Below are 63,017 nucleotides of genomic sequence, written 5' to 3'. Positions count from 1 at the left end.
GTTTAATTTACTTTTACTTTACTCTGAATAATCTAAAATAGATAACCTGATATTCAAATCAATGCCTACAAATGGCAGTACTTGTTTGCATTTAAATCTATTAACTATTTTTAATAAAGAAACATCTATCTCATTTTTCTGACCATCCTAATTCTAGGACAAACTCTTATATAGGCAAATATTTGTTGGATTCATCAAGGCTACAGTTGTATCTGGAAATTTAATTAACTTGAGTTTATCATTCTTCTGGAATATGAGCGAGGTTTCTGTTAGGGTATTCTGCTAAAAATATTGCCAGCTGCAATTATGATAAAGTTCATCCATGGAAATTTTTGTTTCTGATTATCCCACAATTAATAACCTTGTCTGTAAAAAACTATACCTTTGACATTGATGATATTCAGCCGCTAGTTTTGTGAAAAAATAAAACTAATTATAATGGTCAAAAAATTCAAGATATATTCCTAGTGCTACTTTAATCCTTATAAAGATGATATGAATATCTCCTATAAAAGATAATGCTTTTCTATAACCCATGTAATGTAAAATATTGCTGATGGCACTGTATCAAAGGAAGTAACAACACTTTTTTGGCAGGTCGCTGGTACAGGGATTGAATCCTGGACCTTGGTGTTATCAGCACTGTGCTCTAACCAGCTGAGCTAACTGGCCAGCCCTCAGTAACAATACTTTTTCACTCAACAAATTGATCAAGAAAATATTTTTTGCACTGCGTGGATTAACCATACTTTTTGTTATTTAAGATACTCAAGAAGTATATTGAAAGAATTTATCAAAATTTCAGGCTGTGTGCATGTGACTTGTTGGGCCTTGAAGAAAAGGAGGGTGCCATAAGTGAAAGGTTTATATACTAGTTTGGGTTTTGATATTTCTGTATTGGTAGTGTCTAAGATGAATTACTTTTCTCTCATCTAGCTGTCTGCTGACATGCAAATCTCCTAAGAGAGGTATAGATGCTGACTTTCATTGCTTAGAGAACGGGTTTCTTCTTTGGTTCAAGGTCCCCGAATGCTGCATTTGAAACTATCCTGATGATGCTACTAATAGCAAATGATTACAAAGTCAACAAAAAAGCTTTTACTTGCTTGTTCCAAAGATACTGGACAATAGATTCAATTTAAATAATTTACTCACTAAATAAGGTAGAATTTGTGTGCTGGCTAACAACTCCTATTGCATATGGATTCTTATGTATAATTCAAGAACAAGCCAGTTGGATGTCCAAGGTGGGGAAAACCAACTTATTGGATATTGCACTTGTTGGGCTTGCCCAGATAAAAAACTGTTTAAGGGATGCTGTATAAACATTTGTTATGTTGTATCTAGTTGCTTCTGATATCGAGCGTATTGCTATTAGAGTCTTACATGCTTTTGAACATCCATCATCCTATGGGATTATACATGAGATAATTCTACAGTGAAAGAAAACTCAAGTAACTTTCAGAAGGAGTGAGCAGAATTGTGGTTACTAGAGATGGGAAGAGAGGAAGTGGAGAGGGGTCAGCGAGAAATTGGTTAATGGACACAAAGAATGATTACGTTTTGTAATGATGAATATGCTAATTTTCCTGATTTGATCATCACACATTGTGCTCAGGTATTGATATTCAACTCTGTACCCCACAAATATGTATAATCAATTATGTTTCAATAAAAATATCATGCATTGTTCCCAATTCAGAATGTAGTTTTATTTACTTAAATGAAGAATGTGCATCTTTTATCTTATCTTACCGTATGTATTTCTGCTTTTGAATGAATATATGAAAGCCCGTTGAAAATTAGAAATGGATAAATGTTTCAGATGTATGTGAATAAAACTTATGTAAAAGATAATCAGAAAAAAAGAAAGAAAATTTAAGAAACGTGAACACTCTCCCAGGAGATATGAAAGCTGAATGTTGTTGGGATTCTTCAGAGTTGATTCCAATCAGCTGAGGCTGGTAAATGAACACTAACTTTGAGTATCCCCGGTATACCAGATCCATGGAAGACGGAGACTCTTTCCTGATGAATGAATACTGGGACTTTCTCCCCATATGACTAAACATTTCATTTTATTTAAAAAATGATAACATGTCTTAAAATTATATTTGTGTGTATGTGGATATACCTATTAGTTTTAATTCTTCTATAGATTTTGTAATCACCACCACAGTCAGGACACAGAACAACTCCTTCACTCTCCAAAATTTTCTCTTGCTGCCTTTTTGTAGTCAAATGCTCCCCTCATGCTTAACCCTTGATGACCACTGATCTGCTTTCTGTTTTTATATTTTTGCTTTTTCTAGGTTGTCATATACATGAGCTCATATGGAATATATCCTTTGAAACTGGCTTTCTTCACTCAGCTTAATGCCTTTGAGATTCATCCATATTGCACATGTCATAGTTTGTTCCTTTAATTGCCCAGCCGTGGACCACTGTATCAATATAACAGTTTGTTACTCATTTACCTATTGAACGATATTCATCCCCTCCCTCTCACAGTTTTTGGAGATTATGAATAAAACTGCTAAAAATATCCATGTACAGGTTCTCGTATGAAATAAATTTTTTTCTTTTACAAAATAAGTGAGATTGCTGGGTCATATAGTATGCATCTGTTTAATTTTTTAAGAAACGATCGAACTGTTTTCCAAAACATCTATACCATTTTGCTCTCCACCCTTCCTCCCCACCCCCAAGCAATATATAAGAGTTCCACTTGCTCTTCATCCTTGCTAGCACTTCGTATTGTTAGTTTTTTTGAATTTTAGACACTAATAGGTTTGCAGTGATATCTCATTATGGTTTTAATTTGCATTTCCCTAAAGACTAATGATGTTGAGCATATTATCATATACTTATTTGCCATCTGTATGTCTTCTTTAGTGAAGTGTTGGTTTAAATCTTTCATCTAATTTCTAAAAAATAGATTGTTACTTAAGAGTTTTTAAAAAACATAAATTCTGGATTCAAGTCCTTTGTGGGAGTTGGGATTTGTTTTAACAAGCTATTTACACATAATATGTATTTATTTGACTCTGTCCAAAGGGCTAATTTTCAATGCTTAACTGTTATAAACACCATAAACTCCTTTTTAGTAAATAAAATTGCTGAGTTTTTCTTTCAGTCAACTGCTCAGTGAATTTTTTCATTGGTCTCTGCTCCCTTGTCTGTCAGTAGATTTGAATTTAAAAACAACAAAAATCTGGTGATCTTTTAAAATTGTTTGATAATATAAATCCTTACTCTGACACCTCCCAACTAGGCTACCTTAGATGTTACTTAATCCCCCAGAGTCTCAATTTACTTCACTGTAGAATAAAGTTGTGTCTTAGAATTTTTGTGAAGATTAAATAAGGTAATGTGTATAAAGTTCTCAATTAGACCTTGGTGCATATTGGAAGTTCAACATATTCCTCTCTCTCCTGTATCAACGGTATTTGTTCTGGCTATTTTCATATGCTTTAAGCATATATTTAATCTTGCAAATTAACAAATGCATAGGGAACAAAGTTTAGAAAAATAGTTAATCTGACAGAAAAAATCAAATTTCCAATAACGGAGGCATTTAAGATTTCTAGTATTCTCTGCCAGATACTGTAGTTCTGTGACTAGCTGTTTAGGAAGTCAGGAAATCGGCCTGTCAATCTGTAATAGCAACTGCATAATGTACTTCCTTAGCGAACTCAATTAGAGCTACCGCTATGGATGAGAAGAGGTCAAAAAAAGTGATTAGAGCTCATAAAAGCATTAGCAGTCCAATAATTGTATAATGAAGTGCAAGTGCTTCCACAGTCATGGAAGAAACGTAAGTGCTTAGTTAGCTAGTTATTTGTTGTTAATCAAAGACTATTTTTCTGGCAGTAAGTTGTTAGTTGTGATTTTATTTATCCTGAGTAACTAAATTATCTTAGATTTTCCTCATGTAAATGTAAAGACTTATAGGAATAACTTTTTGTCTTTTAAAACATTATTTTTTAAAGCATCTGAAGATATCAGTTAATTTTGGAAGATAATGCAAAGAGGGATAAACTTTAGAAAAATAGTCCATGCAAGAGAAAAAGCCTCTAGTGAGTCAATTCCGAGATACACTCTTGGTATGGCCATTTGAGAGAAAAAGAGAGTAACTGGGGTTGGGGGGTGAGAGGGAGAGAGAGAGGTTAGCTAACCATTGTTAGGCTGCATCAGTGGTTTCTTGCACACTGGGCCACCTGGGGGAGGAACTTTAAATGATATTGGATTGGTGCCTGGCTTCCATCCCCAAACATTCTCATTTAATTGGTATGGGGTTTGATCTAGACACTGGGAATTTAAAACCCTCCCTTGGTGATTCTAATATGCAGTGAGATTTGGGAGCCACCAGATTAGAAATATATGAAAAAAAAGTTTGGTTAAAGGTCACTCTTGACTGACAGCTGGATAGGAAGCAAATAATGTCCAATAACAAGACTTTAATTAAACTTCACAAGAAATTTGCTTAAGCATTTTGCCAGAAATGTTAACTTCTTTCCCAAAGGAAGAAAAGATTAGCTTTTAGACCAGGTTTGAGACAGTTTTTCTTCTACAGAGGGAATTACACTGGAGTAGAAATTACGAAACTTGATTCTTGACCTGTTTCTGGTTCTTATGTCCTTGCTCACTGCCTGAGTTATACTGGGAACTTCTTAACCTCACTAGCCTTCAGTTTACTTATCAGTAATGATTATATGGGACTAGATAAATTTTATAATATTTTCTGGCTCTAAAATTCTGTAATTTTATAAAGTAACAAAAATAATAATAAACGAATAAGATAAAAAGTGAAAAAAAATAAAATGGTAAATTTTATTAAATATATACTTTTAATATATGTAACTTGAAAAACTGAGCCACCTTGGTGCTGGCGGCAGCACAGAGTTGTATTTAACACACACACACACACACACACACACACACACACACACACACACACACACACACACACACACACACACACACATTCAACTTCAGAACTCTTGAAGATTGAGAGAAGACTAATGATGGAATTGTCTTACTCAATGTACGTAAAATGTCATAAAAATACTTTTTAACCATTTCTTTTCCATGTCACAAAACAGCTGTTTCCACTGACCACCCACTCCCATGTTCTTTTCTAGGTCTTCATCCAATTCCCAGTCTGCTCTTTAGAACTCCTCTTCAGCCATCAGGACCTTTCTCTTTTAAGACTGGCTCAGTAAGGCTTTGTCTGCTAAATTTATTTGGGCTGAATCCAAGTTCCAGAGAACTTGGAACTATATGTAAGGAAGGGGTCCCAGGAATCAATTAGAATTCTGTTCCCTCCTCATCTAGGAGGACATGTTTATTACAGAAAAAGGATATGGAATGTTCCTTGAATATTTCCCTTCCTGGCTGCAGTGGGCCACCAGATAGTCCTCTATGTCATCGTCAAAACAAATGCATCTGTTTCTACCCTTTCAAATTTCTGGGCAGTCATGGGTTGTTATGGACTTTAGTCTATAATGAAAGGCATCCTAAAGAGCCAGGAAATTAGTACCTAGCTGGTAATCCTGTTTGTAAACCTTGTCATATTAAAAGCAGACGAGGAGAAACACACAAGGTCCTACTAGGACCTAAATTCTGGTCTGGCTTCAAGAAGGCCCCTACCTGGGATGAAGGAGTCACTTATTTCTATTCACTGGAATTGTGATGGTTGGGAATTTGATGTCAAGAGACTGAATTATACCTGTGCTACTTGATTCCCCAGGGTCATTCTGGCAATTCTTTTACGAAATCAAAATTTATGCTTCCTGAGGATTGCCATGGTGGCCACTTTCTCTTCCTTCTCTTCTAATTAGCTTTATAAACCATGGTAATTCAAGCCTATGATGAATCTTCCCTGTCGATTCCTCTGGCACTGATTTAATTCAGCTGCTTCTGTTTCTTCTGATTGCACTGCACCACAACCGTGCTGTTTGTTGCCTCACTATTTGACCTCTTTACAAGGAAGATGCACCATTTGCTTGTCTCTGAGAAGATTAGCATTGATATGGCATATAAGCAAGAGAGTGTCAATTTTTAGTGTTTCTAATTAGCACTAAAACAATAGTGCCCCAAAGTTAGGCTTTGGAGAGAGAAAATGGGTTTTCTAACATTTTAAACCTTCCAGTACTATACTAAGAGCTAGATCTTGTCAAGCCAGGAATAAAGAAAATTTTCTGCTATGCAGGAAGGAAGGATAGTCTTCTCCTCATATACCTGATGGAATGAGGGGAGAGAAGGTGAATGAAAGATAAGATGTCAGATTTGGAGGATGGTGGGTGCTATGGTTCAAATGTGTCCCTTAAAACCTCATGTGTTGGAAACTTACCCCCAATATGGTGGTAGAAAGTGAGGGATTTAAGAGGTGACTGGATCTCGAAGATTGTGCCCTCTTGAATGGATTGATCTATTCCTGGAGTAATAGTTGATGGTTTAAAGGGTTTTCATGGGTGTGGTTCTGATGGCTTTATAAGGACAGCAGGTGAGAAGGTTAGCTCTCTTGCTCGTGCGAGTGTCACCATGTGATACCCTGCAATGCCTTGGGACCCTGTACTGAGCTCCCACCAAGAAGAAGGCCCTCACCAGATGTGTTCCCTGGACCGTGGACCACTTCCCAGCCTCCAAAACTGTAAGAAATAAATTTTGTTTTCTTATAAATTACCCAGTTTTAGGTATTCTGTTATAAGCAACAGAAAAAGGACTAATACAATGGGTGTGATTAATAAGCATCTCTCCAGAGTAGACTTGGAGCATGTCCAACATGGTGAAGGAGAACTAGTACAGCACTGGTGGAGAGAGGTGAGTAGCTAGTTGAGCCTAACTAAGGGCTCCTATCTCCCATGGCTTCTATGTGGTGGGCTAGAGATCTTGCATCTTTGTATCCTGGTCGATGAAGGAAGAAGGGGTAGAATGTGCAGGTGCTGAAATAGTTTCTGGGGCTTGTAAAGTCATGGGTGGGACATAAGGATATAGTAATTTTGTGAATGGAAGTAGATGGCTGGGTCCGTAAACCTCAGTCTGTTTAGACAGACTAGCCACATCTCAGAAAAAGGTCTCTGACCAGTAACCCTGCAGCAGAGATCAATGGTGACCAGAGGATGGGTTAGACCTGCTTTCAACATTCCAAGAACCCCTCCCATGTCACCATGAAGTCAAGTTCCTACCCAGAGCCAGATGCCATGTTGTGGAGAAAAGGAGAATTTCTGAGAGGCAAAGTATTTACTTAGAAGATTGAATTACCCCAAAGAAATTAAAATCTGTAAGAGCCTGAACTATCATATATTGGCATTTCCCCAACCCCCACCCACCCTGACAACTTCTCCATTATTTAATGGGAGCTTGTAAAAAGCTGAAAGCAATTCTGGAAAACAGGAAAGATATGTTTTCTTTGCATGTTTAGGTAGTTATATGTACATTTCCATCCCTCCTACACATAAATTCTAACAACTCTCCACCATGGAGTATATTATTTCCAGGTGGCTAGACAGTTGATACAAAAACAGGAAGCTTCGGGTCTGTAGCTCCACACATAATTCCTAATTTATTTCCTGATCTTTAATGTTTCACTTAGACTCAGGTAGTTTTCAGTGATAAGGGTCTGTCATCTTTGCAGTGTTTTGGTGGCATGGGTCAACTATTCAAATACATTTATTCAGTCAACAAATATTTATTGAGTGCCAACAAGGTGTCAGAAAATGTCCCAGTTCTCAGGGAGCTTACCTTCTAGGGATGAGAGAAAGATAGTAAATAAGAAAAAAATAAAATAAATCTACTTCCAGGGATCCAAGATTAAAATTTATGTTAGACCTGTATTTCTGACTCTGGTATAGTTGTGCCTGGAAGCCACCTTTCCTTATGTTTCCAGATATCTTGGGCAGCAACTCAGCCTCCAGGGCACCCATTCTTTGCCAGACGGATGGAGCAAGGGCTCTGAACCACCCAGTCTTCTCTGTCACTGTCTTCCTCTTTTCTTCAGAAAGGATTCTAAAACCATAACAAATTGGATGACCGTGCAGACTGACTCCCAGCCTGGAATGTCACATGGGAATTTCTCTGTCTTCCTCTATTTAGTGAATTCACAGAATGCCTCGTAACCACATAAATCAGCAATTCTGCAGCCCAGCTGGCAGCATAGCAAAGGCTCAGGCAGGGGATCTGCTCAAGCAGCAAATGATCCTTTCTGCTTGGAAGGCAGGAAGGGCAAACACAGGCATGTGATTAGTTATTTTAGTGTTTTGTCCCTGTCACATGTTAATATACTTCCTTTTATCACTTCAAAATGGAACTTTTTCTAATCTCAGCTTAGTCAGTCACTCCTCTCAAGACAAACACCATCATCCTCTGTATATATTTATATATCCGTTTATATTAATATGCATTTATATATGAAATATATGCACATCTATAAGTATTTATATTCAGTTAGTTTACTCAAAAAATTTGGAATGAAGTCAGATATATAAATTTGGAATGAGGACAGGTATATAAAATATGAAATGAGGTCAGGTATATAAATCAGTAAGAAAAAATTTAAAAGCCTTATATACTTAACTGGATAGAAGCTGTTCTAATTCTGATAAAAGCAAATCTAGCCAATACAAAGATTTGCCTAAAATTATATTGTTTTTCTTTAGAGCCTTATTTTTTCCACAGCGCAGTGTGGACACTTCTATATTTCCCTCCATGTTCTAATGTTATAAATTGTTAGAATTCTTTAAAGGGGAACATGTATAATATTGCCTAAAATTGGATTCACGTACTTATTAGAGTACTTGACCTTAATAAAATATACAGAAACATTTAATCAGAGTTGGATTTATGATAATTTCATATGATCTTATTTTTACTTTAGTTTAGGAAGTCATCACTTTTGAAGGCTGATAATCTAAATTAACAATTAGGAGACTTGGTTTTTTTAATCATAAAATGTTTCAAGAATACAAAATAGTAAGGCAATATGAAGAATATCCATGTATCTACCACCCAGCTTTGTGAAATCTTAACCACCTGTCATATTGATATTAGATTTTTAGAGAAACAAATTACTATAAACAGACCTCAATATTTATATGTGGTCCTACTCAAATTCATTCCTCTTTTTCTGAATCCTTTATAAAAGTTGTTCACTATTTCAAAGTTGTGGTTATTATTCCTGTACATGTTTTTGTACTTTTATATGTATGTAAATATAAAAAACACAAATATTGTTTTACAAATTAAAAACTTATGTAAAAGTTATCATATTGTAGGACTCTTTTACAAGCTGCTTTTTTTTTACTAGTTATATATATTTTTAACTAGTTATATTTTTGAAATGTGTACATATTGGCAAATGTAGTACTTTTTTACTTACTGTAAGTGCTATACAGTATTCCAGTGAATGGCTGGAATTTATTAATTTACTAATTATAGTACATTACAATTTATTAATTTACTGTTCTGCTGATGGACATTTAAAGTGCATTCTTTTTTTTTTTTGCATTTATAAACAGCAATGCAGGGAGCATTCTTGTACATGGCTCTGTTAGGTACACATGTCCTCAGGTGTTCATCTAGTCAAAGCAAGTCCTCCACTCATGATGACCTTCTCAACCTAATTCTCTCCTAGATTCCAGTTTTCACTCTCTCCCCTCATCCCTTCTTTCTAAAAGTAATAACAGCTGTGTTGTTATTAGTCCTGGGTTACTTTTTATTACTTAGGGTTCCTTTGTATCCTTAACTCTGTAAACAGCCCTTTTGCAAAATGGGTGGTGACAGGTCCTCGTGGTCATGAAGATCCAGGTTGTGGCTTCCAGGAGGGTTTGCTTTTATTTCTGCCATTCATCCATCCTAGACCACTTTAGTGTTAATTTCTTAAATCAGGGACTTCCAGGCCATGTGGTAGTATACATTCAAATTTCAAACTTATTTGTACAGATATGGTGATACAAACTCTCAGAGGAGATCATTCTGTACCCAGAGGCCATACAAAACAAACTATAATGTATTTCCCAATGCTGAAGGATTGATCTATTTTTACTCTACTCATTCACTGAAGGTGTAGGCTTCTAGAACCCAAGCACCATGTGTGTCTGTGTACATCTGTATGAGTGTGTGTGTGTGTGTGTGTGTTTATGTGTGTTTGTGGTGGCTGGTGGGGTGAGGGAATGAGGGGGTCCCAGTTCCAACTTCCCACTTTTCTCAAGCCAAAGACCTCTTATTTTTTCCCCTTGTAGTCGTGAAGATCTAAGTGTCCGCATCACAGTGATTGGCAGAACTGCCCAGACAGCCACACCAACAGCTCACACAGCACAAGTCTAGTTGTCAGTTCCCTTTTCTGTTTTGGTCCCAGTGGATTTGCCTTATTTTCTTGTGAATGCATCTATGCCTTTCAAAGCATGATTGCTGTATCTTACCCAGTGTTTCTAGTTGTTTGGGGGACCATTTTTCTGGTTGCTCTGTATGCACATCTTCAGTTTTACTGAGTATTGCCAAAATTGTCTCTAAACAGTGGTACCAATTTGCAGTCTCACTAGCAGTGGCTGTTGTACCATGTCCTATCTCCACATGGAATGAAAGAGTGGAATAAAGAAAGACTCAACCATATTGTCAGATATAAAAAAATTCCATCAAATTAATCATAATAAATAGTATCTCATTGTTTGTTAATGTACATTTCCCTAGTTATGAGTGATATTGATCATATATATGAGGGACATTTTAGACTCCGGTTCAGGAAATTGTTGTTTCATATTCTGCATTTATTCCTGCCCCCTCCCCATTGGGCTTTTTCTTTTTTATTAATTTATAGATTTTTAAAATATGTATTCTGACACAATTCATCTGTGGTTTATTTGTGTCACGGATATTTTTTCCCAACTTGTGGCTTACCTTTTTACTTTATTTATGGTTAGTAGTCTTCATTTTAATACTTTATTTGTTGAATTTATTTCATTCTTTTCTTTTTAAAATATCTTAAACTCTTCATCTTTAAATACTTAAAAAGCACTTCTGACCTTTGCAAAAAAAAAAATTTTGCCCTGGTACTAATTATTAAGATGATCTATTAACCTCAGATGGTATAACCCGTACTCTTTTTAAAAAAATGCTGTTTCTGTTTATTTTTTAAAATTACAAATTGTTAACAATATGTCCATATTTCAATGATTCTATTAAATACATCGTGTAATACTTATTCTCACAGGCAGTGACTACAGTGAATTTTGGTCTAAGATTTAGTCCTTATACTTTCAATAATGACCATACTCTTTATATATCTGCTTCCATGAATAGACTGGTGATTCTTATTTGTGGCAAAGCATTTAATTAAATTTTACCAATAATTCCATGGACGGCAATCTTTGGGTTCCTTTGGCTGAGGCTATAGTATTGGAAGAAATGGTAAGATAAACTCAGAATGCTGGTGTATACTGGTTGCTTCTTGTTGCAAAGTGCTACAAGAAAGAGATAAACTCAGGCTACAGCTAGCTAGCCTGCAAGCAGAGATGAAAGGAAACACAACTCTGCCAAGGGAGGCTGTGTTTCCAAGCCCTTTTAAAACACCTTCCATTAGGAGTTCTGCACCAGAAAATAGGATTCAGTATAGCAGCAAAGATCTGATTTGGATACTGCCTTCACATTCAAGCCTATTATTTCCAGTGGCTTTAGGGTGCCTGCCTTTAAGAGAGAGAGAAGGAAATAATGGCTGTATAATGCAAGACTAGAGTTATAGGCTTAAAATATATTTCCAGGGGCCCACAGCCTGGGAGGCTGAGGTATACCCACTGCATGCCATGGGGGCCGTGTGTCCTCTGTGGAGGCTGCAGAGGAACTGCTGCTGCTGGCTGAACTCAAGCCCAGGCATCCCACCAACTTGACTGAAGGTCGAGCTGTGAAACCTGGACTATTGCCTTCTCCCCAGATGGTTCCTCGTTCATTTAGTGTCAAGGACACTGCGTTGTCAAGCTAATCCCCTGGCTGCTGGAGGAGCAGTTTGTCCCTAAAGGGTTTGAAGCCAAAAGCTGAAGTAGCAAAAATGATAAAAAAGGGTGAGGCAGCCCAAAGGAGAAGACACTGGACTGTGGTCAGATCATCGGGTTTGGCCTTCAGCCCGTGCCTTCTCCACCTAGTGGGAAGCTCTGGGCACGCCACCATCCCCAGGTACCAGATGTCTCTTGCCTGATCCTTGCTATGGGACTCAACAATGGCCAGATCAAGATTTGGGAGGTGCAGACAGGACTTTTGCTTTTGAATCTTTCTGGCCACCAAGATGGCATGAGAGGTCTGAGCTTCTCACCCAGTGGCAGTTTGATCTTGATCTCTGCATCATGGGATAAGACTTCGCATTTGGGACCTGAATACACATGGTAAAAAGATTCAGGTGTTATTGGGCCACCTGCAGTGGGTTTATTGCTGTGTCATTTTCCCAGACTGCAGCATGTTGTGCCCTGCAGCTGGAGAGTTGGTCTTTCTATGGAGCACGCAGTTCTACACATTAATCTGGAAGCTAGAGGGCCACCAGAGCAGTGTTGTCTCTTGCAAATTCTCCCCCAACTCAGCCCTGCTTGTCACGGCTTCTTACAATACCAATGTGCTTATTTGGGACCCTGACACTGGCAAAAGGCTGAGGTCACTTCACCATATGCAGGTTGACTCTGCCATGGATGAAAGCGATGTCCACATTAGGTCATTCAGATATGTGTGCTTCTCTCCTGAGAAGGCTTGTACCTTGCCATAGTGGTAGATGACTGATTCCTCAGGATCTGGGCCCTGGAACTGAAAACTCCAATTACATTTGTTTCTATGATCAATGGTCTTTGCTGCGCATTTTTCCCACATGGTGGTCTTATTGCCACAGGGACAAGAGATGGCCATATCCACTTCTGGACAGCCCCTAGGGTCCTGTCCTCACTGAAGCACTTATGCTGGAAAGCCCTTTGAAATTTTCTAACAACTTACCAAGTCCTAGCACTGCCAATCCCCAGGAAAATGAAAGAGTTCCTCACATACAGGACTTTTAAGTCAATGCTACATATCTTGTTTTCTTTGTAGCAGGACAAATCTTTCTGGCAAAGGGTTGGCTAGAATAATTGGCCAAACGTCTAGTCACCGATTGAAACAGAATTTCTTTGGGATTGTGAATAGAATGTAGCAAAACCAGATTCCAGTGGGCTGGTCACAGATCTCTTTTTCAAGTCAGTTTTAGAGGAGGAGATTCCACTTCTCTGGTGACAGAGCCTTACTTTAAATCTTCAGTCCACTTATGAACAGCAAATGTTAAACTCTTTCTAGTAGTTTTGATTCAAAGTGTGGTTATTGATGTTGTTTTGATAATAAAAGTAAGTAGGCCTCCAGATCCTCTCATTGGTGGTGGCAGAGTTCACACTCCCTTAACTGGGGAGTATGACTTCAGCCTGGTACCTGTCATCCCTGTGTATCAGATGCGGTGGTAGCATTGTTTAAAGTTCTCTCCTGCCGTGGTCAGAGTTGCTTTGATGTTGGCAAGTCCTTTCCCTCCTCGGGATCCCCCTCTGACCAGCAGGACAAAGTTTTCATGGAGCCATTTGGTATGAGGTATTAACTTAGTTTAATTAAATTACAGCAGAATCAGAGGCTGTACTCCTGACTGATACAGACGCTGTTGTTGGCTTTTATTTCCCAAACAATGGTGGGCATGTGGAGAAGATGACAAATTTGTATGTCAGATTATATAAGGATGTACTTCTAAACTGCATGACTGTTCAAATGGCTACTGAGTTGTCAGTTGCCTTTTATTAGCATCATATTTATTTGTATTTTCTCCACAAAGATAAAGGTACCACTGTGTTTTTCTCAAAATCTAAAAATTATTGTACTTAAATTGATAAAAACAAAACAAAACGGAAATCCAAAAACCAAAACAAAATATATATTTCTAGATGAGATTTTTTGGTGTGGGTCATAGGCATAAGAAATCGACATGTAGCAAATATATTGTAATTCTACTAAAATTTTGAGGGGAATTCATTGCCACAAAAACAAGGAGTCTGCCCAAAATGGGAATACAACATAGCACAATCTATGAGAAGCAGCAAAAGCTGTTCAAGGGGAAAATTTATAGCAATAAATACAAACATCAAATAAGAAGAAAGATCTCAAATAAGCACCTAACATTGCACCTCAAGGAAATAGAAAAATAACAATCAGCGTGGAAAGTTAGCAGAAGGAAGGAAATAACAAAGATCAGAGCAAGAATAAATGAAATAGAGACTAGAAGAATGATAGAAAAAATTAACAAAATCAAAAGTTGTTTTTTTGAAAAGATAAAATCAACAAACCCTTAGCTGGACTAAGAGGAAAAGAGAGAAGACTCAAATAAATAAGATTAGAAATGAAAGAGAAGACATTACATCTAATACCACAAAAATACAAAGGATCAGGCTCAGGCCCGTGGCTCACTTGGGAGAGTGTGGTGCTGATAACACCAGGGCCACAGGGTTCAGATCCCTATATAGGGGTGGCCGGTTAGCTTACTTGGGAGAGCATGGTGCTGACAACACCAAGTCAGGGGTTAAGATCCCCTTACCGGTCATCTTTAAAAATAGCAACAACAACCACAAAGGATCATAAGACATTACTATGAACAATTATAGTCCAACAAACTGGGTAATCTAGAAGAAATGGATAAATTCCTAGACATACATAATCTACCAACTCTGAATCAAGAAGAAATAGAAAATTTAAGCAGAACAATAACAAGTAAGGAGGTTGAATTGCTAATAAAAATTCTCCCATCAAATAAAATCTCAGGACCAGATGGCTTCACAGCAGAATTCTACCAAACATTTAAAGAAGAACTAACAGCAATCCTTCTCAAACTCTTCCAAAAAATCATAGAGGAGGAAATACTTTTAAACTCCTTTTATGAGGCCAGCATTGCCTTGATACCAAAGCCAGAAAAGGATGTTATAGGAAAAGAAAAATATAGGCCAATGTTCTTGATGAACACAGAGGCAAAAATCCTCAATAGAATACTAACTTCAACAGCACATTATAAAGATCATTCACTGTGATCAAGTTGGATTTACTCCAGAGAAGCAAAAATGGTTCAATATATGCAAATCTATAAATGTGATACACTGCATAAGCAGAATGAAGGACCGAAACGGAAACTGGGCTGTCATCAGAGTTTCTTCAAAAAGTTTTTCCTTGTTCCTATACACAGCCTCCATAAACTTAAGGGTTAAGAGCAAAAGCTGAGTCTCGTTTCCATTTCTCCTGCTTTCCTAATCAACTCTAAGAACAAAGCATTCCACTTAGAAACCAGGGCTGAGTTTTCCCTGCCTTTCACAGAGCCTAAGTTTCCTTTCCGCTTTTCATGCTTGCTTAATTGGGCTTTGTAAACAAAACTTTCTAGTTGTTAACTTATACCCTTATTCAAAGCACGACATTTAAGTGTCAGAGTCAGATGCTTTTATGTTCCATTGATACACTGCTTAGGTTGGCGTTTTTGAGTTTTCTTCTGGACCAGAACCAGAAACTCACCGGACCACCAGTCACAGATTCCATGACATCAAAGACCCTGTCCATCACAAGCCTTGACCTCTGATTCAGTACACCTGGAGTCCTCACCTTTGCTACTTTCCCACATGTACCCACATTTCTTCCTTCTCTGTAAAAGCCCCAAACTTGTCAGTAGAGAGGCGGTTCAAGGCTTGTCCTACAGTCTCCCAGTTGACGTTGACTATAATAAAAGGCACCTTCCCAGCCATTTTTGTTATCTGAGTGTTTGATTTTTTTCTTTTGTGTGAGGAGCAACCAAACTCAGCTTTAACCAAAGCTGTTCTGCAACAAAACCATACACTCATTAGATGAAGAAAAAAAGCATCTGACAAAATTCAGCGTTCTTTTGTGATAAAAACTCTCAACAAATTAGGCATAGAAGAAATGTTCCTCAACACAATAAAGGTCCTGTATGATGAGCCCATACCTAACATTACACTCAATGGTGAAAAGTTGAAATCTTTTCCTCTTAGATCCGGAACAAGACAAGAAGGCCCATTCTTACCACTTCCATTCAGTTTGGTACTGGAAGTTCTTGCCAGATAATTAGGCAAGAGAAAGAAATAAAAGGCATGCAAATAGGAAAGGAAGTAGTAAAATTGTCACTGTTTGCTGTTGACATGATCTTATTTATAGAAAACCCTAAAAACTCCACCAAAAAATTGTTGCAACTAACAAACAAATACAGTAAAGTTGCAGGATACAAAATCAACACACAAAAAGCAGTAGCCTTCTTATACACTAACAACAACGTATTCAAAAAAAATCAGGACAACAATTTCATTTACAAATGCTTTTCTGATTCTTGCTTTTGGTGAAGAGTTGGTGGCATTAGATGGTGAATAAACATAAGAACCTCAGTTTTTAGTACTTTTAGTTTGGAAAACATCAAATACTAAATGTATTACTAAAAAAAATCCAATGCTTTATCTCCTCTAATGGATGCTATTATATGGTTACATGTTTAAAATGACACATTTAGAATAGCATGGCATTATTTTTTGTTCTTTATTTCTATTCCTTGAGTACTTTTGGCACAGATAACTATTGCTTACCCTATCCAAATTCATTTGTAAAAATTAAACTTATATGCTTAAATATCAATGTACATTTTCCTTCCTTTACTTAAAAATAGACACATACCACTTACTCTGTTTATTGCAATCCTGTCTGCAGTGTGGAATATATTTCCTGCTGTCTGCAATTTCTGTTATGTGTATACATCTTTTCCTTACACATGACTCTAAGCTCTTGGAGAGGCAGAGATGTTTGCCTTGCTCAATATCCTCAGGAAAAAGAAACAGACAAATATTTTCTTATTGAAAGTGCTGTATTTTCTTAATGTTTATGAAAATCTCTTTCATATATATATATATATATATATATATTCTTTTGGAAACAAATTATAGTGACTTAATAGTACTCAAATAACAGCTTAAGGACAGGCTTTATTAGATCTTTAATAATCCTGAGTGGTGCACTTTTGCATTCTGAGAATAAAAATTGGAAAAACTCTGGTGTAGTGTCAGTTATTCATGTTTAAATAACATCACCACTAAAAACTGGAAGACTTGTGTCATTCAATTCATTATGCAAAGCCTCATGAATTATATGGGAACTTACAACTTAATGGTTATTTGATGTGGGGGGGGCGGTGAGTGGAAAAAGATGCCTTGCATTTCTTCTGTGTATTCTCAGTATCTTTGATACACTTTACATCAGCCTCTAATCAAAATATCATGATGGGAGGGTACTAAAACTTTTCTAGCAATTTAATCTGGGTAAAATAATGATGTGTTAATATATGTCCAATATGAATGTTAGATGTCCTTTTCTTCATATTGGATCCTGTTCAGGAATGCAATCATTTCATTAGAACATTTCGAGTTCCTAGGCTTTATATCATGATTCGGTTGATACACATAGAAGAAAACAAAATAATAAACCTACTCGAAATTTTTATTAAAAAATCCTTTCAAAATTCTTTTTCCATGTTGTTTTATAATTGTATGTTCTGGAATACATGGTCTTTTTTTTTCTCAGCTTAGGGTATAATATGTTATTTTTATGACTCTAAACTAAATCTAGAAAAGATTGACCTGAGCCTGTCTTAGAGCGGATTTCTAAAAAGACCACTTAGCTGCAGTGGCCTTTTAAAGTGGGAAAGTTTCTGCTCTCTCTGCTTCCAGCATCTTGCAATGTGAGACCCCTGGGTCACTGCTGCCACCACCAGATGGACTTTGGACTTCCCAGCCTCAGAAACTGTAAGCAAAAAATGTCGTTTTTCTTTATAATTACCCAATTCCATGTATTTCTGTTATAAACAACACAAAATGGACTAATACAGAAAGTTGGTACCAGAGAAGTGGGGTGTTGCTTATAACAGATACTTGAAAATGTGGAAAAAGCTTTGGAACTGGGTGTTAGACAAAGGTTGGAGGTTTGGAGAACTCAGAAGAAGTCAAAAAGACAAGGGAAAGTTTGGAATGTCTTAGAGACTGGTTACATGGTGGCGAGCAGAATGCTGATGGAAATATGGACAGTAAAGACCCTTCTAAGGAGGTCTCAGAGAGAAATCAGAAGGAGTTTATCAGACTCTGGGGCAAAGATCACCCTTGCTGTAAACTGGCAAGGAACTTGGCTGCATTGTGTCCATACCCTAGGACTTTGTGGAAGTTGGAACTTAGGAGTTGTGAACCAGAGCACTTGGCAGAGGAAATTTCTAAGCAGCAAAACATTAAGGAAGCTGCATGGCTATTTCTAACAGCCTGCTCTGAGTTATGGTGGCAAAGGCATGACATAAAGCCAGAATTGAAAAGGGAAGCAGAGTGTAAAAATTAAGAAAATTTGCAGCCTGGCCATGTGGTAGAGATGAAGAGAGTATGCACTGGTGCAGCCCAGAGAACATTAGCTAAGAAGATTAGTACAAAGGAAAGGGATTATCGAGAGAAAGAGAAAAAGGCCCTGAAGGCATTGCAGAAGCCTCTGGGGCCAACGCTTCCATTTCAGGCCCACAGGCCTAGGGAGACAAAACGGTCTTGCAGGACAGGTCTGAGGCACCCTCCACAGGCTCATTGCTCAGGACCACCTCAGGAACCTGCTTCGAGCACCAGCACCCCAGCTGCTTTGGCTACTCCAGCTGTGGCTCAATTGGCCCCATGTGTGGCTGGATGTGCTGCTTTGGAAAATACAAGCTGGAAGCCTTGGCGGCATCCATGTGGTGTTAGGTCTGCAGGCTCACAGAATGCCAGAGCTGTGGAGGCTTGAGAGCCTCTACCCTGATTTCGGAGGATGTATGGAAAAGTCTGGGGGCCCAGGAAGAGATCTGTCACAGGGGTGGAGTCACCGCAGACAACCTTCACTAGAGCAATGCCGAGTGGAAATGTGGAGTCAGAGTTGCAGCAGAGAAACCCCATCAGTGTCATGCCTAGTGGAGCTGTGAGAGCGGAACTGCCATGGAGGCCCCAGACTTATGGAGCTACCAGAGTGGAACCCCAGCCTGGGAGAGCTGAAGTGTGGCCTGCAACCAGGAAAGACATAGGAGCAGAGCTGCCAGAGGACTTGGGGACCCAGCCACCACACCAGCATGCAGAGGATGTTGAACATGGAGTCAAGTTACAAGATTTGCCAGCTTTGAGATTTAATACCTGCCCTGCTGGGTTTCGGACTTACTTGGGACCTGTTACCCCTTTCTTTTGGCCTATTTCTCCCATTTGGAATGGGAATATGTACCTTATGTTTGTCCCACCATTGTATCTGGGAAGTAGATAACTTGTAGTGATTTCACAGATGGCACTTTGAGCTTTGGACTCTTGAGTTGAAACAAGTTAAGACTTTGGGGATGAAATGAATGTATTTGCACGTGAAAAGAACATGAGTTTTGGGAGGCCAGGGGCAGAATGTAGTGGATTGAATTATGTCCCCCCAAAACTCCCTGAAGCTTGAATTGTGTCCCCCCAAGTTTTATGTATTAGGAACTTAGCCCTCACCGTGACTGTTAAGAGGGTGAGAAGTCCTATTATGGTAATTGTAAGGTGAGGCCTTGAAGAAGTGATTGGGTTGTAGGACCGTGTGGTAGTGAATGGATTAAAAATGGTGGTCAGGGGTGTGGTTCTGAGGGCTTTAAAAGAAGAGGAGAGTCTCTCTCTCTCTCTCTCTGCTCTTTCTGCTTCCACCATCTTGCAATGTGAGACCCCTGGGTCACTGCTGCCACCACCAGATGGACTTTGGACTTCCCAGCCTCACAAACTGTAAGCAATAAATGTCCTTTTTCTTTATAAATCAAAAATAAAAAATAAAAAAAAATTAAAAAAAATAAAGTGGGAAAGTTCAACTCTTTGTGAGACTGGCATTGGAAAATTGCTTCCTTATCATTAGGAAAAGACCACCTTGTGATTTTACGCAGGCAAACAGTGTTATGCCTCATCTACTACAACATCTGTTTTCTTTTGTTACGGAGAAGGCATACACAAATTCTTAGGGCTTATCCACCTGACGGGATGGAAGAGCCTTCCACAGACTGCTCTCATTTCCAGAAAGCAGCCCTAGAGAAGAAACTCATTTGTCAGATGCAGATAAGCTCTAGGTGGTCAAACCATGTTGTCCTGAAAGCTTCACAGTCACAGGTGTTCTCTAGGGAGTTTAGCTCCAGCTTGAAAGATTCAGGATGAGTTGAAAAACAACAAAAACATAACATTCAAGTCCTGTAATAAAAACAGAGTTTTAGTAAGTGTTGACTGGAACAGCTCAGAACAATAAGAGAGGCATTAGGTAATACCTAGATTTGTTTTCTATAATAACTTGCCTTTTAGGATTATCAGTGATATTACATTTAGCTGTTTTAATAAAGTGTCTACTTCGATTTATGAAGGGAAAGGTCCTACTTTCTCTTTCTTAATTGCTTCCTTGAGAAATATACCATTTTATAAATAAGTCTGTCATCATGGCTCCTTTGGAGGAAACATATGCTAATTGCAGGTCAAATATATGAGCAACTGCATAATTGTTTGAGCACTAAGTTTAAAAACCCTATTCTTTAAAATCAATAAAGTGAGCCAACATCAGTGCCTGGGATTCAACAGCATCTCTTAACAGTTTCTGCATCAGTTTGGTCTACACCTTTGTAGATGTCCTGACAGGTAGGCTGAGACAAGTAAGCAATTAATTTGTTTAGTATACAGAGTTATGGGTTGCATTCAAAACCCCAAAGACTTAAAGCGGACCTTATCCTGGCAAGAACTGAAATTTACCATGCCATAGTCAGCAGCTTCTACAGCCTTATGCATCCCCTAAGAGTTTGCAGTTCTCACCCTGGCTAGGTGTCAGAATCACCTTTTTAGAGATACCAATACCTGGGCCCACACAGAGAAATTCTGAGTGAATTAGTTTAGGGTGAGGCTCAAAGTGAGTATTTTTTAAAAAGCTGCAAAGAGATTCTTCATAAAATTTCTTCAGCAGTTCAGTGCCTTCTGGTTACTCATTATAGGGCCATTTATTGCCTGGCCTTTCTTAGCTGGCCAGCTTTACAGTACCACTGTTCCCCATGCCGCAGCCCCCACATGCAAGGCTGAAATGGGGAAAATACTTCCTCACTTCCTAGATGTAAATACTAAGTTAGAGTTCCTGAAGAGTACTTAATACAGTGCCTAGAATGTAATAAGAACACAATACAAGACTAAACATACACACACACACATTCACTCAGAGAAATAACAACTCATGTCATCACAAAGCAATTGTCTGCTTCTTCCAGCACATTCCGGGAGCATCATTTTGCATATGTCTGTCATAAGGCTTATCTAATTGCATTGCAATTGATGGTTTGCCAATCTGCTTAACAGCATAGGACCTGATTCATAATAGGTATGTAATTAATGTTTCATGAAATCAAATGCCACTGATTTAGGATTTACAAGGAGTGATAGATTCTTGCTCAGCCATCTATTCTTTCTCATATGTTTAGACCCTCAAATACTAATTCAATGAATGAGTTGATGGTTCCCTTTATAATCCAGAACTGGTAAGAACTACAAATGCAGTTCACAAAGCGCTGCCAACTGGCCCAGAGGTGGTTCAAAACTTTGAACTTAGCGTTCTGTCATCCTCTCTATAGAATTAATCTCTATATCTAAAACTACCACGGAAAAATTTAAACTAAAGACTGGAAAATCACTATAATGCTTCTTCCTTAGCATTGTAATTGAAATTCTGTTGCAAAATCTATTTCATTGTAAAGGAATGAATTATCAAAGCACATCTGCTTTGATTTTTCTCCTTTAACAGGGCCAACAGCATAAGAAGGTCAGCACTGAATGTGGTTGCCAGTAGTTGATATTACAGGTTTTTGTGGCAGAACTGTTAGTTTTCCTCTTATAAAAATAGACATGTTAGAGGTTGGTTAGTAATTCACACTGAATCTTTGAAGTCCAGCTTAGCAAATCAGAATAAATTTGCCTCCCTACCCCCCCAACAATGTCCTTTCTGTTTGCTTGTCGTATCAACTTCAAGTAATTGTGGTTGTTATATCTTCTTCCCCCACCCGGTTTTTTTTTTTTTTTTTTTTTTTTGTGTGTGTGTGTGTGTGTGTGTGTGTGAATTATATATTAATTTTTAGCTCCCACCAATAAGTGAGAACATGTGGTATTTATCTTTCTGTGCCTGACTTGTTTCACTTAATATAATTCTCTCAAGGTCCATCCATGTTGTTGCAAATGGCAGTATTTCATTCATTTTTATAGCTGAGTAGTATTCCATTGTGTAGATGTACCACATTTTCTGTATCCACTCATCTGATGATGGACATTTGGGCTGGTTCCAACTCTTGGCTATTGTAAAGAGTGCTGCGATGAACATTGGGGAACAGGTATACCTTCAACTTGATGATTTCCATTCCTCTGGGTATATTCCCAACAGTGGGATAGCTGGGTCGTATGGTAGATCTATCTGCAATTGTTTGAGGAACCTCCATACCGTTTTCCATAGAGACTGCAGAGAACAAGGAAATTAATACCACTGAATTAAAAGGTTCTAGTCCCATAGTTTTCCCAAATTAGCCATGTGATATATGTGAATAATTTACTTCTCTTAGTCTAAGTTTCATCAACAATTTCTGCCATATTTACCTCAGAGGCATTACTTTTTAAGGAATAAAGTGCCAATGATGAAATTTTAAACTTATGAAATGATATAGAAATAAAAGTTATTATTGAAGAAAGCTTTCAAGCATTCTTTCCCTGTTATTCAGAAATTGTATTTGTTTATTTATGAAAGAAGGATCTGTGGAAAGTATGGTTAACTGATGATTCATGATGTACCCTTTATCATACACGGGTACTTCAAAAAGTTCCTAAAAAATACAATTAAAAGATAATTCAAATATTTCCATGAACTTTTTGAAGACCCCCTCATACAGAATGAATCAAATATTTTGTTACTATATTATTTCATTCACTCTACACAATGAGGCAAAAATTGATAAAATACCTTTTGCTATCATAAAATGAGATTAGGTATCAGAAATTTTAGAAAAGATTCAAGTGCTTCAAAATTCTTTAGAATTTTTCCAGATAGCATTATATACATACAGAATTTTATTTACAAAGTGCTATGATGAAAATAGAGGAACAGGAATGAAAACTCTTTTCTTAATTCTATTGCAATGGATACATTGCTGGAAATCACATGACCAATGCAGCAGAAAGAGCTAGCTGTTTTCCAACATCCATCTATATCTTTTCCTTAATTTATAGGTGGAAACGCTGGCACTTAAAACAAAGACTACATTTCCTGGCATTACTTGAAGCTAGGTCCAGAATGCAGAGGTGATGGCTGCTGCTGGAGCAGTCTTGTGCTGAGAACGGTAGAGAAAGAACACAGGAGTCTGAATTCCTGACTGTGCACACTATACTAGCCCTGGACCTCCCACCTCTGGACAAAGAGAAATAAACTGCATTTTAGAGTTTCTGGTTCATAGATGAGCCCAATTCTAGTGGATACTTCCAAACTTGTGGATGTGTATTAGTAATGAAAAAAAAGTGTTTTGTAACCAGTAGGAAAATACAGAGACATAACTGTCACTTCTACCACCAATGTCCTTCCATTTTTTCTCTAACATGATGATAAGTTTTAGACTGGTATTCTGGGAATTTAAATGAGTTACTTGATGGGGCTAAGGGTTATATTTTCAGTGGGGAAGGGTTAGCATTCTGAATGGGTAGGGCAATTTCAAATTAAACAAAATGTTTTAATTTGGGTAGTTTTCAATCTCTCTTTCCAGTCATTTTCTCTTGGGTGCCGGGCTTTGGCCAGGTCCTAATGGTCTGGTTAGAATGCTGGGCTTTTTCTGGACTGGTCCTCCAACTGCAGTGGGTGGGTGGAACTTAGAGCAAGTCCAAATTGGAATTAAAATAGAAAATGAGATAGACTGGCAGAAGAGATGAGTTGAAGACACTTGGCAGAGATACAAAATCTAGCTATAAGACAATAGGTGAGAATAGGGAATAACAGCTCAAAGCAAAAAAGTTTTGATGGAGCTGGGTGGTGGGGCCTGCAGAGTGTCTATGAACCATGGAATGCAGTTGTGATATCTTCATTAGGGCAATCAGCCAAACTAGGTTGGACTGGAGAATATGCTGGGACCCACTTAGGAGACAAAGCAAAGAAGTGAGGACTAAGGAAAAGTGGGGCTCATTTCTGAGTGAGTCTTTCTCCTTGCCACCCCATGGTGATCAAAGAAGCATCATTGGTTCCTTGGTTGAATCAGAACTGAATCTGTGGAGAAGAAATCTTGTGGTGGTTGGTACAGCCAATGAGAAGACTCATTGGTGGGGCAAAGTGAAAGAAGACTGATGTGATCCTGGAAGTTGGCACATTTATAGTACAGTCTTAGGCATAGGGGAAACAGGATTAAGCTTCCTGGGGGAAAGGAGGTAAAAGAAGGTAAGCTGTCAAACTTCACCATGCTGGCTGAAGTTCAGGATGGGATTCCAGTCCCAGAGTGCAACTGAAATGCTAGGAAGGAATATTGAACATAAGTTTAAAGTTTTGATTTCAGCATCTTAGAAATGTAGCCTTCATATCAAGATGGTTCTATGGAGGCTCAACTCAAAGTGGGACCAGGACTCCAAAATTCTGTCCTAGCTGAGGCTAGAGCCCAGTCTGCTGATAGAAAGCATCTATTATGTCTGCTGAGACCACTAGGGAAAAAGGATGGTAGGAGAGGTCATCCATCTATTGCCCAATCTGAGATTAGAGTGCACAGTCCACACTCACATACTTTCTCAGGAGAGGTTGACCATGAAAGGGCCAGAGGTCAGAGTAAATAACTGCTGATTGGCAGTAGTCAGATTAACAAAACACTGTTAGCATAAGCTGTCTGTAAGGATGTAGCAATGACTTCATTATTCAGAATTCTTTCCTGCAAAAGTTTTTGGTTTATTAAAATTTTAGCTACATTTTCAATATTCCAAATAATTTTGGGTTATATAAGACAAAGAAATAAAATTATATTTTGATTAGAAAATAGTCCACAGACTGTGAAGAAACTACCACCCACTATTGTAAGCAATGATTATTCATTTCCCAGATATTAGTCATCCACATTCAAGTAGAAGCTTCTATTCTACAAATAGAAACTCATTTTGTTATTGTTTTTTTTAAATCTTACTTTCTTGGAATGCTCAAGGCTCTCTGCAGCAATTAAAAACAAAGCATAAAAAGAATCTTGGCCTAACAATTTTGATAAAGAAAAAATGAGATAAGAGGTGCAACTATACTATCCAAAGGATATTAGAAGCAAATATTCTTGTGAAGTGCATGTAAAAACACATTCAGCACCTTTCATTAAGTCATGTGGTATTGACAATAACTTTTAACTTGTGCTTCTTCAAAGTTTAAAAAAGAATCAGAAAAATATTTAATCTATTCTGTTCTTTTTGTCTTGTGCCAAAAACTATCTTGGAATTTCAGTGAGTCAAACTAATTGAATAAAAAGAAAAGATCAAAGACAATGTTAGAATTTTGTTAGGAAACACATAGAGGAAGTTTAAATAATATCCAAAATAAGCAAATGGGAATTTTTGTATAGGATGCAACAACACAGGCCATAACTACTGAACACTACTGGAACTGTGTGTAACCAGATATTCAAGTATAAATGATCTCATTTATATCTGAATATTTACATGATTAAATGAGATCATTTATATTAATAGACACACTGCTGGAACTATATGCAACCAAATATTTAAGTATAAAAATGTTCCCATGGGTATGTAGCATATCTCTGAGCACCAGCAATGCTTGTATCTTCTCTTCCAGCAGAGTTTATGGTGACAAGTTTAGTGTGTTGGACTACGTGGGATCTATTCCCTTGGCTAGAAATTTACATGACACAGCACCATACCACCACTGACACAGCGAAATCTAGGTTGGAGATAGTGGAAGCTGTCATTCATTGTTAAGACACGTCCAGTCCTAGGACACCATTTTTCTGTTGTGCTCGGCAACGAGTGGTTCTCTCTTCCTTTGGGTTTGCCAGCTAACCTGACTGAACTATGCACACTTCAAGCTGTGCTTATCACACACAATTATTTGTCAACATCAAATGACTTCCTAAAAATTTAAGTATGTTTGATCAGTTGTTTCTTTATCTGAACTTTCAAATAATACTGCTAAGTAGTTTGTATTTGTTATAGCATTCACTTATTCTGCTCTGTATTGTATTTAGTTGTTCACATATATTACATTTTCAACCAGATGGTAAACTAATTGGAGGTAGGCATCTGCATCATTCACATTTGTATTCTCCACAGTTGGAGGGATGATTCTCTCAGCTTTCCTAGCCCAGAAATAGTGACTTTAGAGGCTGGGACTCAAGTTAGGGTTACAGAGGATGGGCTGGTGGGTACCAGCAGTGGCAGAAGCCTGTTGCTTGGAGTAGGGGAAGGAGATGAAGCCCGAGGAAAAGTGAAAATCATATTAAAGAAAATCACCCATGAGGTTGTCCTATCTGTCATCAGATTTAAAGGCAAAGGACCCAGTCAAGAGCTGAAGCGAGAGGTATGAGGCTGAGGATAAGGTCACAAAATAGGATATTAAATGGGGCAATGTTAACGAGTAAGACTGGGAACACAGCAAAGCTTCCAGGGCTCAAAATTATCAGGTGTTGAGACTAAGGAGCCAACTGACCAATTTAAGGTTCGGTGTTAGGCCAGCCAAGGATAGTTTTTACTTATTGTAGGGACATAGAAATTCCTTTTGAATGAATCTAAGAAGTTAGCTGTATATTCCACAAAGAGTGATGACAAAGCAGCTAAACGGTCAACCCTAAACTTTTGACAGAGTGAAATGATAGTTTGATAAATGTACTTCTCATCAGAAGAGAGACTTTTTGAGTAACGTTCAGCCTAGAAGTTATTCACAGTATACCCAAAGTCAAATACATAAAAATTCTCATTGTTGCAGAGAGAAAGTATTTGCAAGAGTGGCTTTAATAGAAGTATTTTATAAAGCATATGAGGGTCCTTCAAAAAGTTCATAGAAAGTTTCCTATTACCTTTTAATTCTATTTTTCCACAAGCTTTTTGAAGTTCTCTCATATATTGTAGGAGAGCTACCTTTTCTGAACTACACCCATCTATATGGTCATATGATACATGGATTTTTCCGTAGATGGCTTCCACAATAAGTCCCATCTGACATGCAATTTCTAAACAGACTAGCAGTTCTCTCATCAGTTGCTAGGGCCATGTTCCCCTTCCTTTGAGCTGGGAAGACCTTTGTAACTGATGTAACGAATATAATGCAGCTGAGTGTTGCTTATTTGCCTTCAGGGCGAGGTCATAAAAACCATGTGCATTCACATTTTAGTTTCAGAAGTCAGCCACCATGCTGTGAAGAAACTAAGCAGCCACATAAAGGACAACATACAGGTGTCCTGGCCAATAGTTACAGCTGAAGTCCCATCTCTTCAGTGGCCATCATTAACCACCAGATGCCTGAGTCAGTCTTCAGATGATTCCAGCCCCAGCCAAGTCACCCATAACCTTCTTGCCATCCCACCTGATGGCATGTGAGGCAGAGATAAGAGATAATATTGATCCCTGCTCACATTTTTTGTGTGCAAAACATGATTTTGGTTGTTTCAAGCTAAATTTGGAGTGGTATGTTATTCAGCAATAGATTAATGGAACAAGTCACAAATAGAAACAAGCATAATTTGCATTATAGAAATATCACCTGAATAAGGAAATTCAGTCCAAGGCCATTCTTATGAACCTGGTGACATTTTTTCTGTGCTCTTACCAAGGGAGCATATTGATCATATGAATGTAATGCTTTTTCATATTTGATGAATGTTGGTTTCAAAAGAAAAAAAATATATTGGCAATAAATTATAAGCTTACAATGCAAAATGCATCTTTTAAATGCCTACTGAATATTAAAAAGTGTTTTTTTCTTCTGAAGATCATTGAGTATATTGCATTGATGATAAAATAAAATCTTAGGCAGATTTTTTTCTTAATACTTTACAATGACAGTAACAAAATGCTGTCCTTAGACAATTTCTTTTGGAAATACAATTTTCTATTGTAGAAATGTCAGAACAAAGTGACTATTAGAGACGTCAACTTATAATTCAATGCAGCACTTATTTGAGTATTTTAAAAACTTAATTACTCATTCAAAGGAAATCTCTAGTTTCTTGTGAATGTCTTCCATATCTAGGAAAGTGAACATTTCATTATAACATCTTGGGTTTAAAAAAATGAAGCATTTAACATTTATGTTTTAATTGAGTTAAATGCCTAAGACTTCAGTGATATTGCATGTAATTTGCCAGGAAAAATAAAAATGTCTTCAAATGAAAGAAGTGCTAATAAGTCTTGCTTAAAATATTCCTGAAATAACTAAGTACTGTGAATTTGAGAAATTATTCTTTAAAAATCTAAAAGATTATCCATTTCAATTTGATTAAAATGACTGAAAATAATTGCAAGCTTCTAAAAAGGGACACGACAATCAAAATGACACTTGATAAAGATGATTAATAGTGCTGCATATGTGAAACACATGATCTGTGATTCTTGAGAGTGAAATTGGAGGGGATGGTGCAGGGCACATACAAACTTACTGCTCCCTGGAGAATCAGAAGCCTTTCTCCCACATCCTCCCTTGATAACTTTCCCAGCCTCCAAGGGACAACCAATGGAACAGTGGAAAATAACCCTGAGAAGAGTTGGGCCAGGGAGTGGGGAGAGAAAGTAAAAGACAGAACAAAGAAAAAAGATTTGGCAGAATGTGCTTTATTTGGATGTGATGAATATAATGTGGATTTATGTTAGGAGCTCAAGGGAAATGGTGATATAGAGAAAATGGGATATAGAAATGAGAGAAGAAGAAAAAGTATGGTGAGCTACTTATTTTTAAAAAATAGCCTTTTGTATCTGAGGGATGAATTGTTTCGTCTTCGAGAATTGATTCTGTGAACAGCGGTTGACATTTTTGTGTTTCAATGAAACTGGTTCATCTTCATACACTAGGAAGCTCAATATAATTTCTACACAGATTTTTTTTTTTGTTGTTGTTAAATTATGCTATTTAAATGTGACAAAATGAATCATTTTCCATTGAAATATAAGATGTCAGTTTGGAGCATAAGAAATATTTTAGGCATTGCTAATTTATTTTTGGTAATGTTCATTTCACATTAGTAAGTTCATCAGTTTTTAAAAAATAGAAATGCAATTAGCTTCTAAAAAATGATATGAACTACTTCTGATAAGACATATTTTTCTTAGAAATGTAGCTATTGAATATATTATGATTTGTCCTAGGACCTTGTTTGTTACTCCTCCTGCCTTGGACCTTCTCAGTTCTTCCAGGTTTCTATCTCTCTGCCCACAAATGGTCTGGCATATCCCTTCTGCTTTCTATTTACCCCTTCAATACATCCTTACACACCCATAATCCCTGACAATGGACCAATAACCACACTATGGTTACTTGGGTAAATACTGCAGGTAGTAATATGAAGGATTTATTTCCTCCATATTTTCTTCTAGTGTGAAGAGCACAGACTCTGTTAACCCTGTTAACTACAATTTTTGGTAATGTTTCTAATTAAAATTGAGACTGAAGTTAATAATATCCCTCCCAGCCTGGACAAAGGCATATTCAAGGCAGTGCAACAAATAATATAGAAACTTTTACGTTGTTCACCTAGATCCCTGCTTTGAAGCTTTGAGTGTTTTAAAACACAGCATTCAGAGAGGATACTATGTGGTTGGACTCTGTTTAACTTTGCTACCAATGTTTCAGTTTCAGTGTCTCAATGTTAAGGAAGTCTATCCCCCAAAGAAGTGCTGAGTCTTTAAATGTCAAAACATTCTCCTCTTTGAAAGAACAGTTTCTTTTGTGTGCAAAAGGTCTTCTTTGGACTCACTCAGCGTGTTCTCCTTAGCATTAAAAAATAAACAGAAGCGACATATCCTTAAAATAACTGTCTGAACTTGAGTCACCTATGCCTTGCAGAAGCTCTCTAAATGAATGAACTGTCAAACACCCCACAGAGGTGGGAATTAAAACTGCTGAACTTAAGGTATTAGAGACAATATAGAGCTTCTTCAGGGCAGCGTGGCTGCCAGAGTTCACACAGCCGCCGTGGTGCCACGTTTCTCCCAGTGTATTAAAACATTCCCTTTGAATAACGCAGCCTCTATGCTACATTACTTAACCTCTAGGAGATTTGAAGCCTCCAAACCACCACCCAATTAGAGTTGACACTCTTCTAGTTAGCTACTGAATTAGAATTTAGAAGAACCAGTACAAAGGGCCATTTAAGAAAAAGACGTGTTGCTTTGACTGGAGAAACGTACAAGGATTAATCATGCCTTTGTGGAATTGTGAGCATTTTACTAAGAGGGCATTTTAGTTAGATGCAGTGTTTACTTATTAACTGCTCAAAAGCTGTAATGTTAATTTCCAAACTATGGGTCTAACTTGCCATAAGGGAGATATTGGTATCTCCCTCCACCAACATTTTCCTCAAAGGACAGTGTTTAATAGACCTTGGTCGCAACTAAGAAGTCACTTTTGTTGCCTCGTTCTTGCAAATTTCTCTTCCACCAACTCTAGGATTACAGCCAGTAGAGACCAGAGGTGCCAAAGCTCCTGTTTTCTGATGGAGCCCCAAAATAAATGTAGTGGAATACCCATCTGCCCCCTTCCTCTTACGGCCTCTTCATCAGACTGATATCCTAGGTGAAGACTTTATATGCAAAGTTAGGGCATTCTTAGAAGGAAACAGCAATGGAGGTCAAAGTTCAACCTCACTTGCACTCTCTTTTACATTTGCTCTTCAAATGACTCTGCACAACTATGTCTCTTGGGAACCCTCCAGCCTTTTCACAGCAGTAGGGCTTGATTTTTGAGTTCGTTCTGAGCCCTCCATTCTGAGTAAGACCTTGGACTCCAGCCAGATGAAAGGTGTTGGTCACCTGTCTGCTGACTCACAGGCTGCAGGCGTACAGCTCTCTATTTCATGAGAAAGGGTGAAGGCGGCTCCTCCTTACCCTGTCTACATTTTCTGTGGTCTGCTAGTTTCCTTGGTCGGTGATTTAGTTAAATAAGCACATCTCTCCAATAGAAACCTAAGTGCTTTGCATGTTTACTTGTTTTTGGACAATGTAGCCTGTCCAATAGTGAGGAGGGATTTCTTCTCCGTTTGCAAGGGCTGTCTTGCCCTGGTCCTTTAGAGACAATGTGCCCGTTTGACCTGGCTGAGAAGCCTTCAGCTCTTTCCAGTTCTACAATGCAGTAACATTTGGGCATACAAATTTTAAAATGGATATTCTGTTTGTCACCCAGGGGATATCTCATGACCTGACCAAATTATTTTGATTGAGTGTCATGAGATGGGAAAGGAAACGTGTGCTTATTTCATCTGCTGCGTTTGTCTCTCGCTGTATTTGAACGCCCATCCTCTACTCTGGACTGATGGGTGCTTATTATCTCCTGAGTGTATCCAATTTCCCACCTTTATGATCTGCACTCATTTTACTGCTAAACTGTCTTCCTTATCCAAATTAATCCATAGATAGTTTCCCTCTTCCTTAGAAGATTTTCCTTCCTCCTCATGCCCCTCATGATCTCAATCTTCCCACATGTTGTCATTCAGCACAAATTGTCTCTGCTACTCTTTTGGCCTTCATTTTGTCTTAGTCAGCTCAAGCTGCCATAACAAAATACCACAGACCATGTGGCCTAAACAGCAAAAATTTATTTTCTCACAGTTCTGGAGGCTACAAGTCCCAGATCAAGTTTTCATCAGGGTTCAGTTCTCTCTTTCTGGCTTGCAGATGGCTTTCTTCTTTCTGAGTCCTCACGTGGCCTTGTCTCTGAGTCCATAGGGAGAGGTGGAGAGTGTGAGATCTCTGGCACTTCTTATAAGCACACTAACTCTATAGGATAAGGACCCAACCCCTATGAACTCATTTAATCTTAATGGCTTCCTTAATGGCCACATCTCCAAATAAAGCCACACTGGGGGATAGGGTTTCAACGTGTGAATTTTGGGGGGACATCAACATTCAGTCCATAACACATTTTGTTTTGTGTTTATACTTTACACACACACACACACACACACACACACACACACACACACACGATGGAGTTTGGATGTATTGTCCTCCCAGAACCGATGTGGAAATCTGATCCCCAAAGTGGCAGTACTGGGAGCCGTTTGAGTCATGGGGGCAAATCCCTCATGAATGGATTAATGCTCTCCCTTGGAGGGGGGGATTGAGTGAGTTCTCACTCTATTCCCACAAGAACTGGTTGTTTAAAAGTCCCCAGCACCTCCCCTCTCTCTCTCTCTTGCTGCCTCTGGCCATGTGATCTGCTTGTACCCTCCGGCTGCCTGCCTGTTTCCACCATGAGTAGAAGCAGCCCAAGGCCTGCACAGCTGTCCCAGAATCGTAAGCCAAATAAACCTCCGTTCTTTATAAATTACCCAGTCTCAGGTGTTCTGTTATAGCAACACAAAACAGACTAAAACAATATACAAATGTGTATATATATCTACATATCTTTTATCAAAGAATTGTAAGCTCTTGTAAATGTGTCTTACACATTTTTATACTTAGTCTTTTGTAGATACTGAATTCCTGTTTTCTGATTGCCAAATATGTGCCATTCACAATTCTAGTTTTCACGACCACTTTCTAGCATACATTATTTAATTAAAACAAACAAACTTTATTTCCAAGGCTGCTTTAAAATCCTAGAGTATTCTTTAGAACCAAAAACCATTGAAAAATCTCTTTGACAGTGAGGGCCATCTAAGTAAGCATAAACTAATGTGAATTCACCATTTAATATGGCAGACCTCAAAGCTTTTAGATTTCTGGTTGAACTCTCAAGTGTGTGGCTGCTTATCTAAACTTGAAGGCTTGAAAATGTTAAGATTCTTCTCTTTTTCAAAGAAGATCTGTTTTTGTTCAAATCCATTATATGAGCAATTTAAAGAATTTCTTAGATAATATTCTCTCAGCTTTTTATTTTTTTCTTTAAATCCCGAGTTTCACTGTCTTTGGCAGAAAAATATTTCTCTGTGTAATGTTTTTTGATATTGTTATATATGAGAACATATGCTTAGCTTTTATTTTCTGCTACATCTTGAATATAGCATATTGACTATAGCAATACCATGGGTATTGAAGACTGAAAAATAATGAGTGGAAAACATAGTACATTGTTTATACTGGCACTAAATGGATACGTAGCATATCAAATTCATGCTATAGGGCAGTCTCAAATGAACGTTCTCCTAAATTATTTTTCCAATGCTTCCCATTTGTTTTTCAATAATCACAATTTTTACTCTCTAATTTTCATGTAGCATGTAGCTCTTCAAAAAGTGGTTTCTCTTAACTTCACACAAAATTTTAAATTAAGTACATTTCATTTATGTAGATTTTTATTTTGAAAAGAAAAATCATCATTAAAATTACACCAAACGTTTTATATAAAGATATTATCTGCAAATATTGGATTATAATACTGTAAACAAAAGAAGAAAAAATAAATACAGTGTAGATAATTACTGTTTAAATGCTTATTTTGAGAATTTTTAAATCTCAAAATGGGAAATATTTGGGATAATACGTTAGGTCAAGCCTAAATTTATGGAATTATTTATCTAAGTGAATCCTTAGCTTAAGCAAAGCTTTTATGCCTTCATTTTATTTATTTAATTTTAAAATTTGTGTTGCATTTTTATAGGAAAACAATTCATGAAGATTCTAGAACTTCCTTAAGAGGTTTTTTTTTTTGTTTTTTTTGTCTATCCATTTTTGGTCTCAAACTCTTTAGAGGAAACAAATATTGGATAAATGAATCTGCTGGGAGGATTAGCACTATTCAGTGAATTAATATTTATTTCAAGAGAGATGCTATTGTTTATTCACTGTTTTTACCTGTTAAGAATCACAACATTTAATTTATATTTCACTACATGAAGAAAGTTGATAATCAATGGATATATATGATATAAACGTCAGGAAATGAGGATCAAAATTTTTCATTAATGGACATGTCTGTAATATATTTAATACTGAGATTTTGTGCACATTATTTCTACTGATTTCTATAAAAAGTTAATATTACAGACTATTCAGTATGTAAAGACTGATAGTAAAAAGACAGATATAAATGTCACTATGACTATGAGATATTAAGTGTGGAATCCTAATTGCTGGACCTGATGAGGAAAAAAATCTGATGGAGTAAAAAAGTAATTATTATAAAACTGTTGATAGTGTAGGTAAATGACTTGTTTCTAAAATTAAAAAGTCAAACCTAGTTAATTATATCTTAGCTAATAAAAGCCACAGTGATAAGGTTTATAGATTGGTGAAAAATTAATGAACACTTTAATGAGTCTTCTGGTAAATTATAGAAGTCACAAGTAACTTAATAATGAGTCTGAAAATGTTTAGAAGAGATTAGATTTACTGAGATATAAAATAATGCTGAAAACAGTGAATCTCCATTTTCTATACAGGAGGACTTTAAAATTAAATGTCTTGTTGAGCGGTGCTTCATTGTCTAAAATAGTCTAGCATAAAGTAGCATTTAATAACACTTACTGCATAAAATTATATTAAAATTAGGCACTGTATAAAAACAAAAGTGGTTTGTCTATGTGTGCTGTAATTCTGAGAGCTATGGACAATGTTTCAAAGTGTTCAAATATTGTTTTCTGTACTTTTGCAACACTTTCTCTCCCTAAACAGGATATATATGCTGTCATTTAGCTATTCAGAGCAAAAATTCTCCAAATGTACAAACTTAAGCACCTCTAAAAGTTTTTTTTTTTTCTTCATGAAATGTCTCATATTCCCAACTTAAATTTTGATTCCCTTTTTCTACCCTAGGTAAAACATTCATCAGCACAGTTGAATTCCCGGACTAGGTCTTTTTCTGGCTACAATTTACATGACCTGGCTTAGCTCTCCCAGTTTATTTACATATTTTGAGACTGAAAATAGGAGAAGATGCTTTATAAAATCATTTTTAGCACCAAATTTTTCCCAGTCTCTTGGTAAGGCTATTGTGGCCTAGGGATTTAACACGCATCTATACACACATTCACAAAGTCCTCACTACCCTAACAGTCACTATCCAATCTCCTTTTGTTGATGTTGTCAGGGAAATAAAAGAGTTCATAACATGCACATATTTATCCTTCTCCACCAAGTGCCACTGTATTTGAGTCATTGTCTTTGTAGGTGATTATAGAAAAGTGTAAACATCCAGTTTTTGCAAAAAAAATTATAACAAATTTCAATGTGTGATTGCAAATTTTGCAACCACTTCTGGAAAGTGACATTTAAGAACTGCCATTTGAGAAATTTGGTTTTGAGAAATGCAAAGCTATTGATAAATAGTGATCTTAGACAAGTTAACAGTTGAAATGAAAAGTGGTAATCATGATGACTGGACACATTCTGCAAGAGAAGATGATTTGAATTTTGAGGGATTAAGAGAGGCCCTGTGTGAAAATGGATGAATTCTTAAGTAACTTTACAAGAAAACAATTTTCTTGTGTAATCCTACTGTGAAAGTCAAGCATGAAGACATAGCATACAATTTTAGGTGAAAAACTTAAAAAGAAAGATATGGTGGGTTCTTTTTTTGTAAATTCTGTGAATTGATACATGGTTGCAAATATAAACTCCATTTCATTAAATAGAAGATAAACTTATTTAAAATTTTTTTTTGTTTTATTTTTCAAAGTAAAGTTCTATTTGTACATTATTTTTGGGGGGGTGGGTATACAGGGATACTTCAAAAAGCTCATGAAATGATTCATATTATCTTTGAATTCTATTTTTCCATGAAATTTTTGAAGTACCCTTGTATATATAAAATTCTGCCCTGGTTTTAAGTGGTCTTAAACCAATCCATGTGAGCCAATGTGTGGGTATGTGTGCCTGCATTAATTTCAGTGCTTACAGGATTTTTTAAATTTAGAATTTTATGAAAGCAATGAAAGTATATGTTAAAAACAAGTAATACAGCTTCAAAAATGTGAACAATATGCTGTTTATTACCTGAATAGACTCTATAGGATACACAATAGGTTTTGACATTCACTTCCAGTTTGCCCGATATTTGGTTCACCTTTCTGGTCCAAATTGGGTGTCTTTCTTTTTTTAGTAACTTTATTATTGATCTCAGATTTCCTAGTTCTTTAACATAACTTAATATCTATGTGGAGTTGGTATGGTTCTCTCCTCTGAGTGTGTGTGTATGTGTAGCTATGTAAGTTAAACTCATTAAAAAAAAAAAAAAACAACCAAACAATAAGTTCTTGATTTGTCTGAGCAGTAGAGAATCTGCCAGTGCCTGGACACTTGCTGCATATCTACAATTAATCTCTTATAACCATAGATGGGCATGCCTGTTTAATCACTTTCATATGAAAATGTATGCATTCATTACATTTGAATATGTTTTAAACATCCCCCTTGATTTTTAATGCAATTTCTCTTTAAAAATTAGAAAAATTCAGAAGGTAAGGAGGTAATAGTAACCAACTACAGCATTGCCACCCGGTAACAAGCACTAGTACCATGGTAGTATATTACTTTTTCCTTCTAGTGTTTTTTCTATGTGTAAGAGAATGTTGAAAGAATATTTTTATCATTGTTATCTTAGAATTGTTTCTGAAATTTTCAAACTAGCCAACCAAACAACCAAATATCCAAACTAACAGTAAACAAAATGACAAAACACATAGGCAGCATGTACATGCATACTCTAAAGACAGTCTCAAGGAGATCACAGTCATATCCTCATCAGATTGTTAGTAAGTGGCACAGCTGGACTGCCTGCCTTCATCCCTCCTCCTTTCCCTAGTCTATATGAGTACTATGCTGGAGGGATCCATATAAGCTCTTAGAGCTGTTAGCCCAGGCAGAAGAATGCCATGTGCAGCAGTGTTCCAATGGAATACCTTTAAACATTGGTGTGCCATCATAAAAGGGGAGATAGGGTCTTATTCTCCAGCTGGATGCTTATGCATTATGCTGAAAGACCTACTCTCTATGCCTTCTTGGAGTAGAGGCAGGGAAGATAATTCAAGGGTTGGTGGGGAGAAATACAGAAGTAAAGCTGTATTTCACTAAACAAAGACATGCCTTTTACTAGTGGGTAGAGGGAACATCAAAGAAGGTATCTGGGCTTCAGTAGTCCGTTCCATATGTCACTGGAGAGAACTGCCTTTGGAAAGGGGACACCAGCAGGAAAGGTTGGGGATGAAGGCTAGAGCTGGAAATAGAGTGGAAGTGGGGTTAAGCTGGAGTAAATTCCTTGAACCTGCCTAGAAGCTGTACAGGAAGCTCTTGGGTGGAGCATTTAGAACCACGAGAGGCTACCTCAGCTCCAGTTAGTGGTATGCCTTTGGTCTATTTTTGCAGTCTTTCTTCCTACCCATTTCTGGAAGTACTAGGAGCAATGAGCAAAGGAGGGGAAGACTGATGCAGAGTCTGTTGGTCCCATTCCAGATTTCCTCTAGCTGGGGAAACACTGAGATGAGCACAGAACTGAATGTGAGATTTTAAACTCTCCTAGATGAGACTGAAATTTTTAACACTGGACAATGACTGGGAAGCTATAGGATCTGCCCAAGACACAAAAGAATGGGAAAAAGAAATTCAACAGAACATGTTTGAAGGGAGTGAATAGAGGAAAACAAAACCACATCATCTTTGTATCCTGCTGAATTCAAAGACTGTTCAACAGGCTACTTTTATGGGCATACAGAAAGCTGAGGTTACACTGTACATTACATTATTTTGCTTTGCTTTTCAAAATTTAACTGTAGTGTCCAAAATTTTTCTCAGGTTATTAAAAACTGTCCCCCTCTCTATTATTTATGTGTGTTTATGTTCTGAGGTAGTTAGAAAGTACAAGCATAAACTAAACTCACAGGAGAGAGGAGTAATCCTGTTCATCCTGTCACTGGCACCTCCCAAACAGGAAACTCATTCCCCACTCTAATACTGAATGTGGCTCTTGAGAGAGAGAGAGAGAGAGAGAGAGAGAGAGAAAGGGGGGGAGGTGTTCCCTCCTAGCTATCCAAGTATCTTTCATGCTAGCACACTAAAATAGGATGATTTATTTGCATAAAGTAAAAGGAATTAAACACAATTTAAAAAATACAATGTGGTCTATTTTATAGCTATGCCATACTATCTTTAAATAGATCTCTATTCCCCCAATTTTACTGTTTTAAATAAAGATGTGTATGAACATTTTTGTGTGGAAACCTTTTCTTTATTTGGGATGGATCCTAGAAATTACACATGTTTAAAATGCTGATTATGTATAACACTCTTTTAGAAGATTTGGATATGAGGGAAAATTAAGAAGAAAACAAAAATCATGTTAAAATAGTAGCAGCCAGAGAAAATCAGTGTTACTATTTTCTTTCAATATTTTGCCTATGCTTAAATATTTGAAAAAGGGAGATCATGCAATTTTGTCTTCTACTTCTCCCCAATTAATATTATGTCATGAGAATTTTTTCATTTCAAATATTTTTTGAAAATTCGATTATAAACACTGAATAGTGTTTTACTGAATTGATTTACAATAGTTTAGTATTTTTTTCCTTATTGGGTGTGGAATATACTAACATTTATAAAGCAAATGTATTTCACAGGGCCTAGTTTCCAAAGCCCTGTAGTTTCAGGTATAACCTAACTTTTAAAAATTACATATAGAAATGTTAAGCTTTCAAAAGACAGGAAACTTTCCCCAGGCTAAGGTCTCTGTTGTAGATACAGAATTGTAACACAGCAAAATTGCTGGCTCAAGGACAGATGCCCTTGGAGCAGGTTAACCTAAAGTTTCTTTATTGTTATGTAAACATACTGAGGAAACTGCTGTAGGAAAAGACAGTATTTGCTAAGAACAAGCTTTTGTTGGTGGATCAACTTAACCTTTTGCAAATTGCATTTGGAATGTCACTTTGTTATTTCACTGATGTTACCAGCTTCTATTGTTAAACTATACTTAGCCATAACTCCACCTATGTCCCTTTTCTGTAACTTTCTGGCTTGGAGAATAAATACCAAGAAAGAACCCCAGTCCAAGGTGTTAATTTCCCAAGGAGGAATGCCTCTCTCTTGAGGGTTCCAGGAAATTAACCCCTTTGGGGTTTCTCACTGCTCAGAAGAAATGGGCTTTGAGTAATCCTCTGTGTCCCCATCACCCAGGGGAAGAGAGGTGACAAAGAGAGTGCAACAATTGTGGATATTTAGATTATTTAAGTTATTTAGGGATTTTCATGCTGCATTGAATGTTTATAAAGGTAAGGTTTCACATATATCTATGATTTTTTTCTTTAAATTGGATTCCTAGACATAAAATTCCAGAGTAAATAGTTCAAGGCATTTTGCTAATTTTGCTTTTGGAGAGTTAGTACCAATTTTTCAGTCCTTGCAATAATTTATGAGAGAGGCACATGATAATATTCTAGTTTATACCCCACTTGGCATTGAGAATTACCATGAAAATCTTTGCACTTTTCATAAGGAAAACTGGTATTATTTTAATTTTCATTTCTTTGATTATTAATGAGGTTGAACTTTTCATTTAATGTTTATTAGCCATTTGTGTTTCCCCTTGTGTGTTCTCTGTTCAGACTTTTTGCTGATTTAGCTATTTGATGCATTTGCATTTTAAAGAGGAACTCATTAACACGTATAAATCTCTAATTAGTGAACCTATGTAGGAAATATTTTCTAAGCAGAGAGAGGTCTTCCTTGCTCTTGTCTACCCTTTAAAAAAAAAATGTATTCCATCAAAAAAATCAAGCTTCTTCTTGGTATAAGGAATAGAGCATTGTGGAAAATAAACAGAAAAAAAATGTTTCTAACCCTCAAAAAGGAGGTTATTGTACAGCTTGAGTAAATAAATTGAGCATATTGCTTCTAAAAGCTGTTTTCCAATTAAGAAATCAGAAAAACTAAAGTATGTTAAAGAAAATATGGATAATAGCAAAACCAAGAAAATAATTACTCATAATTATGTCGTTAGTGCATCATTTTTGTACTTCCTGTATAGCCTTTTCTATGCATTTTCACATAACTATAATCACTCTCTATATGCTACTTTGTATCTTGCTGTTTTTGCTTAATATTATAGCTTAGTTTAATCTTTTGTTGGTAGACATCCTTATTCTAACTGATGAATTTCTCTATAATTTACTGAGTTATACTCATACTGTGAGCATTTAGATTTTTTTTTCAGTACAATTTTTTTCATAGTACCATATTTTTTCATTGAAATGTATTGATTATACGTTTTTGTGGAGTACAGAGTTGAATTCAATTTCAATACATGTATATAATGTGTGATGACCAAATCAGGGTAATTCGCATATTCATCATTACAAAACAATCATTTCTTTGAGATGAGGACATTTGATATCCTCTTTTCTAGCCATTTGATAATATATGGTAAACTATTGTTGATTATAGGTGCCTAGCTTGACTATACACCAATAGAATTTATTTTTTCCTATCTGGCTGTTTTGTGTCCATTGACCAACCTCTCACTATACCCCCCTTCCCCTTTCCTGCCTCTAGTAACACAGTTCTGCTCTCTTTTTCTGAAATTTCAACTGATTTTTCTTGTTTATTTGGTTGTTTATTTATTTATTTACTTTTAGCTCCCACTTATGAGTGAGACCATTTGGTATTTCACTTTCTGTGCCTGGCTCATTTCACTTAACATAATTTTCTCTAATCTCATCCATGTTGCTGCAAATGGCAGAATTTCATTCTTTTTTATGGCTGAGTAGTATTTCATTGTTTACATATACCACATTTTCTTTATCCAATTGTCCATCGATGAACATTTAGGTTAGTTCCATATCTTGGCTATTGTGAACAGAGCTGCAATAAACATGGGAGTACAGATGTCCCTTCACTATGATGATTTTACAATGTTAATTCTTCTCTTCCATGAACATGGAATGTCTTTCCTTTTTTTTTGGCGTCCTCTTTAATTTCTTTCAGTGGTGATTTGTAGTTCTCTTTGTAGAGATCTTTCACCTCCTTGGTTAAATTTATTCCTAGGTATTTTATTTTCTTGGTAGTTATTGTAAATGGGCTTGCTTTCTTGATTTCTTTTTCTGCTAGTTTGTTGTTGGAGTATAAAAAGGCTACTGATTTGATTTTGTATCTTCCAATGCTACTAAACTCATTTCTCAGCTCTTAGAGTCATTTTTGGTAGAGTCTTTAGGGTTTTCTATATATAGGATCATGTCATCTGCTGACAGGGACAGTTGGACTTTCCAAATCTGGATGCCCTTTATTTCTCTTGCTTGATTGCTCTGTCAAAGTACTTCCAACACTATGTATGTTAAATAGGAGTGGTGAGAGTGGGCATCCTTTACTTGTTGCTTTGAATTCCTTTTCAGAAATTTTAAGTTTCCTTTTGTTTGGGGTCTAGTGTTTGAGAATTATAGTATTCCTTTGATGGTGTCATATTTTCTTTCTTTCTTTCTCTCTCTCTCTCTTTTTTTTTTTTTTTTTCATATTTCTGGTATCCCTCCATTGACGTCTAGTCATCTGGTGAGTGGTGGTTTCTTCTATTACTCTGGGGTGGCTTTTGAGGAGATAGACTCCCTCCTGTAGATTTTTTTGATAATGCCCTTTCAGTAGGATGTTTTAGTTTTGGTTCTGGGTAGACCCAGCACACTCAGTAGTTCCAGGTTGACTCAATAGCTCGTGGGGGCTCCAGTGACCAGGTGGTTGGGGCTGTGAGGGTGGCTGGATGGCTGGGCTTATGTTGGTTGGTGAAGTCATGTGGACACCCAGGCAGTTGGGGCTTCACGGGTAGCACCTGGGGTCACACAGACAGCCAGGATGGCTGGGGCCATGTGGGAAGCTGGATACTTGGGCCTACAAAGGCAGGTGAGGCTGTGTGGGAGGTGGGAGGCCAGGGCTGCATGGATAGTTGGAAAGCTGGGGCTGCACAGGCATCCAGGGCCATGTGGTGGGTGGAAAGCTGGAGCTACACAGGCATCCAGGGTCATATGGTGGTGCAGCATGTGCAATGTGGGCCATGTGGTGAGGTGCACTGTGTGGGGCAAACTCCTGTGCAGGGAGAAGGGCCACAGCTCTGGGATGGACTAGACAATGTGCAGGCAACTGCATTGGTGGTGGGATGGGCTGGGACAGAAGCAAGAGGAGGGTTACTTCTTGATATTGTCATGGCTTAGCAGGTCCTTTTTGCTGCAAAAGGGAATTCCTCCTGTGCTGATCCTGGTGTCAGAGACATAGCAGCAGCCGAAGCCACATGCTTCTTTCTCCTCTCTACATCACACTGCTTGATTTTCATACTCCACAGAGTCCTCACCAAGCTCTGGCTGCCCTCCCACACTCTCCCACTGATACCCTCCCTTGTACTTGCTGACCATTCCTTGCTCTGGTCCCTTTCTGTGGGAGCATAGTGTATTGTGCACCTCTAGCCTGCCATTTTGCCCCACCTCTGTCTCACTTATTATTTATATACTATCTGTTTATGTAACTGACTGTAGATGGGAGAATAGTCATTGGAGTCCGCCATCCCTTTTTGCACATGCCCGTCTCTCCCAAGTATGATTTTTAAAGCTTGCTTCACACAGTATTGTTATGAGGATTGAATAAAATAGCATACAGTGCCTACTAAAATGTATGCTCCAAACTGGTTTAAGTTAATGTTAGATTCTTCCCTCCCTCTTTTAATCCTTCTTTTTCATTCTGGCTATTTGGGAGAAAAAACAGAGTTTCAGTTGGTTTGAGGAAATGGATTTTTCATTTTTTTTTTTCACATTCTTGTAGGAATAGGCTCTTAATCATGGCTGTGGCTTTTCTTCTTGAAACCTCTAAAAATACAGTAATTACAGATTTTTCCATCAATTTACTCTAAGACAGAGTGTGAATATAGTTTTCTTTCAAAGGTATCTTTTCTATCTCTTCTTTGGTTGACTGGGACATTGCCACAGGATCTCGGGCAGAGCCAGGATTCTGAGTCACAGCTCATGAGTCTGCTGCTTTTCACAATGCCAAAAGACCCTACTTTGTACTTCGAATAGACTTTATTCTCACTAATCATGTCCTTGAAACTTGTCCTTCACATATTTTGCTTATCAAGTAATTAAGATTTTTTTGACACAACTAGAACAGAGTTATTCAAGATATCCTCTCCTCCTTCCACAGTAATGTAGTGAAATTCAGTTTAGGAGGATGTTATGGGCTGAATGTTTGTGTTTCCCCCAAATTCTTATGTTGAAGTTATAACCCCCAATGTGATGGTTTTTGGAGATGGGGCCTTTAGGAGGTAATTAGGTTTAGATGGGGTCAGAAGCGTGACCCTCATGATTAGTTTAGTGCCCTTATAAGAAGAGGAAGATAGACAGATCTCTCCACAAGCATGCATATGGAGGGATGGCCAAGTGAGCACACAGTGAAAGGGTTGCTGTCTGCAAGCCAGGAAGAGAGCCTTCACTAGGAAACAAATCTGCCAGTATCTTGATCTTAGATGTCCCAGCCTCCAGAACTGTAAAAACTAAATGTCTGTTGTTTAAGTCACACAGGCATCGTATTTTGTTATAGCAGTCCAAACTGATTAAGAGAGAGTAAAATGAGATTTTAAAAATGTACCCACGTACAATGTCCTGTATTCACGTAGATAAATAATCCCTGTACCTTCCTTATTGAATATGTAATGCATTTCTGAAATAAGATGGGAAATCACTATTCAAGAAAAACTGCTTTCTGTTTTAGAACCCAAGTTTAAAGGGAAACAGATTTTTATTTTATTTTATTTTATTTTATTTTATCTGCAGTAAACATGTCCTTTACTATATAGCATGTACTTTACTGGGCATGAACCATATCATGACGTCCATAGTTTGCCCATGAGCAGAATGAGAAAACATTATGCAGGTATAATCAAAAAGAAAAGCCATATCTCTCAGGCTATTTTGAAAAAGTAAAGATAACATGAAACTTACTTTTTAAAAAAGAGAAGTATGTTTCAATATAACTACTGTACACTACACAGAGTTTGTATTTTCTTGTTTCAGTGTGTTAGTATTATGATAGTGGATGAAGAAAGAAAGTAATAAATTCTGTTGAGAATATTATAGACTGAATATTATAGAATAGGGTGGGGGGAGGAAGGGTGGAAGTATGAAGACAGCAAAACCTGGATTGAGCTCCAGAGTTGGGCTCCTTCACTTCTAATCCCATTTCTATTCTCAGTTACCTGCTTGATCGTGGGCAAACCATTTAAATTCTCTAAGCCTCAGTTTCTTTATCTGTAAAATGGGGATAATGATAATATCTTCTGTATGCTTTTGCAGTGTAGATAAAATTACTTCCATGGATTGCCACATAATAAGGGTTCTTGTAGTGGAAAGTCATTGTTATTATTAATAAATTCTAGCATCTCAGATTTTGCCAGATAATAATTTGATTGAGACTAGGAGTCGACTGTAGTTTGATAGCTCAATAAATTCAAAGAAATAATAAATACTTTGGTTATTAAAAAGTTTTTCCTAAACTATCAATCCTATCCAATGTATAGGGAGGGATAAAATACAATACATACTTTAGCTACTACATATGAAAACAGTCATAGAAGAAGCAAATTCTGGGAAAAATTTATTCATATATTTAGAGAACTGTGCTATCAAAAGTTTGAATATTCCTTAGTGCTTGCTTCATTTGCAGTGCAAATTTTTGAAGACTACTGAATACTTTAAGTCGCTAAGCACACTGGTGCAAATTATTTTTATCAGTCCCATTTTTCTTCAACTGTGAAATACTGCATGAAACCACTTGGGGAAATGAATGAAATAAAGGCAAGGAGAAAGTGAGAGAAGAAGACAGAAATGAAGAAAGCAAGATCTGCCACACAAGCTACGTGCATGATAAATATTTTGCTTGATACCTGCCTATGATATCTGGAAAAATTCTCAAAAACAAGTCAAATGAATAGCTTGGGAAACTTTTAAAAAATTAAGCATTTTAAAATGAGCATGCAATGCTGCAAAAGTCATGCTTGAGTCTAGCACCTGCATGAATTAACTACCAGAACTCATTTCTTTTATTCTTTTTTTTTTTCAGATTAAGGATTTTTTAAATTTTGATAACTATATATATATATTTATTTATTTTTGTTTTAGCTCCTCAATATACAATGTAGTTGATTTTCATGACCCTTTACCCATTCCTCTTTTTCCCCTCCCTCTCCCCCTTCCCCCATCTACATCATATCTGTTCACTTGTCTTAACAAGTTCAAGGAATTGTTGTGATTGTTGTGTCTTCTCCCCCCAACATTTTATTTGTTTGTATATTTATTTATTTTTAGCTCCCACAAATAAGTGAGAACATGCTGTATTTCTCTTTCTGTGCCTGACTTGTATCACTTAATATAATTTTCTCTAAGTACATCCATGTTGCTGCAAATGGTAGTACTTCATTCTTCTTTATAGCAGAGTAGTATTCCATTGTGTAGATATACCACAGTTTCCTTATCCATTCATCTGATAATGGACATTTGGGCTGGTTCCAACTCTTGGCTATTGTAAATAGTGCTGCAATAAACATAGGAGTACAGGTATCCCTTAGGCATGATGATTTCCATTCCTATCGGTATATTCCTAGCAGTGGAATAGCTGGGTCATATAGTAGATCTCTCTGTAATTGTTTGAGGAAACTCCATACCAGTTTCCATAAAGATTGCACCATTTTGCATTCCCACTAACAGTGTATGAGCATCCCTTTTTCTCTGCAACCTTGCCAGCATTTATCATTCTCAGTCTTTTGGACATTAGCCATCCTAACTGGAGTGATATGTTATCTCAATGTGGTTTTGATCTGCATTTCCCAAATGCTGACTGATGTTGAGCATTTTTTCACATGTCTGTTGGCCATTTGTATACCTTCCTCTGAGAAATGTCTGTTCAGCTCCTTTGCTCATTTCTTAACTGGGTTATTTGGTTTTTTGCTGTAAAGTTGTGTGAGTTCCTTGTATATTCTGGATATTAATCCTCTGTCAGATGTGTATTTTGCAAATATTTTCTCCCACTCTGTTTGTAGTCTTTGCTGTGCAGAAGCTTTTTAGTTTGATATAATCCCATTTGTTTATTTTTCCTTTGGTTGCCTGTGCTTTTGGGGTAATATTCATGAAGTCTGTACCCAATCCTACTTCTTGGATTCTTTCCTGTATGTTTTCTTTAAGGAGTTTTATTGTTTCAGGGAGTATATTTAATTCTTTAATCCATTTTGAGTTGATTTTGGTATATGGTGAGAGGTCTGGGGGGTCTAGTTTCATTCTCCTACATATGAATATCCAGTTTTCCCAGCACCACTTGCTGAAGAGGCAGTCTCTTCCCCAGTGTGTAGACTTGGTGCCTTTGTCAAAGATCAGATGGCTGTACATGTATGGGTTGATTTCTGGATTCTCTATTCTATTCCATTAATCTGTGTGTCTGTTTTTATGCCAGTACCATACTGTTTTGGTTATTATAGCTTTGTAGTATAGTTTAAGTCAGGTAGTGTTATGCCTCCAGCTTTATTTTTTTTTGCTCAGGATGTCTTTGGCTATTTGTGGTCTTTTGTAATTCCATATAAATGTCAGGATAGTTTTTTCCATATCAGAGAAAAATGTCTTTGGAATTTTGACAGGGATCACATTGAATCTGTAGATCACTTTGGGTAATATGGACATTTTCACTTCTTCTGATCCAAGAGCATGGGATATCTTTCCATGTTCTTGTGTCCTCTTTAATTTCTCTCAACAGTGGTTTGTAGTTCTCTTCACAGAGATTTTTCACATCCCTGGTTAACTTTATTCCTAAGTATTTTACTTTTTTGGTGGCTATTGTAAATGGGCTAGCTTTCTTGATTTCTTTTTCTGCATGTTCAGTGTTGGAGTATAGAAATGCTACTGGTTTTTGTGTGTTGATTTTGTAGCCTGAAACTGCTGAAATCATTCATCAACTCTAAGATTTTTTTTTTGTAGGGGCTTTAGGCTGTTCAATATATAGGCACATATCATCTGCAAATAGGGAAAGTTTGACTTCATCTTTTCCAATCCAGATGCCCTTTAGTTCCTTCTCTTCTCTGATTGCTCTGGCTAGTACTTCCAACACTATGTTGAATAGGAGTAGTGAGAGCGGGCATCCTTGTCTAGTTCCTGTGCTTCAAGGAAAAGTTGAAAGCTTTTCAGGATGATATTGGCAGTGGGCTTATCATATATGACTTTAATTGTGTTGAGATACTTTCCATCTATACCTATCATGAACGAATGTTGAATTTCATCAAATGCTTTTTCAGCATCTGTAGAGATGATCATATAGTTTTTGTCTTTGCTTTTATTGATGTGTTGTATCACATTTATTGATTTGCATATGTTGAACCAAACTTGCATCATTGGGATGAATCCCACTTGATGATGGTGTATAATTTTGTGTATGTATTTCTGTATTCTGTTACCTAGTATTTTATTGAGGATTTTTGTGTCTAAATTCATCAATGTTATTGGCCTGTAGTTTTCTTTTTTTTGTTGTATCTTTATCTGGTTTTGGTATCAGAGTGATGTTTGCCTCATAGAATGAGTTTGGGAGAATGGCCTTTGTTTTAGTATTTTGGGATAGTTTGTAGAGAATTGGTAACAATTCCTTTTTGAAGGTTTGGTAGAATTCTGCAGTGAACCCATCTGGTCCTGGGCTTTTCTTTTTTGGGAGCCTTCTGATAACAGCTTTAATCTCTTTTATAATTATTAGTCTGTTCAGGTCTTCTATAGCTTCTTGGCTCAGAAGCCAAAAAGCTTGGTAGTTTGTATGTGTCCAGAAATTTATCCATTTCCTCCAGATTTTCAAATTTGTTGGCATATAGTTGTTTATATTTGTCTCTAATGATTCCTTGTATTTCTGAGGTATCAGTTGTAATATCACCTTTTTCATTTCTAATTATTGTTATTTCAGTCCTCTCTCTTCTTATTTATCCTTGCTAAGGGTTTGTCAATTTTATTTATCTTTTCAAAAAACCAACTTTTGTTTCCTTGATCTTTTGTATCATTTTTCAGTTTTCTCTTTCATTTAGTTCTGCTCGGATGTTATTTCTTTCCATCTACTAACTTTGGGTTTGGATTGTTCTTGTTTTACTAGTTGTTTAAGGTGCAGTGTTAGGTTGTTTACTTGCCATCTTTCTAATCTTCTCAAGTAATCATTTAATGCAATAAATTTCCTCCTTAGTACTGCTTTTGCAGTATCCCATAGGTTTTGATATGATGTGTCATTATTTTCATTAAATTCAATGATTTTTTTGATTTCCTGTTTAATTTCTTCTTGGACCCATATCTCATTAAGTCGAATGCTATTTAATTTCTATGTGTTTGTATAGTTTCCAGAGTTTCATTTGTTATTGATTTCTAATTTTAATCCATTGTGATCTGAAAAAATACATGGAATAATTCTAAGTTTTTTGAATTTGTTGAGACTTGCTTTGTAACCTAACATGTGGTCTGTCCTGGAGAATGTTCCATGTGCTGATGAGAAGAATGAATATTCTGAGCTTGGTGGAAGAAATGTTCTGTAGATATCTGCCATGTCCAATTGGTCCAAAGGGTTGTTTAGATTTTGTATTTCTCTATTGATTTTTTGCCTAGAAGACCTGTCCAATGTTGAGTGTGGGGTGTTCAGGTCCCTTTCCATTATGGTATTAGTGTCTCTCATTCTTTAGGTCTAATAGTGTTTGCTTTATAAATCTGGGTGCTCCACTGTAGGGTGCATATATATTTATGACAGTTATGTCTTTTTTATTGGATAGATCCTTTTATCCTTTATTTCCTTCTCTTCTCTGATTGCTTATTATTGTGGCCTTCCTTATCTCTTTTCATGGTTTTTGGTTTAAAGGCTATTTTATCTGATATAAGAATAGCTACTCCAGCTTGTTTTTCATTTCTACTTGCATGGTATATCTTTTTCCATCCCTTCACTCTTAGTCTATGTGTGTCTTCTAAGTGAGGTGAGTCTTGAAGATAGCATATTGTTGGGTCCAACTTTTTAATCCAATCAGTCTATATCTTTTGAATGGGGAACTTAATCCTTTTTACATTTACAGTTATTATTGAAAGGTGTTGATTTACTCCTAGCATTTTATTGATTTTTGTTTAGATGTCTTAAGTGTCTTTTGTTCCTTTTCTATTTGTCTTCTGTGTTGGTTTCTTGGGGTGGTAGATAAACTATTTTTTCTCTTTATCATTAGCATTTTCATTTTACTGGTGGGTTTTGTTCTTTCTTGAGTATTTATGGCAGTGATGGTTGTTTTTCAGGTACCAAACCCAGTTCCCTTAAGAATTTCTTGTAAGGCTAGTTGTGTGGTAGTGAACTCCCGCAGTTTTTGTGTGTCTGAGTAATATACTATTTGTCCTTCATTTTGGAAGGATAGCCTTCCTGGGTAAAGTATTCTTGGCTTTCAATTTTTGTGTTTTAGTATTTTGAATGTATCACCCCATTCTTTTCTGGCTTTTAGGGTTTCTGATGGAATATCTGATGTTAGTCTCGATTGGGGCTCCTTTATAAGTGACTTGATGCTTCTCTCTTGCAGCTTTTAAGATTCTCTCTTTGTCTCTGAGTTTTGCCAGTTTGAGTATAGCATGTCTTGGAGAGGACTTTTTTGGTTTGAGTATGTTAGGGGATCTTTGGGTCTCCTTAATCTGGAGATCTGTGACTTTCCCTATACCTGGGAAATTTTCTGCTATTATTTCACTGAATATATTTTCAATGCCATTTCCTTTTCCTCCCTTTCTGGAATACCCATGATTCAGATATTTGAGCGCTTAAGGTTGTCTGTTATCTCTCTTAGATTTTCTTCAATTTTTTAAAATTCTTTTTTTCTGTTCTGCCTGTGGTAATTCAAACAGCCTATCTTAAAGGTCAGAAATTCTCTCTTCTGCTTCTTCTAGCCTGCTTGTTAGGCTCTCTGTTGTGTTTTTACTTAGTTGAATGAATCCTTCAGCTCCATAAGCTCTGCTATATTCTTTTTCAAGGCATTGATTTCCTTGTACATTTCTTCTTTCAGATCCTGTATATTTTTTCTCATTTCACTGTGTTGTCTAACTGAATTTTCTTGTATCTCATTTAGTTTCTTTAGAGTTGTTGCTCTAAATTCCTTGTCAGTCATTTCAAAAACTTCCTGTTTTATAGGATCTAGAGCTTGAGAGTTATTATTTTCCTTTGGTGGTAATGTACTTTCCTGATTTTTCATATTTCTGTTATTTTTCCTTTGGTGTTTTGTCATTGTGGCAGGGGTATCAAAGTCCACTTGTTCCACCCTGATGTCTGGCCTGGATCCTGAAGGGATTGCCAATTCTGGGCAGTGGGAACAAGCCTGGACTAGGGGTCCCACGGTGCCTGGCTGTTGTGGCACAGCTGACTCAGGGTGTGTGGGTCCAGTGGCTCTCAGGCCTCTCCAGGCAGCAGGGACTGACCTGGGCTGGGGGTCCTACAGTGCCTGCTTATTCTGGCATGGCTGACTTGGGACGTGTTGGCCCGTCACTTCTTTCATTCTTTAAGAAAGATAAACTTTTTAAAAATAAGCTTTTTATTTTGAATAAATTTGTATTTAAAGAAAAGTTGTAAAGACAGTACAGAGAGTTCCACATACTCTTCACTCAGCTTTCCCTAATCTTTATATCTTACATAACCATGGTATATTTGTCCAAATTGAGGAATTAGCATTGGTATGATGCTGTTAATTCAATTCTAGACTTTATTTGAATTTCAGCACGTGTGTTCACTAATGTCCTTTTTGGTTACAGGGTTCAGTCTAGGACATCAAACTGCGTTTTGTCTCTGGTCTGTGATAGTTTCTTAGCCTTTCCTTGTGTATTAGTTTCCTAGTGCTGCTATAACAAGTAACCACACATTTAGTGGCTTAAAACAATGCAAATTTATTGCCTTACAGTTCTGGAGGTCAGAGTCAGAAAATGGATCTCAATGTGCTTAAACCGTGGTGTCTGCAGGACTGCATTCCTTTCTGAAGTCTCTAGGGAAGAACCTATTGTCTTGCCCTTTCCAGTTTCCAGAGACTGCTTACATTGCTTGGCTCATGGTCTCCTTTCATCTACAAGCCAGCAAGGGCTCGCTGAGTCTTTCTCACAGTGCTTTCTCTCTGGTTCTGACTCCTCTGCCTCCCTCTTTTCCATTTAATGATCCAGGTGTATACTGGGATCACCATGATAAACCAGGATAATATCCTGATCTTAAAGTTGTCTGTTTGGTACCTTAATTCTATTTTAAAACCTAATTGCCTGTTGCTTTGTAAGATAACATATGATAGGTTCTGGAGATTAAGATATAAATGTATGAGGGGTCTTCAAAAAGTTCACGGAAAGATTCATATTATCTTTTAATTCTAATTTTCCATGAACTTCCCTCTTATTTGGTGGGCCATTATTCTGTCTACTACAGTCTACCCTCTGACTCCCAAAGAATCATGTCTGTTTCATGGGCAAAATACATTCACCAAATCCCAAGGTCCTCAAAGCATCAACTCAAGTTCAGAATGTCATCTAAATCTCATCAGCTCGAAAGTCCTGAATCTCATCATCTAAATCACCTAAATCAGGTTATGAGGAAGGCTTTGAGTATAATCCATCTGCTGCACAATTCCTTTCTATCTGTAAACAGGAAACTCACAAAAAAGTTATTTGCTTCCAAAATACAGTGATGGGACTGGCATGGGAAACCAGTTATTGATGTTCAGTTCAAAAGGGGAGAAAACAGAAGAAAAAAAGGAGTCAGTTTCCAAACTATTTCAGAATCCCTTGTGGCTCTCAGTTCTGCCCTCTGGGTTTAGGGCTCCACCCCTGGAGTCGTCTTTCCTTTTTCATGAAGGATAGCACATGTTTGCAGCTGAGTAGTTTTAATCAGTCTGTTTCTTGCCTCAAGCATTGTGAGTGGTCTGACAGCTTTGTTTCATTTTGAATTTTCTTGGTCTCTTTTAATCCAAACTTGCAGTGTTTCTGCTGCTATAAAAATTTCAAGAACCTAATGACATCTTAATTTCAGCCCAGTGAGACCCATGTCAGACTTCTAACCTGCAGGGCTGTAAGATAATAAATTTGTGCTGTTTTAAACCACTAAGTGTGCAGTAATTTATTATAGCAGCAAGAGAAAACTATTAAAATTGGATTTAGCAGTATGTAGGTCATCGGTGGTAATGATAAAAGCTGTTTCAGGGAGATGATGAGCAATGGAAGGCTGTAGAAGGGATTCAGAAGTGGAAGGGAGATGAACAAGTGGACAGGGTGCATATAAACCACACTGGAGGTGTTTCACATACTCTATACTTTCTTACCTCTTGGCCTTGGCTCATTATCTTCTTTGAGTGGCTTGTCCTTTCTGGTACCCTAATTCTACTGCATTCTTGTTAATTTCTATTTTTCAGCCTTCCCTGTCTCTCTCAGTTTGCGTTAGCTCTTTCTCCTTTGAGTCCCTATCACCTGGACACTTACTATGTTGTGTGATATAAGTTCTTTTCCCACTAAGCTTCTTTGTATGCTCAGCACTAAGCAGAGTGCTGAACTGAAATAAAAAATCAATAAATGTTTATTGAATTAATAATTATTTAAGTACATTGATAATTAAGTAATTATAAAGTATACCCTATTGCCCTATGAAGTTTTATTATTTCTGTTCTTTAAGTACAGTTCAGTAGTTCAGTAGTCAGACTTCTATTCAAATATTTGGTAAGATAAGCAGAAAGATTAACCAACAGAACAAATATCCATCAAATTTCAATCAAATTAGAGCTTCAGCACATAAAATCTATTTACTTAGGTGAAAGCTCTTTCCCAGAGAAATATTTGGAGATCATTATCCTAAGTTTCAAAAGTAAATTTCCAAGTAAGTCCTAAGTGATAGCTTTCCATGGAATGAAAAAAGACATATTTATAAAACTGAATAAGAAGCTATTTAAATTTCAGGAAAGAGGATGGTAGGAAATGCTATAAACATTTGAAAGCTTAAACACACCTGGGTCGAAAGCTTGAACACATACAGACATAGGAACTAGAAAATTAAATCAATTACAATAATCAGGAAGCAAAACTTACCCTGAAAAACTGATTTAGGTTTTAATGTGTCATAGAAATTTATTTCCTTGAACTTAATTTACTTTTAAAAGTAAAAAAAATTACTTTCTGACTTGTTTCTACCAATTTCTTTTGCTTCCTCTCAGAAATCCACCCCTTCAATAGATATAGCTGCCTGTGGCTTCAGAAACCACACTGTTCAGCTCATTTTTCCTGCCCTCTCACCATGCACCAAGTTCCACTTTGCCTTTTTATTATCTGATAGGCACTGGAATTGCTTTGAGTAAGCAGCACCATCTTACATAACTAGAAATCTTTCATCTTGCAACTACACCCATCTGAAACAATCTGGAATAAAGAAGAAAACAAGTAGTGTTTCTGAGCAGCCAGGACACTGTCACAAAGACTAGACTCTACGGCTCACAGAAGTTACTCTTTGGAGGCCCTCACTCAAAGTTGGTTTGCTTTGACACAGTCCATTAATCAATATATCCTGAGGACATTAATGAATGAGGCCATAAAACAATAACTAATATTCATGACACAATGAACTTGAATTATAAGTACAAGTGAAATTCTATTCTGTAAATTAGAATAAATTACAACAGAAAGGGGGCAGTTTATCACTGGATGAGTTCTATCCAAAATGGGTAAAATAGAAAAAGTTTCACCACTTAAGAAATGAGCTTCATTAGTTTACAAAATAAATTTTGTGGAACATGTCATTTCCTAATAAGGCAGAACATATTTTTAAAAATTTACCCATCGTGATATTTCGTAATTTTAAATTTACTTTACTTTAAAAATGAAATGAGTTGGTATAACAGTCTGGAGATAAGGCACCATGGAACCTGTTGGAGTTCGCTTGTTGTACAGGTATAGAAAGAAAGTCCAGCTGATGAGTCACAATCTGCCCAACTGGCTCTGAATTCAAAGGCTTGGTTCTAATCGGTACTATGCCTCTGACGAGCCGTGTCAACTTTCTCAAACTACGTAATAGTTCTCTGTCTCAGCCTCCTCATTTGTGAAAAGGGGATAATAAATGCAGCCACTTGTTAGTGTGGGGCACAGAGTAAAAAGCATATAGTCTTAGTTATAACCCTTTCTACATATTTTTAGTTTTACCAATGTCAGAAACACACCTGTTGGATGCATGGAGAGAAATCAGAGAATTAGAAAATCTTAGCATTGGAAGGGAACTTAAAAATTATTCAGGGAAGGAAACTTAGAAAATGTCTAACTATCTAGTCTAACTTTCACCCAGTGTAGAAATCTCTTCTGAAATTCCCTGATAGCTATTTAACATCTGCATGGAAAATTCATGGAAAAGAATGAACCATTTTAGGAATCTTTCTTTTGTGGCATGGCTCTGCCTAATTCATTTATTTATCCTAGTGCAACTTTAAGAGCAATAGAGAGCAAAAATATTCACCCTCTACTGAGTGTAGACTGTGTTCCAGGTAATGTACTACATATCTTACATGCATTCTTGTTAATCATTATAATAATCCTATAGAATTAATATGCTTAGTTCCATTTTTGAAATAAAAAAACCGAGGCATTGAAGGCCAAAGATCTTTTTGAGGTCATACAGTTAATATGTTTAAAAACAATGATGTATTCTTATCAGTAACAGCCCTTTATCATATTTGGAAATATGTATTAGTTTTCTGTAAGCTCTCTCTTTCCCCCAGCTATTCTTTATATGATATGAGGACTGTATTTTCTGTCATTCTTCCATGAATACTTAAACAAATTTTAATGTTGTTCTTAAGTACAGTACCCAGGGATGAATAGTCTTCTCCAGATAGATATTGCCTATCTTGATTTAGATATTACTCTATTGTACAGCCTAAGACATTTTTTTCTGCAGCTGTATCAAAACGTTGACTAATGTGCAACTAGAGACAAACTAAGCCTCTAGTTGTTTTTTTCTCCCTTAATGAAAATGCTATCACTCCTAGTCTCTCCCATCTTATACTCATGCAGTGTGTTTGTTTATTCATTTATTTGTTTTATTTTTTAATCTTAACATGTCTGTTAATTTCATTTTATGGATTTTATCTCAGTGTTCTGCCTTGTCAAGATCATTTTGAATTTCAGTTCTGTCATCCAGCATATTAGCTCTGCCTTTCAACTTAGTGTTTTTTGCAAATTTGATAACCATGCTTTCCATGCCTTCATCCAAGCTGTTGATAAAAATATTGAACAGGAAAGGGCAAAGATGCAATCCAGCCACCTGTATCAGGGATATCTTACTTAATGGTGATTCATCTAAATGAATAATGGTCCAGCAATAAAAAAATAATGCGGCTTTGTTTGTATAGTATTTAATAGTCTCAACGCCCTGTATTTTTGATAAAATACATTACCATGATTTAATCCAGTTATCATAACTATCTAATCAGGTAGACAGAGAAATTAGATTCCAAAGGAGAACAGTAAGTCCCTGCTGTGTTCTGAGATGTTAGGAGCTTTGCAAAGATGGCTTTACCTCCCCAAGCTCATGTTCATTCAATTCATTGCCATAATGAATGTGAAGGAACTTTATTCCTGTGACTTAAATAAAATAGGAGTTTATGTACTATTCAAATGTCATTTTTGTGTGTTTTTTCACTATAGCACTTATCACCATTTGATATGTTTTACTTCTTGTTTATCGTCTGTGCCACTGGAATGCAAGCTCTATAAGACATGATTTTTTTTTTTTCTGTTTTGCTTAATACTATTTTCTAGCAGCCTGAACACATAATAGATGCTTGTGGTATATACTAAAAAATGTATGAATGGCTGAATAGAAAAATTTAAGGCTTATAGCTCTGTCAAGTTTTGCATGTGTTTAAAGTCCTGCAGGGCAAGTTTTGATCAATTCAAAATCAAGGCAGTTAATGTCTATGAACCAATTACATGTGAGCTCTCTGCTATTCACCTCTGCCCTCACTTCTTGTGTCCTCTGACACCCTTCCTGCTACTCTGACCAAGGATGCAGGGGGCTGGAGCTTCCCCTATGTTCTCCAAGTTTCCTAACACTTTCTCTAGATGGCCCAGCTCTAAAGATGGCACTCCACCGTAGACCCAATTCAAATTTTTATTCCAATGGCTACACTAGTCTTAGAGATTTTCTAAAATGAAAAATACCTTGCCTTGAGACAGAAGTCCCCAGTGCTGAATGTCCACCTTCAGTTTCCATTACTCTTCATGTGGATTCTTTGTTGCTTAGACTCCTTTATAGAGACTTGCATCTCTTTCACCTGTCATCTGATGAGCTTCCTGCCTGTAGCTTTACTGCAGATGCCTTAAGCTCCCAGGTCAAAATGAAGTACTGGCTCAGTTGGGTCTGACCAAGCCCTCATCCCTCTTGTTATCTGCCTTATCTCATGTTCTTCTGCCTGAGGTATTACACACAGAGACAGAGGAGGAGGGAACACGAGGTCTCTGGTAGCTGGAAGATAAGACACCTAAAAACAAACTTGGCCTACCAGCTGCTTTTGCACAGAAGACCCCTACTTATATTATCATTGAAATAGTTTGTATGTGTACCCCCATCAAGTATGATTAGGAAATAAAATACAAGAAAAAACATCGGAAGATTGTATTTTCTGTTTTATGCTGGAGAAAGAGAAGTGACCTAATTATTGTTTTCAACTACATGACGAATTGCATCCATCTGTTTTTCTCTTCCACCAGGAATAGAACTAGAGGAAACAGGCTTAATATGTAGCCTGAGCTTTGTAGTTTAAACATAAAGGAGCATTTCCTGACAGTGACTAGTGGATTACAGAGTTTGTTTCTTATGAGATTCAGATTTCCATCTGGCTGGGGTATGTTTAATGCAGTTGTCCCCGAAGGTGGTGGAGGTGGGTGTGCATGTAGGTTAAATGACTTGGTAAAGATTCTTATTCCTAAGAATTTATGATTAACTTTTTAGAAAAAAAAAAAAAACTACAGTGGCTTCACGTTTTCCTAATATTTTTAATGTAGGATAATATGAATTTTTAATTTGTTGGAGGAGTACATTTAAAAATAACTTCAAAAATGCATGTTCACCCACTAATAGAGAGTGTAGGAGAGCAGATCTTTGAATTTGAAACGATTGAACATAGTTTACTAAATATATTGCTGGGCTTGTCCTACATGGAGTTGTTTATTTATTCAGTTATGTTTCATATTTCTAAAATTGAGTTTGAATTTGGAAAGAATATTTTTTTCATGCAAAAGTATTTGGTTTTAGACAGGATTGATAGTAGCAGACTTAATGCCTATCATTTTTGCCCACAAGTTGCAAGAAAAGTTTTATTGACCTGGTGATTATAGTTACTCAACTAGTTACATGATAGATAATGGAAACAAATAAAAACAACACAGCCACTGATATACAATATGATTATCTTAAACACATGATATAATTAGAGAATAACTGAAGTAGAAATACATAATAATACATAAGAAAGATGAGATTCAAAGTGACCTCAGGGTTATTTTAGAAAACTTTTATATGAACACCAAAGTATTGAAATTTTGCCAAACTCTTATATGACACCTTCATGAAAACTGTTTTCTCAAAAATAAGTAGAAAATGTTAAAAATATGAACTTCCGAATCTTAATAGAAAATGTTAAATGTTAAATTTTAAAGACTGATAGCTAAAGAAGACACTTTTTGATGGTAGGTTGAATATTAATGACCACATTAAAACCTCCACTAAGTATTCTGTGTACCTGTCAAGGTAGCATGTTATTGCTATATTTACTTTCTTGATTCTATTTGCAATCAATTTGTACAAATGAAAAAGGAATGATTTAATGTATGCCAACAACCATGTTTAATGACTTAATAACAAATTTTGAAAGAATACTAAAATTATGCTAAAGGGACTATGTCAAATGCTGGTATTTTTATAATAATGTAGAAAATGTGAATTAGTCTTCTGATCAGACAATTCTTTCTTAAATATTAAAGGAATGCAGAAGGTTTTTTAGACATATTTAAAACAGGTAAATTGTTAGGGGTAGAGTGATATTTCCCCTTTCTTCCTAGCTTTGTTTTTAAAAAGGAAACTCATTCAGAAATCTCAGGGCACGTAGAATTAACTAATATCTTCATAAAAATGGAAAGTAAAGAAAGGTTGAGAAATTTGTTATGTACTACATAAATGTAAAAAAGAATCTCTAAGAATGTCACAATTCCAGGCAGCACTGGTGAGTTGCAGGTAAAATTCACAACTTGTATTTGCTGAAGTTTATGTCACTGTGGGAATTGTATTATTTTTGCTCTCTTTTTCTGACACTCTTCTGCCTATTTACTGAGTCTGCCTCTCTGTCATTCCTCAGGTCCCAGAAGGATTATATCTAGCCCATGCTTTACTTCACCCGATATGATAGCGCTTTACTCAGTATCTTGGGTACATCTACATATGTCTACCACAACCCTTGTCATTTTCAGTACTGAAAACTAATGGAGAGATTGAGGCATATTCTTTTGAATAGAAAATTCTATATTTGCATGAGATTGAGAATTTTAGGGAGAAAATTGCGGAGGGTCCTATCTCATGTGTCTGAGAAATGAATGATTTGGGTGAGAGATGCTCTGAGAAATCATCCTTTTTATTATTAAAAAATAATCTTATTCCATCATACTTAAATATGCTAACAAAGGTAGATTTTAGTTTAAAAAAAGATGAGACTCCTTTGAAGAGAAGACAGTTTTGAGAGTAAACCTATTAATTACAAGGTCCATTAATATATGAACTTTTTAAACTAAGAAAAGCTGTGAAGATTTTAGTACTTACTGGCATGCTGCTTGGTTGCCCATCTTTCAAATTCTATTTTTCTCTTCTTCCTGACTACATGATCACACAACTAGAGACTACATTACCCAGCCTCCTTTGTTGCAAATGCCGTGTGACCAAGTTTCTTGTCAGGGAAAGTGTGTGAACTTTGTCTTCACTCACTTATTTGCTCTGGTCTTACCTCCCTTCTATGTCCTGCAAGCTGGAACATGATCATGCTCAAGATCCAGCCTGACTGCAAGATGAGAACTATGCCCTAGGGCATGGTAGAGCGCCAAGGTAAAAGGAAAATGGCTCCTTGATAACTAAATGGAGTGGAGTCACCTCTCAAGCTGGCCACTCACCCTGGAAGGTATGTGAGAGAGATAAATGCCTGGTTCTTTAACCCATTGTATTTAGGGATTTCTTTAATACGGAAGCTTGTCTATATGCTAAGTTATGATACTTTATTGAAAAATATTTCAAATAAGAAAAATATTAGAGTACAATGTTAAATAGTTTTGATGATGAAGATTAGCAGAAAAGGCTTTAAGTTAGACTCATGTTTATGTTTTTAACGCTTTAATCTCCTTTTACCCCTTCATATCCACTTTCACCTTTTCTCCACCCTGTTTGCTGCCTCAGGAGACTGGCCTGTATGGAATTATAGAGACAGACTTTATGTCCTCTGGTTTCTGGTTGGGTGTGAATAATCAGGAGTCATGGCAAAGGATCAGAGGTAGTGACCGAGGTCAAGTATTTCCTTTCCTGGCTCCCTCCACGTAGGGGTGCCTTGGGTTGTGTCTACTACTCTAACTGAAGGTAACTGCTTCTTTCAACATAGCCTCCCCTACCTGATTCTCTCTTCTTTTACAATAACGTCTCCCTCCTCTTGTTCCTTTGATATTAATAAACCTACTATTATAGCACCATCCTTTGTGGCTCCTTTCACACCTTTATAAATATAGTCATTTTGTAATTATCTTGAATGTTAAGATAACTCTCCCTTGAATTATCTTGAGTGTTCCATCTGTTTCCCATTGGGAACCTGATTAAAACACTATTTGTGCATCATTCTTTTAAGTACAATGCTATCTGAATGGTAGAAAATTATTTATGATCAGCTTGAAATTATTTTTATGAAGATATTATTATAACTGAATGGAAATGGAAGGGAAATCATCTAATTTATGTTCTAGGTAACTATAACTATGTAACCACAATTATTTTATAATGAGAACCTGACTTAGAATCTTGTTTCCTTTTTGCCCTAGAAGAAGCTCACTTAAATTACATACTGAATGCTTGGGAAAAATCAACTAAACAAACAAAAACAAGACCGCTAGAGAACAGTGTTGACATTAGTTTATTCTAAGAAGTGATAGCTCAGCACTCTTCAGGGCTCAGGGAGGCTGGCAATAAAAGCAGTATCCTCAGGAAATGGTTGTATATCCTGGTCTTCAACTGCTGTGGAACACCAGTTTATGCAGTGGATTTTTATCAGCCATTAACATTAAATTAGTCAAGATTTTTTCATTTTGAAATTGCAGAAGCCCAATTAAAAAGGTTTATTGAAAAGATTTTTTTTTTTCCTGCTGAAATAACTAGGAAGTCCAAAGCATTGTGGGTTAAGACTTTTTTTCTGATTTCTTGGCTTTAGTTTGTTCTGTGCATTGACTTCATTCTTAGGCAGGCCTTTCCTATATGTTAGGAGAGGTGGCTGCTGCAGTCTTGACTACATATACACACTGTACTCGTATTTATAACATACAATCCCATGAGACTAGAGGTCCTGTTTATCAAATATGTAGGATTCAGGTAAAGGAGAGCTAAAGGGGAATTTATAGCTATGAATAAAACAATAAAAAGTATAAAGTCTGAAAATCCTTGAGCTAAGCAGACGTCTCAAAAAGTTAGAAAAAGAGCAGTAAGAATAACTAAAGAAAGTTGGAAAGAAATGAGAACAGAAATTAATAAAATAGGAGCCAAACATAAGTATATTTTAAAAAAAGATTAATGAAATTGATGTAATAATCTTTTGGCTGCAAATGACAAAAGAGGCATATAGCTAGGTCATTTTTTGGTCAAAAAAATTAGATTTTTAAGTAAATTTTTAATGTCTCTTTTAGTACTGTCCTCATAAGAATCACAACTCCTTCAGGTGTTTTGGAGATTCTCTGACTCAACTACCAAGGTAGTATTCTGAATTGAAAGTTATTACAGCAGCAAAATTAAAATCATTATATACACCCCCCACGACCACCACCACGCACACACACACGTAAACATTCTGCATGGATTAATTAGGGATGCTTCCCTCAAAGCAAAAACAGGTTACTATCACTACAAGAAGGGGCAGGTGTTTGGTGGGTCACAAAATCAACCAGAGTCTATTGAGCAAGGTCTCCTGTTGAGAGAGATTTTCTTTGTTCTGTAGTGGCTTACACACTTATTCTTTCTTTTTTCAAAATTGAAAATGAAAAGGAATAACATATAGTAAATGATTTAAAAAAATTGATGTTATACCAGGGTCTTTCTAGATATCTACTCCTGGGGATAGTGATGAGGAATGGCCTTTTGGAAGAATTGACTCCTCATCCTCCTTTGTTATTTGACAATGGAAAAAATCCAAGATGATCCTTACACCAAATTCCACTTGATAAAGAATGATGTCACAGTAAAAGCAGGATGAAGAGTAGCAGGACTTAAAAGGTTTTCACTGGACCAATCATCTCTAACTCTGGAGAGTGTTAAAAATTTATGTTTTTCATGCCCCCAAAATACACTTAAAGTAATTCCACTTTCATATACTTAAGGTAAAGGGAGAGTAGAGTAAATTAAAGTCCCAAAGCTTCAATTTTCCTTTTCTGTAAAAACTAGTGAAGAAAGGTATAGATGGAATTTTAAAGGGCATCTCTTTCCTAGCATTGAATTCTGTGAAATGAGGCAATTAAGAGACCTGGTTAATTCTATCAACTGAAAAACTGTTCCATTAGTTTCCTCCCATTTTCTAAGATGCAAAATATTCCAGAAATAAGAAGCTGCAGGCCCTGTTCTTTACTTAAAAGAGCTGTTTGCCAAAGACAACATACTTGATTTTTCTTTGGTGATTTTTCAAAGATCAACACCTTTTGATATAGGGTATCCCATCACACCAAAAACTTGATGATTTAAGAATTAAGAACAAGTTTAAGAGCTTTGGACTTATTACTAGTTATTTCAAAGTGGATACAAAAGAGAGGTAAACTACTATAAAGTTGTATGTTCCACTCAAAGTGTCTGAACAACACTATTTTAAAATTTCCTGCAATTTGACATAGAAGGGAGGTGGCTCAGCATTTTGGATATTTCTAGTGCATTTCTCCAGAAACACCTGTAGAACGTAAAAGAATCTGGCAGATAACACAGAAATGAAACAGATGATGTGAAGATGGAACTGCGTACGAACTTCTGTTTTTACTCTTCATGAAAACTGGACACATCTGGGAGCCTAGATTAGAAAAGCCAACCGTGAGCTTCCTGAGGAGAGACAGGATGCGATTATTAATGACTGAATGAAAGAAAAATTCATCACAACAGATTAATGTAATTGAAAACAAGATGAAAGTTTCAAAATATTTTCTGGAGGTTTTTTTTTTTTTCAGGAAAGATCTGGAAAAATCTCCCAAATTTATGTAAGCTTGAAGAGAAGAACGGGGTCAGTGGTGAGAGTAGTTTAGTTGGGCTGGAGAGAGGAGAAAAAGGGGATAAGAGCCCTGTGCACCCAGGATTTCCATAAACGGAAGTGATTCCTTTTGAAAGGTTTCCTTTGAAGGAACAAGTATGTGAAACACCAGAAAACATTCTTCACCATTGGTTTTGATTCTCTTAGAAAAAAGGTAGAAGGCAGATTAGCAGTTTTGATGTAGAAAGAGAGAGAGAAAAAAGAAAGAAGTTTTAATGTAGCTTTTTTTAAGAATAAAAATTGGGAGAGCTCTATAACTTCACACTACTCTACATGTTTCTGGGCTTCATTGAACTCTCATTTTA

The 63,017-nt window shown here is 36.7% G+C and overlaps 1 pseudogene; it reads left to right on the top strand.

Moving 5' to 3' along the window:
- The first annotated feature begins 6,735 nt into the window (after positions 1-6,735).
- On the top strand, positions 6,736-27,620 carry LOC134369600 (WD repeat and SOCS box-containing protein 2-like; annotated as a pseudogene).
- Positions 27,621-63,017: the final 35,397 nt, after the last annotated feature.

Source organism: Cynocephalus volans, chromosome 1 (genome assembly GCF_027409185.1).
Source record: "Cynocephalus volans isolate mCynVol1 chromosome 1, mCynVol1.pri, whole genome shotgun sequence".
NCBI classification, from domain to species: Eukaryota; Metazoa; Chordata; class Mammalia; order Dermoptera; family Cynocephalidae; genus Cynocephalus; species Cynocephalus volans.
Note: the sequence above shows the minus strand (reverse complement) of the source record. Positions and strands in the feature narration are given on the sequence as shown.